Here is a 72,089-nt window from a genome sequence, read left to right on the forward strand (position 1 = left end):
AAACACTCATTAAAAGTGATTTCATCTCGATTGAACAATAATTAAAAATGTACCTCGATTTTTAATAACATTTTAAAAATCGACGTTTCACCGCCAACGAAGCATATTTTGAGTATTTCTTCACTATTTACAAATATATTCACTGAAACCATTATTTTTATACTTTTTGCTTTAATTCAAGCAAATGTAACGATATTCATTCAAAAAACTGTTAAAATTCAATTTTTCAATAAGAAATCGTTGTCACGGATTTTGTATCTTGAAGAAGAAAAACATGCGATTTTTTCGGTACTTTTTTGAATGCATTTTTTTCTGGAGAAATTTTTGACCGAATTCAGCTTAATTCCCTATAAAACACTCATTGAAAGTGATTTCATCTCGATTGAACAATAAATAAAAATGTACCTCGATTTTTAATAACATTTTCAAAATCGACGTAACTCGGCCTAAGAAAAACATTTTGAGTATTTGTTCACTGTTTTCAAATATAACCACTGAAACCATTATTTTTGTAATTTTTGCGTTAATTCAAGCAAATGTAACGATATTCATTCAACAAACTGTTAAATTTCAATTTTAAATAAGAAATCGTTGTCACGGATTTTGTATCTTGAAGAAGAAAAACATGCGATTTTTTCGGTACTTTTTTGAATGCATTTTTTTCTGGAGAAATTTTTGACCGAATTCAGCTTAATTCCCTATAAAACACTCATTGAAAGTGATTTCATCTCGATTGAACAATAAATAAAAATGTACCTCGATTTTTAATAACATTTTCAAAATCGACGTAACTCGGCCTAAGAAAAACATTTTGAGTATTTGTTCACTGTTTTCAAATATAACCACTGAAACCATTATTTTTGTAATTTTTGCGTTAATTCAAGCAAATGTAACGATATTCATTCAACAAACTGTTAAAATTCAATTTTAAATAAGAAATCGTTGTCACGGATTTTGTATCTTGAAGAAAAAAAACATGCGATTTTTTCGGTACACTTTTGAAGGCATTTTTTTCTGGAGAAATGTTTGACCGAATTCAGCTTAATTGCCTATAAAACACTCATTGAAAGTGATTTCATCTCGATTGAACAATAATTAAAAATTTACCTCGATTTTTAATAACATTTTCAAAATCGACGTTTCACGGCCAAAGAAGCATACTTTGAGTATTTCTTCACTATTTTCAAATATATTCATTGAAACCATTATTTTTATACTTTTTGCTTTAATTCAAGCAATGTAACGATATTAATTCAAAAAACTGTTAAAATTCAATTTTCAATAAGAAATCGTATTCACGGATTTTGTGTCTTGAAGAAGAAAAACCTGCGATTTTTTCGGTACTTTTTTGAATGAATTTTTTTCTGGAGAAATTTTTGACCGAATTCAGCTTAATTCCCTATAAAACACTCATTGAAAGTGATTTCATCTCGATTGAACAATAATTAAAAATTTACCTCGATTTTTAATAACATTTTCAAAATCGACGTTTCACGGCCAAAGAAGCTTACTTTGAGTATTTCTTCACTATTTTCAAATATGTTCACTGAAACCATTATTTTTATACTTTTTGCTTTAATTCAAGCAAATGTAACGATATTCAATCAAAAAACTGTTAAAATTAAATTTTTCAATAAGAAATCGTTGTCACGGATTTTGTATCTTGAAGAAGAAAAACATGCGATTTTTTCGGTACTTTTTTGAATGCATTTTTTTCAGGAGAAATATTTGACCGAATTCAGCTTAATTCCCTATAAAACACTCATTAAAAGTGATTTCATCTCGATTGAACAATAAATAAAAATGTACCTCGATTTTTAATTACATTTTCAAAATCGACGTTTCACGGCCAAAGAAGCATATTTGGAGTATTTCTTCACTATTTTCAAAAATAACCACTGAAACCATTATTTTTATACTTTTTGCTTTAATGCAAGCAAATGTAACGATATTCATTCAACAAACTGTTAAAATTCAATTTTAAATAAGAAATCGTTGTCACGGATTTTGTATCTTGAAGAAAAAAAACATGCGATTTTTTCGGTACTTTTTTGAATGCATTTTTTTCTGGAGAAATTTTTGACCGAATTCAGCTTAATTCCCTATAAAACACTCATTGAAAGTGATTTCATCTCGATTGAACAATAAATAAAAATGTACCTCGATTTTTAATAACATTTTCAAAATCGACGTAACTCGGCCTAAGAAAAACATTTTGAGTATTTGTTCACTGTTTTCAAATATAATCACTGAAACCGTTATTTTTGTAATTTTTGCGTTAATTCAAGCAAATGTAACGATATTCATTCAACAAACTGTTAAAATTCAATTTTAAATAAGAAATCGTTGTCACGGATTTTGTATCTTGAAGAAAAAAAACATGCGATTTTTTCGGTACACTTTTGAAGGCATTTTTTTCTGGAGAAATGTTTGACCGAATTCAGCTTAATTGCCTATAAAACACTCATTAAACGTGATTTCATCTCGATTGAACAATAAATAAAAATGTACCTCGATTTTTAATAACATTTTCAAAATCGACGTTTCACGGCCAAAGAAGCATATTTTGAGTATTTCTTCACTATTTTCAAATATAACCACTGAAACCATTATTTTTATACTTTTTGCTTTAATTCAAGCAATTAAACGATATTCATTCAAAAAACTGTTAAAATTCAATTTTAAATAAGAAATCGTTGTCACGGATTTTGTATCTTGAAGAAAAAAAACATGCGATCTTTTCGGTACACTTTTGAATGCATTTTTTCTGGAGAAATTTTTGACCGAATTCAGCTTAATTCCCTATAAAACACTCAATAAAAGTGATTTCATCTCGATTGAACAATAAATAAAAATATACCTCGATTTTTAATAACATTTTCAAAATCGACGTAACTCGGCCTAAGAAAAACATTTTGAGTATTTGTTCACTATTTACAAATATATTCACTGAAACCATTATTTTTATACTTTTTGCTATAATTCAAGCAAATGTAACGATATTCATTCAAAAAACTGTTAAAATTCAATTTTTCAATAAGAAATCGTTGTCACGGATTTTGTATCTTGAAGAAGAAAAACATGCGATTTTTTCGGTACTTTTTTGAATGCATTTTTTTCTGGAGAAATGTTTGACCGAATTCAGCTTAATTCCCTATAAAACACTCATTAAAAGTGATTTCATCTCGATTGAACAATAATTAAAAATGTACCTCGATTTTTAATAACATTTTAAAAATCGACGTTTCACGGCCAAGGAAGCATATTTTGAGTATTTCTACACTATTTTCAAATATAACCACTGAAACCATTATTTTTGTAATTTTTCCGTTAATTCAAGCAAATGTAACGATATTCATTCAACAAACTGTTAAAATTCAATTTTAAATAAGAAATCGTTGTCACGGATTTTGTATCTTGAAGAATTTTTTTCTTCAAGATACAAAATGTTTTTTACATGCGATTTTTTCGGTACACTTTTAAATGCATTTTTTTCTGGAGAAATGTTTGACCGAATTGAGCTTAATTCCCTACTAAAACACTCATTAAAAGTGATTTCATCTCGATTGAACAATAATTAAAAATGTACCTCGATTTTTAATAACATTTTAAAAATCGACGTTTCACCGCCAACGAAGCATATTTTGAGTATTTCTTCACTATTTACAAATATATTCACTGAAACCATTATTTTTATACTTTTTGCTTTAATTCAAGCAAATGTAACGATATTCATTCAAAAAACTGTTAAAATTGAATTTTTCAATAAGAAATCGTTGTCACGGATTTTGTATCTTGAAGAAGAAAAACATGCGATTTTTTCGGTACTTTTTTGAATGCATTTTTTTCTGGAGAAATTTTTGACCGAATTCAGCTTAATTCCCTATAAAACACTCATTGAAAGTGATTTCATCTCGATTGAACAATAAATAAAAATGTACCTCGATTTTTAATAACATTTTCAAAATCGACGTAACTCGGCCTAAGAAAAACATTTTGAGTATTTGTTCACTGTTTTCAAATATAACCACTGAAACCATTATTTTTGTAATTTTTGCGTTAATTCAAGCAAATGTAACGATATTCATTCAACAAACTGTTAAATTTCAATTTTAAATAAGAAATCGTTGTCACGGATTTTGTATCTTGAAGAAGAAAAACATGCGATTTTTTCGGTACTTTTTTGAATGCATTTTTTGCTGGAGAAATTTTTGACCGAATTCAGCTTAATTCCCTATAAAACACTCATTGAAAGTGATTTCATCTCGATTGAACAATAAATAAAAATGTACCTCGATTTTTAATAACATTTTCAAAATCGACGTAACTCGGCCTAAGAAAAACATTTTGAGTATTTGTTCACTGTTTTCAAATATATCCACTGAAACCATTATTTTTGTAATTTTTGCGTTAATTCAAGCAAATGTAACGATATTCATTCAACAAACTGTTAAAATTCAATTTTAAATAAGAAATCGTTGTCACGGATTTTGTATCTTGAAGAAAAAAAACATGCGATTTTTTCGGTACACTTTTGAAGGCATTTTTTTCTGGAGAAATGTTTGACCGAATTCAGCTTAATTGCCTATAAAACACTCATTGAAAGTGATTTCATCTCGATTGAACAATAATTAAAAATTTACCTCGATTTTTAATAACATTTTCAAAATCGACGTTTCACGGCCAAAGAAGCATACTTTGAGTATTTCTTCACTATTTTCAAATATATTCATTGAAACCATTATTTTTATACTTTTTGCTTTAATTCAAGCAATGTAACGATATTCATTCAAAAAACTGTTAAAATTCAATTTTCAATAAGAAATCGTATTCACGGATTTTGTGTCTTGAAGAAGAAAAACCTGCGATTTTTTCGGTACTTTTTTGAATGAATTTTTTTCTGGAGAAATTTTTGACCGAATTCAGCTTAATTCCCTATAAAACACTCATTGAAAGTGATTTCATCTCGATTGAACAATAATTAAAAATTTACCTCGATTTTTAATAACATTTTCAAAATCGACGTTTCACGGCCAAAGAAGCTTACTTTGAGTATTTCTTCACTATTTTCAAATATGTTCACTGAAACCATTAGTTTTATACTTTTTGCTTTAATTCAAGCAAATGTAACGATATTCAATCAAAAAACTGTTAAAATTAAATTTTTCAATAAGAAATCGTTGTCACGGATTTTGTATCTTGAAGAAGAAAAACATGCGATTTTTTCGGTACTTTTTTGAATGCATTTTTTCAGGAGAAATATTTGACCGAATTCAGCTTAATTCCCTATAAAACACTCATTAAAAGTGATTTCATCTCGATTGAACAATAAATAAAAATGTACCTCGATTTTTAATTACATTTTCAAAATCGACGTTTCACGGCCAAAGAAGCATATTTTGAGTATTTCTTCACTATTTTCAAAAATAACCACTGAAACCATTATTTTTATACTTTTTGCTTTAATGCAAGCAAATGTAACGATATTCATTCAACAAACTGTTAAAATTCAATTTTAAATAAGAAATCGTTGTCACGGATTTTGTATCTTGAAGAAAAAAAACATGCGATTTTTTCGGTACTTTTTTGAATGCATTTTTTTCTGTAGAAATTTTTGACCGAATTCAGCTTAATTCCCTATAAAACACTCAATAAAAGTGATTTCATCTCGATTGAACAGTAAATAAAAATATACCTCGATTTTTAATTACATTTTCAAAATCGACGTAACTCGGCCTAAGAAAAACATTTTGAGTATTTGTTCACTATTTACAAATATATTCACTGAAACCATTATTTTTATACTTTTTGCTTTAATTCAAGCAAATGCAACGATATTCATTCAAAAAACTGTTAAAATTAAATTTTTCAATAAGAAATCGTTGTCACGGATTTTGTATCTTGAAGAAGAAAAACATGCGATTTTTTCGGTACTTTTTTGAATGCATTTTTTTCTGGAGAAATTTTTGACCGAATTCAGCTTAATTCCCTATAAAACACTCATTGAAAGTGATTTCATCGCGATTGAACAATAAATAAAAATGTACCTCGATTTTTAATAACATTTTCAAAATCGACGTAACTCGGCCTAAGAAAAACATTTTGAGTATTTGTTCACTGTTTTCAAATATAACCACTGAAACCATTATTTTTGTAATTTTTGCGTTAATTCAAGCAAATGTAACGATATTCATTCAACAAACTGTTAAAATTCAATTTTAAATAAGAAATCGTTGTCACGGATTTTGTATCTTGAAGAAAAAAAACATGCGATTTTTTCAGTACACTTTTGAATGCATTTTTTTCTGGAGAAATGTTTGACCGAATTCAGCTTAATTGCCTATAAAACACTCATTGAAAGTGATTTCATCTCGATTGAACAATAATTAAAAATTTACCTCGATTTTTAATAACATTTTCAAAATCGACGTTTCACGGCCAAAGAAGCATACTTTGAGTATTTCTTCACTATTTTCAAATATATTCATTGAAACCATTATTTTTATACTTTTTGCTTTAATTCAAGTAATGTAACGATATTCATTCAAAAAACTGTTAAAATTCAATTTTCAATAAGAAATCGTAATCACGGATTTTGTGTCTTGAAGAAGAAAAACCTGCGATTTTTTCGGTACTTTTTTGAATGAATTTTTTTCTGGAGAAATTTTTGACCGAATTCAGCTTAATTCCCTATAAAACACTCATTGAAAGTGATTTAATCTCGATTGAACAATAATTAAAAATTTACCTCGATTTTTAATAACATTTTCAAAATCGACGTTTCACGGCCAAAGAAGCATACTTTGAGTATTTCTTCTCCATTTTTAAATATGTTCACTGAAAGCATTATTTTTATACTTTTTGCTTTAATTCAAGCAAATGTAACGATATTCAATCAAAAAACTGTTAAAATTAAATTTTTCAATAAGAAATCGTTGTCACGGATTTTGTATCTTGAAGAAGAAAAACATGCGATTTTTTCGGTACTTTTTTGAATGCATTTTTTTCAGGAGAAATTTTTGACCGAATTCAGCTTCATTCCCTATAAAACACTCATTAAAAGTGATTTCATCTCGATTGAACAATAAATAAAAATGTACCTCGATTTTTAATAACATTTTCAAAATCGACGTTTCACGGCCAAAGAAGCATATTTTGAGTATTTCTTCACAATTTTCAAATATAACCACTGAAACCATTATTTTTATACTTTTTGCTTTAATTCAAGCAATGTAACGCTATTCACTCAAAAAACTGTTAAAATTCAATTTTCAATAAGAAATCGTTGTCACGGATATTGTATCTTGAAGAAAAAAAACATGCGATTTTTTCGGTACACTTTTGAATGCATTTTTTTCTGGAGAAACGCTTGACCGAATTCAGCTTAATTCCCTATAAAACACTCATTGAAAGTGATTTCATCTCGATTGAACAATAATTAAAAATTTACCTCGATTTTTAATAACATTTTCAAAATCGACGTTTCACGGCCAAAGAAGCTTACTTTGAGTATTTCTTCACTATTTTCAAATATGTTCACTGAAACCATTATTTTTATACTTTTTGCTTTAATTCAAGCAAATGTAACGATATTCAATCAAAAAACTGTTACAATTAAATTTTTCAATAAGAAATCGTTGTCACGGATTTTGTATCTTGAAGAAGAAAAACATGCGATTTTTTCGGTACTTTTTTGAATGAATTTTTTTCTGGAGAAATTTTTGACCGAATTCAGCTTAATTCCCTATAAAACACTCATTGAAAGTGATTTAATCTCGATTGAACAATAATTAAAAATTTACCTCGATTTTTAATAACATTTTCAAAATCGACGTTTCACGGCCAAAGAAGCATACTTTGAGTATTTCTTCTCCATTTTTAAATATGTTCACTGAAAGCATTATTTTTATACTTTTTGCTTTAATTCAAGCAAATGTAACGATATTCAATCAAAAAACTGTTAAAATTAAATTTTTCAATAAGAAATCGTTGTCACGGATTTTGTATCTTGAAGAAGAAAAACATGCGATTTTTTCGGTACTTTTTTGAATGCATTTTTTTCAGGAGAAATTTTTGACCGAATTCAGCTTCATTCCCTATAAAACACTCATTAAAAGTGATTTCATCTCGATTGAACAATAAATAAAAATGTACCTCGATTTTTAATAACATTTTCAAAATCGACGTTTCACGGCCAAAGAAGCATATTTTGAGTATTTCTTCACAATTTTCAAATATAACCACTGAAACCATTATTTTTATACTTTTTGCTTTAATTCAAGCAATGTAACGCTATTCACTCAAAAAACTGTTAAAATTCAATTTTCAATAAGAAATCGTTGTCACGGATATTGTATCTTGAAGAAAAAAAACATGCGATTTTTTCGGTACACTTTTGAATGCATTTTTTTCTGGAGAAACGCTTGACCGAATTCAGCTTAATTCCCTATAAAACACTCATTGAAAGTGATTTCATCTCGATTGAACAATAATTAAAAATTTACCTCGATTTTTAATAACATTTTCAAAATCGACGTTTCACGGCCAAAGAAGCTTACTTTGAGTATTTCTTCACTATTTTCAAATATATTCATTGAAACCATTATTTTTATACTTTTTGCTTTAATTCAAGCAAATGCAACGATATTCATTCAAAAAACTGTTAAAATTAAATTTTTCAATAAGAAATCGTTGTCACGGATTTTGTATCTTGAAGAAGAAAAACATGCGATTTTTTCGGTACTTTTTTGAATGCATTTTTTTCTGGAGAAATTTTTGACCGAATTCAGCTTAATTCCCTATAAAACACTCATTGAAAGTGATTTCATCGCGATTGAACAATAAATAAAAATGTACCTCGATTTTTAATAACATTTTCAAAATCGACGTAACTCGGCCTAAGAAAAACATTTTGAGTATTTGTTCACTGTTTTCAAATATAACCACTGAAACCATTATTTTTGTAATTTTTGCGTTAATTCAAGCAAATGTAACGATATTCATTCAACAAACTGTTAAAATTCAATTTTAAATAAGAAATCGTTGTCACGGATTTTGTATCTTGAAGAAAAAAAACATGCGATTTTTTCAGTACACTTTTGAATGCATTTTTTTCTGGAGAAATGTTTGACCGAATTCAGCTTAATTGCCTATAAAACACTCATTGAAAGTGATTTCATCTCGATTGAACAATAATTAAAAATTTACCTCGATTTTTAATAACATTTTCAAAATCGACGTTTCACGGCCAAAGAAGCATACTTTGAGTATTTCTTCACTATTTTCAAATATATTCATTGAAACCATTATTTTTATACTTTTTGCTTTAATTCAAGTAATGTAACGATATTCATTCAAAAAACTGTTAAAATTCAATTTTCAATAAGAAATCGTAATCACGGATTTTGTGTCTTGAAGAAGAAAAACCTGCGATTTTTTCGGTACTTTTTTGAATGAATTTTTTTCTGGAGAAATTTTTGACCGAATTCAGCTTAATTCCCTATAAAACACTCATTGAAAGTGATTTAATCTCGATTGAACAATAATTAAAAATTTACCTCGATTTTTAATAACATTTTCAAAATCGACGTTTCACGGCCAAAGAAGCATACTTTGAGTATTTCTTCTCCATTTTTAAATATGTTCACTGAAAGCATTATTTTTATACTTTTTGCTTTAATTCAAGCAAATGTAACGATATTCAATCAAAAAACTGTTAAAATTAAATTTTTCAATAAGAAATCGTTGTCACGGATTTTGTATCTTGAAGAAGAAAAACATGCGATTTTTTCGGTACTTTTTTGAATGCATTTTTTTCAGGAGAAATTTTTGACCGAATTCAGCTTCATTCCCTATAAAACACTCATTAAAAGTGATTTCATCTCGATTGAACAATAAATAAAAATGTACCTCGATTTTTAATAACATTTTCAAAATCGACGTTTCACGGCCAAAGAAGCATATTTTGAGTATTTCTTCACAATTTTCAAATATAACCACTGAAACCATTATTTTTATACTTTTTGCTTTAATTCAAGCAATGTAACGCTATTCACTCAAAAAACTGTTAAAATTCAATTTTCAATAAGAAATCGTTGTCACGGATATTGTATCTTGAAGAAAAAAAACATGCGATTTTTTCGGTACACTTTTGAATGCATTTTTTTCTGGAGAAACGCTTGACCGAATTCAGCTTAATTCCCTATAAAACACTCATTGAAAGTGATTTCATCTCGATTGAACAATAATTAAAAATTTACCTCGATTTTTAATAACATTTTCAAAATCGACGTTTCACGGCCAAAGAAGCTTACTTTGAGTATTTCTTCACTATTTTCAAATATGTTCACTGAAACCATTATTTTTATACTTTTTGCTTTAATTCAAGCAAATGTAACGATATTCAATCAAAAAACTGTTACAATTAAATTTTTCAATAAGAAATCGTTGTCACGGATTTTGTATCTTGAAGAAGAAAAACATGCGATTTTTTCGGTACTTTTTTGAATGAATTTTTTTCTGGAGAAATTTTTGACCGAATTCAGCTTAATTCCCTATAAAACACTCATTGAAAGTGATTTAATCTCGATTGAACAATAATTAAAAATTTACCTCGATTTTTAATAACATTTTCAAAATCGACGTTTCACGGCCAAAGAAGCATACTTTGAGTATTTCTTCTCCATTTTTAAATATGTTCACTGAAAGCATTATTTTTATACTTTTTGCTTTAATTCAAGCAAATGTAACGATATTCAATCAAAAAACTGTTAAAATTAAATTTTTCAATAAGAAATCGTTGTCACGGATTTTGTATCTTGAAGAAGAAAAACATGCGATTTTTTCGGTACTTTTTTGAATGCATTTTTTTCAGGAGAAATTTTTGACCGAATTCAGCTTCATTCCCTATAAAACACTCATTAAAAGTGATTTCATCTCGATTGAACAATAAATAAAAATGTACCTCGATTTTTAATAACATTTTCAAAATCGACGTTTCACGGCCAAAGAAGCATATTTTGAGTATTTCTTCACAATTTTCAAATATAACCACTGAAACCATTATTTTTATACTTTTTGCTTTAATTCAAGCAATGTAACGCTATTCACTCAAAAAACTGTTAAAATTCAATTTTCAATAAGAAATCGTTGTCACGGATATTGTATCTTGAAGAAAAAAAACATGCGATTTTTTCGGTACACTTTTGAATGCATTTTTTTCTGGAGAAACGCTTGACCGAATTCAGCTTAATTCCCTATAAAACACTCATTGAAAGTGATTTCATCTCGATTGAACAATAATTAAAAATTTACCTCGATTTTTAATAACATTTTCAAAATCGACGTTTCACGGCCAAAGAAGCTTACTTTGAGTATTTCTTCACTATTTTCAAATATATTCATTGAAACCATTATTTTTATACTTTTTGCTTTAATTCAAGCAATGTAACGATATTCATTCAAAAAACTGTTAAAATTCAATTTTCAATAAGAAATCGTTGTCACGGATTTTGTATCTTGAAGAAGAAAAACCTGCGATTTTTTCGGTACTTTTTTGAATGAATTTTTTTCTGGAGAAATTTTTGACCGAATTCAGCTTAATTCCCTATAAAACACTCATTGGAAGTGATTTCATCTCGATTGAACAATAATTAAAAATTTACCTCGATTTTTAATAACATTTTCAAAATCGACGTTTCACGGCCAAAGAAGCATATTTTGAGTATTTCTTCACAATTTTCAAATATAACCACTGAAACCATTATTTTTATACTTTTTGCTTTAATTCAAGCAATGTAACGCTATTCATTCAAAAAACTGTTAAAATTCAATTTTCAATAAGAAATCGTTGTCACGGATATTGTATCTTGAAGAAAAAAAACATGCGATTTTTTCGGTACACTTTTGAATGCATTTTTTTCTGGAGAAATGCTTGACCGAATTCAGCTTAATTCCCTATAAAACACTCATTGAAAGTGATTTCATCTCGATTGAACAATAATTAAAAATTTACCTCGATTTTTAATAACATTTTCAAAATCGACGTTTCACGGCCAAAGAAGCTTACTTTGAGTTTTTCTTCACTATTTTCAAATATGTTCACTGAAACCATTATTTTTATACTTTTTGCTTTAATTCAAGCAAATGAAACGATATTCATTTAAAAAACTGTTAAAATTAAATTTTTCAATAAGAAATCGTTGTCACGAATTTTGTATCTTGAAGAAGAAAAACATGCGATTTTTTCGGTACACTTTTGAATGCATTTTTTTCTGGAGAAATGTTTGACCGAATTCAGCTTAATTCCCTATAAAACACTCATTGAAAGTGATTTCATCTCGATTGAACAATAATTAAAAATGTACCTCGATTTTTAATAACATTTTCAAAATCGTTGAGCCCTCCCGGGAGCGGTGTTGTGACGTCTCAGATGTAACGTAAAATATCAGAGTTTTTCCACAATCCCTGACGAACATTTAATTTTTTGGCTTCCGTGGCGCAATGGTTAGCGCGTTCAGCTGTTAATCGAAAGGTTGGTGGTTCGAGCCCACCCGGGAGAGGTGTTGTACGGTCTCAGATGTAGCGGAAAAAGTCAAAACATTTCCACAATACGTGACAACCATTTAATTTCAGAGCTTCCGTGGCTCAATGGTTAGCGCGTTCGGCTGTTAACAAATAGGTTGGTGGTTCGAGCCCATCCGGAAGCGGTGTTGTGACGTCTCAAGATGACGTCAAAAGTCAAGGTTTTTCCACAATACCTGACGACCAATTAATTTTTGGGCTTCCGTGGCGCAATGGTTAGCGCGTTCAGCTGTTATTCAAAAGACTGGTGGTTTGAGCCCACCCGGGAGCGGTGTTGTGACGTCTCAGATGTAACGTAAAATGTTAGAGTTTTTCCAAAATACCTGACGAACATTTAATTTTTGGGCGTCCGTGGCGCAATTGGTTAGCGCGTTCAGCTGTTAATCGAAAGGTTGGTGGTTCGAGCCCATCCGGGAGAGGTGTTGTGTGGTCTCAGATGTAGCGTAAAAAGTCAAAACGTTTCCACAATACTTGCCAACCATTTAATTTCAGAGCTTCCGTGGCTCAATGGTTAGCGCGTTCGGCTGTTAACAAATAGGTTGGTGGTTCGAGCCCATCCGGGAGCGGTGTTGTGACGTCTCAAGACGACGTCAAAAGTCAAGGTTTTTCCACAATACCTGACGACCATTTAATTTTTGGGCTTCCGTGGCGCAATGGTTAGCAAGTTCAGCTGCTATTCAAAAGACTGGTGGTTTGAGCCCACCCGGGAGCGGTGTTGTGACGTCTCAGATGTAACGTAAAATGTTAGAGTTTTTCCAAAATACCTGACGAACATTTAATTTTTGGGCGTCCGTGGCTCAATGGTTAGCGCGTTCGGCTGTTAACCGAAAGATTGGTGGTTCGAGCCCATCCGGGAGAGGTGTTGTGACGTCTCAAGATGACGTCAAAAGTCAAGGTTTTTCCACAATACCTGACGACCAATTAATTTTTGGGCTTCCGTGGCGCAATGGTTAGCGCGTTCAGCTGCTATTCAAAAGACTGGTGGTTTGAGCCCACCCGGGAGCGGTGTTGTGACGTCTCAGATGTAACGTAAAATGTTAGTTTTTCCAAAATACCTGACGAACATTTAATTTTTGGGCGTCCGTGGCGCAATTGGTTAGCGCTTTCAGCTGTTAATCGAAAATTTGGTGGTTCGAGCACACCCGGGAGAGGTGTTGTGGGGTCTCAGATGTAGCGTAAAAAGTCAAAACATTTCCACAATACGTGACAACCATTTAATTTCTGAGCTTCTGTGGCTCAATGGTTAGCGCGTTCGGCCCACCCAGGAGCGGTGTTGTGGGGTCTCAAATGTAACGTAGAAAGTAAAAGTTTTTCCACAATACCTGACGACCATTTCATATTTGGGCTTCCGTGGCGCAATGGTTAGCGCGTTCAGCTGTTAATCGAAAGATTGTTGGTTCGAGCCCAACCGGGAGAGGTGTTGTGTGGTCTCAGATGTAGCGCAAAAAGTCAAAACTTTTACACATTACGTGACAACCATTTAATTTCTGAGCTTCCGTGGCTCAATGGTTAGCGCGTTCGGCTGTTAACCGAAAGGTTGGTGGTTCGAGCCCACCCGGGAGAGGTGTTTTTTAGGGTCTCAGATGTAACGTAAAAAGTCATAACTTTTCCACAATACCTGACAAACATTTAATTTCTGAGCTTCCGTGGCTCAATGGTTAGCGCGTTTGGCTGTTAACAAATAGGTTGGTGGTTCGAGCCAATCCAGGAGCGGTGTTGTGACGTCTCAGATGTGACGTAAAAAATCAAGGTTTTTCCACAATACCTGACAACGATTTGATTTCTGAGCTTCCGTGGCTCAATGGTTAGCGCGTTCGGCTGTTAACCAATAGGTTGGTGGTTCGAGCCCATCCGGGAGCGGTGTTGTGACGTCTCAGATGTGAAGTAAAATCAAGGTTTTTCCACAATACCTGACGAACATTTTATTTTTGGGCTTCCGTGGCGCAATGGTTAGCGCGCTCAACTGTTATACAAAAGGTTGAAGGTTCGAGCCCACCCGGGAGCGGTGTTGTGAGGTCTCAGATGTGACGTAAGAAGTCAAGGTTTTTCCACAATACCTGACGACCATTTAATATTTGGGCTTCCGTGGCGCAATGGTTAGCGCGTTCGGCTGTTAACCGACTGAAAGGTTGGTGGTTCGAGCCCATCTGGGAGCGGTGTTGTGAGGTCTCAGATGTAACGTAAAAAGTCAAGGTTTTTCCACAATACCTGACGACCATTTAATTTATGGGCTTCCGTGGCGCAATGGTTAGCGCGTTCAGCTGCAATTCAGAAGACTGGTTGTTTGAGCCCTCCCTGGAGCGGTGTTGTGACGTCTCAGATGTAACGTAAAATGTCAGAGTTTTTCCACAATACCTGACGAACATTTAATTTTTGGGCTTCCGTGGCGCAATGGTTAGCGCGCTCAGCTGTTATTCAAAAGGTTGGTGGTTCGAGCCCACCCGAGAGAGGTGTTGTGGGGTCTCAGACGTAGCGTGAAAAGTCAAAACTTTTCCACAATACCTGACAACCTTTTAATTTCTTGGCTTCCGTGGCGCAATGGTTAGCGCGTTCGGCTGTTAACCAATAGGTTGGTGGTTCGAGCCCATCCGGGAGCGGTGTTGTTGGATCTCAAATGTAACGTAGAAAGCCAAAGTTTTTGCACAATAAATGACGACCATTTAATTTTTGGGCTTCCGTGGTGCAATGGTTAGCGCGTTCGGCTGTGAACCAATAGGTTGGTGGTTCGACCCCATCCGGGAGCGGTGTTGTGAGGTCTCAGATTTGACGTAAAAAGTCAAGGTTTTTACACAATACCTGACGAGCATTTAACTTTTGGGCTTCCGTGGCGCAATGGTTAGCGCGTTCGGCTGTTAACCAATAGGTTGGTGGTTCGAGCCCATCCGGGAGCGGTGTTGTGAGGTCTCAGATGTGACGTAAAAAGTCAAGGTTTTTACACAATACCTGACGAGCATTTAATTTTTGGGCTTCCGTGGCATAATGGTTAGCGCGTTCAGCTGTTAATCGAAAGGTTGGTGGTTCGAGCCCACCCGGGAAAGGTGTTGTGGGGTCTCAAATGTAACGTAGAAAGCCAAAGTTTTTCCACAATACCTGACAACCATTTAATTTCTGAGCTTCCGTGGATCAATGGTTAGCGCGTTCGGCTGTTAACCAATAGGTTGGTGGTTCGAGCCCATCCGGGAGCGGTGTTGTGTGATCTCAAATGTAACGTAGAAAGCCAAAGTTTTTCCACAATACCTGACGACCATTTAATTTTTGGGCTTCCGTGGCGCAATAGTTAGCGCGTTCGGCTGTTAACCAATAGGTTGGTGGTTCGACCCCATCCGGGAGCGGTGTTGTGAGGTCTCAGATGTGACGTAAAAAGTCAAGGTTTTTACATAATACCTGACGAGCATTCAACTTTTGGGCTTCCGTGGCGCAATGGTTAGCGCGTTCGGCTGTTAACCAATAGGTTGGTGGTTCGAGCCCATTTGGGAGCGGTGTTGTGACGTCTCAGATGTGAAGTAAAATCAAGGTTTTTCCACAATACCTGACGAACATTTTATTTTTGGGCTTCCGTGGCGCAATGGTTAGCGCGCTCAACTGTTATACAAAAGGTTGAAGGTTCGAGCCCACCCGGGAGCGGTGTTGTGAGGTCTCAGATGTGACGTAAGAAGTCAAGGTTTTTACACAATACCTGACGAGTATTTAACTTTTGGGCTTCCGTGGCGCAATGGTTAGCGCGTTCAGCTGTTAACCGAAAGGTTGGTGGTTCGAGCCCATCCGGGAGCGGTGTTGTGAGGTCTCAGATGTGACGTAAAAAGTCAAGGTTTTTACACAATACCTAACGAGCATTTAACTTTTGGGCTTCCGTGGCGCAATGGTTAGCGCGTTCGGCTGTTAACCAATAGGTTGGTGGTTCGAGCCCATCCGGGAGCGGTGTTGTGAGGTCTCAGATGTGACGTAAAAAGTCAAGGTTTTTACACAATACCTGACGAGCATTTAATTTATGGGCTACCGTGGCGCAATGGTTAGCGCGTTCGGCTGTGAACCAATAGGTTGGTGGTTCGACCCCATCCGGGAGCGGTGTTGTGAGGTCTCAGATTTGACGTAAAAAGTCAAGGTTTTTACACAATACCTGACGAGCATTTAACTTTTGGGCTTCCGTGGCGCAATGGTTAGCGCGTTCGGCTGTTAACCAATAGGTTGGTGGTTCGAGCCCATCCGGGAGCGGTGTTGTGAGGTCTCAGATGTGACGTAAAAAGTCAAGGTTTTTACATAATACCTGACGAGCATTCAACTTTTGGGCTTCCGTGGCGCAATGGTTAGCGCGTTCGGCTGTTAACCAATAGGTTGGTGGTTCGAGCCCATCCGGGAGCGGTGTTGTGAGGACTCAGATGTGACGTAAAAAGTCAAGGTTTTTACACAATACCTAACGAGCATCTAACTTTTGGGCTTCCGTGGCGCAATGGTTAGCGCGTTCGGTTGTTAACCAATAGGTTGGTGGTTCGAGCCCATCCGGGAGCGGTGTTGTGAGGTCTCAGATGTGACGTAAAAAGTCAAGGTTTTTACACAATACCTGACGAGCATTTAACTTTTGTGCTTCCGTGGCGCAATGGTTAGCGCGTTCGGCTGTTAACCAATAGGTTGGTGGTTCGAGCCCATCCGGGAGCGGTGTTGTGAGGTCTCAGATGTGACGTAAGAAGTCAAGGTTTTTACACAATACCTGACGAGTATTTAACTTTTGGGCTTCCGTGGCGCAATGGTTAGCGCGTTCAGCTGTTAACCGAAAGGTTGGTGGTTCGAGCCCATCCGGGAGCGGTGTTGTGAGGTCTCAGATGTGACGTAAAAAGTCAAGGTTTTTACACAATACCTAACGAGCATTTAACTTTTGGGCTTCCGTGGCGCAATGGTTAGCGCGTTCGGCTGTTAACCAATAGGTTGGTGGTTCGAGCCCATCCGGGAGCGGTGTTGTGAGGTCTCAGATGTGACGTAAAAAGTCATGGTTTTTACACAATACCTGACGAGCATTTAACTTTTGTGCTTCCGTGGCGCAATGGTTAGCGCGTTCGGCTGTGAACCAATAGGTTGGTGGTTCGACCCCATCCGGGAGCGGTGTTGTGAGGTCTCAGATTTGACGTAAAAAGTCAAGGTTTTTACACAATACCTGACGAGCATTTAACTTTTGGGCTTCCGTGGCGCAATGGTTAGCGCGTTCGGCTGTTAACCAATAGGTTGGTGGTTCGAGCCCATCCGGGAGCGGTGTTGTGAGGTCTCAGATGTGACGTAAAAAGTCAAGGTTTTTACATAATACCTGACGAGCATTTAACTTTTGGGCTTCCGTGGCGCAATGGTTAGCGCGTTCGGCTGTTAACCAATAGGTTGGTGGTTCGAGCCCATCCGGGAGCGGTGTTGTGAGGTCTCAGTTGTGACGTAAAAAGTCAAGGTTTTTACACAATACCTAACGAGCATTTAACTTTTGGGCTTCCGTGGCGCAATGGTTAGCGCGTTCGGCTGTTAACCAATAGGTTGGTGGTTCGAGCCCATCCGGGAGCGGTGTTGTGAGGTCTCAGATGTGACGTAAAAAGTCAAGGTTTTTACACAATACCTGACGAGCATTTAACTTTTGTGCTTCCGTGGCGCAATGGTTAGCGCGTTCGGCTGTTAACCAATAGGTTGGTGGTTCGAGCCCATCCGGGAGCGGTGTTGTGAGGTCTCAGATGTGACGTAAAAAGTCAAGGTTTTTACACAATACCTAACGAGCATTTAACTTTTGGGCTTCCGTGGCGCAATGGTTAGCGCGTTCGGCTGGTAACCAATAGGTTGGTGGTTCGAGCCAATCCGGGAGCGGTGTTGTGAGGTCTCAGATGTGACGTAAAAAGTCAAGGTTTTTACACAATACCTGACGAGCATTTAACTTTTGTGCTTCCGTGGCGCAATGGTTAGCGCGTTCGGCTGTTAACCAATAGGTTGGTGGTTCGAGCCCATCCGGGAGCGGTGTTGTGAGGTCTCAGATGTGACGTAAGAAGTCAAGGTTTTTACACAATACCTGACGAGTATTTAACTTTTGGGCTTCCGTGGCGCAATGGTTAGCGCGTTCGGCTGTGAACCAATAGGTTGGTGGTTCGACCCCATCCGGGAGCGGTGTTGTGAGGTCTCAGATTTGACGTAAAAAGTCAAGGTTTTTACACAATACCTGACGAGCATTTAACTTTTGGGCTTCCGTGGCGCAATGGTTAGCGCGTTCGGCTGTTAACCAATAGGTTGGTGGTTCGAGCCCATCCGGGAGCGGTGTTGTGAGGTCTCAGATGTGACGTAAAAAGTCAAGGTTTTTACACAATACCTAACGAGCATTTAAGTTTTGGGCTTCCGTGGCGCAATGGTTAGCGCGTTCAGCTGTTAATCGAAAGGTTGGTGGTTCGAGCCCACCCGGGAAAGGTGTTGTGGGGTCTCAAATGTAACGTAGAAAGCCAAAGTTTTTCCACAATACCTGACGACCATTTAATTTTTGGGCTTCCGTGGTGCAATAGTTAGCGCGTTCGGCTGTTAACCAATAGGTTGGTGGTTCGACCCCATCCGGGAGCGGTGTTGTGAGGTCTCAGACGTGACGTAAAAAGTCAAGGTTTTTACACAATACCTAACGAGCATTTAAGTTTTGGGCTTCCGTGGCGCAATGGTTAGCGCGTTCAGCTGTTAATCGAAAGGTTGGTGGTTCGAGCCCACCCGGGAAAGGTGTTGTGGGGTCTCAAATGTAACGTAGAAAGCCAAAGTTTTTCCACAATACCTGACAACCATTTAATTTCTGAGCTTCCGTGGATCAATGGTTAGCGCGTTCGGCTGTTAACCAATAGGTTGGTGGTTCGAGCCCATCCGGGAGCGGTGTTGTGAGGTCTCAGATGTGACGTATCGTATGTTATAGTCCAATTTGTCCCCCATCTAACCATACTACAAATAATGAGCTACGACAAACAAGGGCCGAGTAATTAAGCTAAACGTAAACAAACAACCCGTCCCTAGGAAATGCATTAGACTATATTTTGCAGGCCCATAACTCTGTGTCTACTAGAGATACGGGGATGTCCTTAGGATATGTTATAGTCCAAATTGTCCCCCATCTAACCATACTAAAAACTTTGGGCTACGACAAACAGGGGCCGAGTACTTAAGCAAAACGTAACGAAACAAACCCCCTCCATAGGAAATGCATTAGACTATACTTTGCAGGCTCGTAAATCTGTTTCTACTGGAGATACGGGGATGTCCTTTGAGTATGTTATAGTCCAATTTGTCCCCCATCTAACCATACTACAAATAATGAGCTACGACAATCAAGGGCCGAGTAATTAAGCTAAACGTAAACAAACAACCCGTCCATAGGAAATGCAGTAGACCATATTTTGCAGGCCCATAACTCTGTGTCTACTAGAGATACGGGGATGTCCTTAGGATATGTTATAGTCCAAATTGTCCCCCATCTAACCATACTACAAATAATGAGCTACGACTAACAAGGGCCGAGTAATTAAGCTAAACGTAAACAAACAACCCGTCCATAGGAAATGCAGTAGACTATATTTTGCAGGCCCATAACTCTGTGTCTACTAGAGATACGGGGATGTCCTTAGGATATGTTATAGTCCAAATTGTCCCCCATCTAACCATACTAAAAACTTTGGGCTACGACAAACAGGGGCCGAGTAATCAAGCTAAACGTAAACAAACAACCCCTCCATAGGAAATGCATTAGACTATAATTTGCAGGCCCATAACTCTGTGTCTACTAGAGATACGGGGATGTCCTTAGGATATGTTATAGTCCAAATTGTCCCCCATCTAACCATACTAAAAACTTTGGGCTACGACAAACAGGGGCCGAGTAATCAAGCTAAACGTAAACAAACAACCCCTCCATAGGAAATGCATTAGACTATAATTTGCAGGCCCATAACTCTGTGTCTACTAGAGATACGGGGATGTCCTTAGGATATGTTATAGTCCAAATTGTCCCCCATCTAACCATACTAAATACTTTGGGCTACGACAAACAGGGGCCGAGTACTTAAGCAAAACGTAACGAAACAAACCCCCTCCATAGGAAATGCATTAGACTGTAGTTTGCAGGCTCGTAACTCTGTTTCTATTGGAGATACGGGGATGTCCTTTGAGTATGTTATAGTCCAATTTGTCCCCCATCTAACCATACTAAAAACATTGAGCTACGACAAACAGGGGCCGAGTAATTAAGCTAAACGTAAACAAACAACCCGTCCATAGCAAATGCATTAGACTATACTTTGCAGGTCCATAACTCTGTGTCTACTAGAGATACGGGGATGTACTTAGGATATGTTATAGTCCAAATTGTCCCCCATCTAACCATACTACAAATAATGAGCTACGACTAACAAGGGCCGAGTAATTAAGCTAAACGTAAACAAACAACCCGTCCATAGGAAATGCAGTAGACTATATTTTGCAGGCCCATAACTCTGTGTCTACTAGAGATACGGGGATGTCCTTAGGATATGTTATAGTCCAAATTGTCCCCCATCTAACCATACTAAAAACTTTGGGCTACGACAAACAGGGGCCGAGTAATCAAGCTAAACGTAAACAAACAACCCCTCCATAGGAAATGCATTAGACTATAATTTGCAGGCCCATAACTCTGTGTCTACTAGAGATACGGGGATGTCCTTAGGATATGTTATAGTCCAAATTGTCCCCCATCTAACCATACTAAAAACTTTGGGCTACGACAAACAGGGGCCGAGTACTTAAGCAAAACGTAACGAAACAAACCCCCTCCATAGGAAATGCATTAGACTATACTTTGCAGGCTCCTAACTCTGTTTCTACTGGAGATACGGGGATGTCCTTTGAGTATGTTATAGTCCAATTTGTCCCCCATCTAACCATACTACAAATAATGAGCTACGACAAACAAGGGCCGAGTAATTAAGCTAAACGTAAACAAACAACCCGTCCCTAGGAAATGCATTAGACTATATTTTGCAGGCCCATAACTCTGTGTCTACTAGAGATACGGGGATGTCCTTAGGATATGTTATAGTCCAAATTGTCCCCCATCTAACCATACTAAAAACTTTGGGCTACGACAAACAGGGGCCGAGTACTTAAGCAAAACGTAACGAAACAAACCCCCTCCATAGGAAATGCATTAGACTATACTTTGCAGGCTCGTAAATCTGTTTCTACTGGAGATACGGGGATGTCCTTTGAGTATGTTATAGTCCAATTTGTCCCCCATCTAACCATACTACAAATAATGAGCTACGACAAACAAGGGCCGAGTAATTAAGCTAAACGTAAACAAACAACCCGTCCATAGGAAATGCAGTAGACCATATTTTGCAGGCCCATAACTCTGTGTCTACTAGAGATACGGGGATGTCCTTAGGATATGTTATAGTCCAAATTGTCCCCCATCTAACCATACTACAAATAATGAGCTACGACTAACAAGGGCCGAGTAATTAAGCTAAACGTAAACAAACAACCCGTCCATAGGAAATGCAGTAGACTATATTTTGCAGGCCCATAACTCTGTGTCTACTAGAGATACGGGGATGTCCTTAGGATATGTTATAGTCCAAATTGTCCCCCATCTAACCATACTAAAAACTTTGGGCTACGACAAACAGGGGCCGAGTAATCAAGCTAAACGTAAACAAACAACCCCTCCATAGGAAATGCATTAGACTATAATTTGCAGGCCCATAACTCTGTGTCTACTAGAGATACGGGGATGTCCTTAGGATATGTTATAGTCCAAATTGTCCCCCATCTAACCATTCTAAAAACTTTGGGCTACGACAAACAGGGGCCGAGTACTTAAGCAAAACGTAACGAAACAAACCCCCTCCATAGGAAATGCATTAGACTATACTTTGCAGGCTCGTAAATCTGTTTCTACTGGAGATACGGGGATGTCCTTTGAGTATGTTATAGTCCAATTTGTCCCCCATCTAACCATACTACAAATAATGAGCTACGAAAAACAAGGGCCGAGTAATTAAGCTAAACGTAAACAAACAACCCGTCCATAGGAAATGCAGTAGACTATATTTTGCAGGCCCATAACTCTGTGTCTACTAGAGATACGGGGATGTCCTTAGGATATGTTATAGTGCAAATTGTCCCCCATCTAACCATACTAAAAACTTTGGGCTACGACAAACAGGGGCCGAGTACTTAAGCAAAACGTAACGAAACAAACCCCCTCCATAGGAAATGCATTAGACTGTAGTTTGCAGGCTCGTAACTCTGTTTCTATTGGAGATACGGGGATGTCCTTTGAGTATGTTATAGTCCAATTTGTCCCCCATCTAAACATACTAAAAACATTGAGCTACGACAAACAGGGGCCGAGTAATTAAGCTAAACGTAAACAAACAACCCGTCCATAGCAAATGCATTAGACTATACTTTGCAGGTCCATAACTCTGTGTCTACTAGAGATACGGGGATGTCCTTAGGATATGTTATAGTCCAAATTGTCCCCCATCTAACCATACTACAAATAATGAGCTACGACTAACAAGGGCCGAGTAATTAAGCTAAACGTAAACAAACAACCCGTCCATAGGAAATGCAGTAGACTATATTTTGCAGGCCCATAACTCTGAGTCTACTAGAGATACGGGGATGTCCTTAGGATATGTTATAGTCCAAATTGTCCCCCATCTAACCATACTAAAAACTTTGGGCTACGACAAACAGGGGCCGAGTAATCAAGCTAAACGTAAACAAACAACCCCTCCATAGGAAATGCAGTAGACCATATTTTGCAGGCCCATAACTCTGTGTCTACTAGAGATACGGGGATGTCCTTAGGATATGTTATAGTCCAAATTGTCCCCCATCTAACCATACTACAAATAATGAGCTACGACTAACAAGGGCCGAGTAATTAAGCTAAACGTAAACAAACAACCCGTCCATAGGAAATGCAGTAGACTATATTTTGCAGGCCCATAACTCTGTGTCTACTAGAGATACGGGGATGTCCTTAGGATATGTTATAGTCCAAATTGTCCCCCATCTAACCATACTAAAAACTTTGGGCTACGACAAACAGGGGCCGAGTAATCAAGCTAAACGTAAACAAACAACCCCTCCATAGGAAATGCATTAGACTATAATTTGCAGGCCCATAACTCTGTGTCTACTAGAGATACGGGGATGTCCTTAGGATATGTTATAGTCCAAATTGTCCCCCATCTAACCATACTAAAAACTTTGGGCTACGACAAACAGGGGCCGAGTACTTAAGCAAAACGTAACGAAACAAACCCCCTCCATAGGAAATGCATTAGACTATACTTTGCAGGCTCCTAACTCTGTTTCTACTGGAGATACGGGGATGTCCTTTGAGTATGTTATAGTCCAATTTGTCCCCCATCTAACCATACTACAAATAATGAGCTACGACAAACAAGGGCCGAGTAATTAAGCTAAACGTAAACAAACAACCCGTCCCTAGGAAATGCATTAGACTATATTTTGCAGGCCCATAACTCTGTGTCTACTAGAGATACGGGGATGTCCTTAGGATATGTTATAGTCCAAATTGTCCCCCATCTAACCATACTAAAAACTTTGGGCTACGACAAACAGGGGCCGAGTACTTAAGCAAAACGTAACGAAACAAACCCCCTCCATAGGAAATGCATTAGACTATATTTTGCAGGCTCGTAAATCTGTTTCTACTGGAGATACGGGGATGTCCTTTGAGTATGTTATAGTCCAATTTGTCCCCCATCTAACCATACTACAAATAATGAGCTACGACAAACAAGGGCCGAGTAATTAAGCTAAACGTAAACAAACAACCCGTCCATAGGAAATGCAGTAGACCATATTTTGCAGGCCCATAACTCTGTGTCTACTAGAGATACGGGGATGTCCTTAGGATATGTTATAGTCCAAATTGTCCCCCATCTAACCATACTACAAATAATGAGCTACGACTAACAAGGGCCGAGTAATTAAGCTAAACGTAAACAAACAACCCGTCCATAGGAAATGCAGTAGACTATATTTTGCAGGCCCATAACTCTGAGTCTACTAGAGATACGGGGATGTCCTTAGGATATGTTATAGTCCAAATTGTCCCCCATCTAACCATACTAAAAACTTTGGGCTACGACAAACAGGGGCCGAGTAATCAAGCTAAACGTAAACAAACAACCCCTCCATAGGAAATGCAGTAGACCATATTTTGCAGGCCCATAACTCTGTGTCTACTAGAGATACGGGGATGTCCTTAGGATATGTTATAGTCCAAATTGTCCCCCATCTAACCATACTACAAATAATGAGCTACGACTAACAAGGGCCGAGTAATTAAGCTAAACGTAAACAAACAACCCGTCCATAGGAAATGCAGTAGACTATATTTTGCAGGCCCATAACTCTGTGTCTACTAGAGATACGGGGATGTCCTTAGGATATGTTATAGTCCAAATTGTCCCCCATCTAACCATACTAAAAACTTTGGGCTACGACAAACAGGGGCCGAGTAATCAAGCTAAACGTAAACAAACAACCCCTCCATAGGAAATGCATTAGACTATAATTTGCAGGCCCATAACTCTGTGTCTACTAGAGATACGGGGATGTCCTTAGGATATGTTATAGTCCAAATTGTCCCCCATCTAACCATACTAAAAACTTTGGGCTACGACAAACAGGGGCCGAGTACTTAAGCAAAACGTAACGAAACAAACCCCCTCCATAGGAAATGCATTAGACTATACTTTGCAGGCTCCTAACTCTGTTTCTACTGGAGATACGGGGATGTCCTTTGAGTATGTTATAGTCCAATTTGTCCCCCATCTAACCATACTACAAATAATGAGATACGACAAACAAGGGCCGAGTAATTAAGCTAAACGTAAACAAACAACCCGTCCCTAGGAAATGCATTAGACTATATTTTGCAGGCCCATAACTCTGTGTCTACTAGAGATACGGGGATGTCCTTAGGATATGTTATAGTCCAAATTGTCCCCCATCTAACCATACTAAAAACTTTGGGCTACGACAAACAGGGGCCGAGTACTTAAGCAAAACGTAACGAAACAAACCCCCTCCATAGGAAATGCATTAGACTATACTTTGCAGGCTCGTAAATCTGTTTCTACTGGAGATACGGGGATGTCCTTTGAGTATGTTATAGTCCAATTTGTCCCCCATCTAACCATACTACAAATAATGAGCTACGACAAACAAGGGCCGAGTAATTAAGCTAAATGTAAACAAACAACCCGTCCATAGGAAATGCAGTAGACCATATTTTGCAGGCCCATAACTCTGTGTCTACTAGAGATACGGGGATGTCCTTAGGATATGTTATAGTGCAAATTGTCCCCCATCTAACCATACTAAAAACTTTGGGCTACGACAAACAGGGGCCGAGTACTTAAGCAAAACGTAACGAAACAAACCCCCTCCATAGGAAATGCATTAGACTATACTTTGCAGGCTCGTAAATCTGTTTCTACTGGAGATACGGGGATGTCCTTTGAGTATGTTATAGTCCAATTTGTCCCCCATCTAACCATACTACAAATAATGAGCTACGACAAACAAGGGCCGAGTAATTAAGCTAAACGTAAACAAACAACCCGTCCATAGGAAATGCAGTAGACTATATTTTGCAGGCCCATAACTCTGTGTCTACTAGAGATACGGGGATGTCCTTAGGATATGTTATAGTCCAAATTGTCCCCCATCTAACCATACTAAAAACTTTGGGCTACGACAAACAGGGGCCGAGTAATCAAGCTAAACGTAAACAAACAACCCCTCCATAGGAAATGCATTAGACTATAATTTGCAGGCCCATAACTCTGTGTCTACTAGAGATACGGGGATGTCCTTAGGATATGTTATAGTCCAAATTGTCCCCCATCTAACCATACTAAAAACTTTGGGCTACGACAAACAGGGGCCGAGTACTTAAGCAAAACGTAACGAAACAAACCCCCTCCATAGGAAATGCATTAGACTATACTTTGCAGGCTCCTAACTCTGTTTCTACTGGAGATACGGGGATGTCCTTTGAGTATGTTATAGTCCAATTTGTCCCCCATCTAACCATACTACAAATAATGAGCTACGACAAACAAGGGCCGAGTAATTAAGCTAAACGTAAACAAACAACCCGTCCCTAGGAAATGCATTAGACTATATTTTGCAGGCCCATAACTCTGTGTCTACTAGAGATACGGGGATGTCCTTAGGATATGTTATAGTCCAAATTGTCCCCCATCTAACCATACTAAAAACTTTGGGCTACGACAAACAGGGGCCGAGTACTTAAGCAAAACGTAACGAAACAAACCCCCTCCATAGGAAATGCATTAGACTATACTTTGCAGGCTCGTAAATCTGTTTCTACTGGAGATACGGGGATGTCCTTTGAGTATGTTATAGTCCAATTTGTCCCACATCTAACCATACTACAAATAATGAGCTACGACAAACAAGGGCCGAGTAATTAAGCTAAACGTAAACAAACAACCCGTCCATAGGAAATGCAGTAGACCATATTTTGCAGGCCCATAACTCTGTGTCTACTAGAGATACGGGGATGTCCTTAGGATATGTTATAGTGCAAATTGTCCCCCATCTAACCATACTAAAAACTTTGGGCTACGACAAACAGGGGCCGAGTACTTAAGCAAAACGTAACGAAACAAACCCCCTCCATAGGAAATGCATTAGACTATACTTTGCAGGCTCGTAAATCTGTTTCTACTGGAGATACGGGGATGTCCTTTGAGTATGTTATAGTCCAATTTGTCCCCCATCTAACCATACTACAAATAATGAGCTACGACAAACAAGGGCCGAGTAATTAAGCTAAACGTAAACAAACAACCCGTCCATAGGAAATGCAGTAGACTATATTTTGCAGGCCCATAACTCTGTGTCTACTAGAGATACGGGGATGTCCTTAGGATATGTTATAGTCCAAATTGTCCCCCATCTAACCATACTAAAAACTTTGGGCTACGACAAACAGGGGCCGAGTAATCAAGCTAAACGTAAACAAACAACCCCTCCATAGGAAATGCATTAGACTATAATTTGCAGGCCCATAACTCTGTGTCTACTAGAGATACGGGGATGTCCTTAGGATATGTTATAGTCCAAATTGTCCCCCATCTAACCATACTAAAAACTTTGGGCTACGACAAACAGGGGCCGAGTACTTAAGCAAAACGTAACGAAACAAACCCCCTCCATAGGAAATGCATTAGACTATACTTTGCAGGCTCGTAAATCTGTTTCTACTGGAGATACGGGGATGTCCTTTGAGTATGTTATAGTCCAATTTGTCCCCCATCTAACCATACTACAAATAATGAGCTACGACAAACAAGGGCCGAGTAATTAAGCTAAACGTAAACAAACAACCCGTCCATAGGAAATGCAGTAGACCATATTTTGCAGGCCCATAACTCTGTGTCTACTAGAGATACGGGGATGTCCTTAGGATATGTTATAGTGCAAATTGTCCCCCATCTAACCATACTAAAAACTTTGGGCTACGACAAACAGGGGCCGAGTACTTAAGCAAAACGTAACGAAACAAACCCCCTCCATAGGAAATGCATTAGACTATACTTTGCAGGCTCGTAAATCTGTTTCTACTGGAGATACGGGGATGTCCTTTGAGTATGTTATAGTCCAATTTGTCCCACATCTAACCATACTACAAATAATGAGCTACGACAAACAAGGGCCGAGTAATTAAGCTAAACGTAAACAAACAACCCGTCCATAGGAAATGCAGTAGACCATATTTTGCAGGCCCATAACTCTGTGTCTACTAGAGATACGGGGATGTCCTTAGGATATGTTATAGTGCAAATTGTCCCCCATCTAACCATACTAAAAACTTTGGGCTACGACAAACAGGGGCCGAGTACTTAAGCAAAACGTAACGAAACAAACCCCCTCCATAGGAAATGCATTAGACTATACTTTGCAGGCTCGTAAATCTGTTTCTACTGGAGATACGGGGATGTCCTTTGAGTATGTTATAGTCCAATTTGTCCCCCATCTAACCATACTACAAATAATGAGCTACGACAAACAAGGGCCGAGTAATTAAGCTAAACGTAAACAAACAACCCGTCCATAGGAAATGCAGTAGACTATATTTTGCAGGCCCATAACTCTGTGTCTACTAGAGATACGGGGATGTCCTTAGGATATGTTATAGTCCAAATTGTCCCCCATCTAACCATACTAAAAACTTTGGGCTACGACAAACAGGGGCCGAGTAATCAAGCTAAACGTAAACAAACAACCCCTCCATAGGAAATGCATTAGACTATAATTTGCAGGCCCATAACTCTGTGTCTACTAGAGATACGGGGATGTCCTTAGGATATGTTATAGTCCAAATTGTCCCCCATCTAACCATACTAAAAACTTTGGGCTACGACAAACAGGGGCCGAGTACTTAAGCAAAACGTAACGAAACAAACCCCCTCCATAGGAAATGCATTAGACTATACTTTGCAGGCTCGTAAATCTGTTTCTACTGGAGATACGGGGATGTCCTTTGAGTATGTTATAGTCCAATTTGTCCCCCATCTAACCATACTACAAATAATGAGCTACGACAAACAAGGGCCGAGTAATTAAGCTAAACGTAAACAAACAACCCGTCCATAGGAAATGCAGTAGACCATATTTTGCAGGCCCATAACTCTGTGTCTACTAGAGATACGGGGATGTCCTTAGGATATGTTATAGTGCAAATTGTCCCCCATCTAACCATACTAAAAACTTTGGGCTACGACAAACAGGGGCCGAGTACTTAAGCAAAACGTAACGAAACAAACCCCCTCCATAGGAAATGCATTAGACTATACTTTGCAGGCTCGTAAATCTGTTTCTACTGGAGATACGGGGATGTCCTTTGAGTATGTTATAGTCCAATTTGTCCCACATCTAACCATACTACAAATAATGAGCTACGACAAACAAGGGCCGAGTAATTAAGCTAAACGTAAACAAACAACCCGTCCATAGGAAATGCAGTAGACCATATTTTGCAGGCCCATAACTCTGTGTCTACTAGAGATACGGGGATGTCCTTAGGATATGTTATAGTGCAAATTGTCCCCCATCTAACCATACTAAAAACTTTGGGCTACGACAAACAGGGGCCGAGTACTTAAGCAAAACGTAACGAAACAAACCCCCTCCATAGGAAATGCATTAGACTATACTTTGCAGGCTCGTAAATCTGTTTCTACTGGAGATACGGGGATGTCCTTTGAGTATGTTATAGTCCAATTTGTCCCCCATCTAACCATACTACAAATAATGAGCTACGACAAACAAGGGCCGAGTAATTAAGCTAAACGTAAACAAACAACCCGTCCATAGGAAATGCAGTAGACTATATTTTGCAGGCCCATAACTCTGTGTCTACTAGAGATACGGGGATGTCCTTAGGATATGTTATAGTCCAAATTGTCCCCCATCTAACCATACTAAAAACTTTGGGCTACGACAAACAGGGGCCGAGTAATCAAGCTAAACGTAAACAAACAACCCCTCCATAGGAAATGCATTAGACTATAATTTGCAGGCCCATAACTCTGTGTCTACTAGAGATACGGGGATGTCCTTAGGATATGTTATAGTCCAAATTGTCCCCCATCTAACCATACTAAAAACTTTGGGCTACGACAAACAGGGGCCGAGTACTTAAGCAAAACGTAACGAAACAAACCCCCTCCATAGGAAATGCATTAGACTATACTTTGCAGGCTCGTAAATCTGTTTCTACTGGAGATACGGGGATGTCCTTTGAGTATGTTATAGTCCAATTTGTCCCCCATCTAACCATACTACAAATAATGAGCTACGACAAACAAGGGCCGAGTAATTAAGCTAAACGTAAACAAACAACCCGTCCATAGGAAATGCAGTAGACCATATTTTGCAGGCCCATAACTCTGTGTCTACTAGAGATACGGGGATGTCCTTAGGATATGTTATAGTGCAAATTGTCCCCCATCTAACCATACTAAAAACTTTGGGCTACGACAAACAGGGGCCGAGTACTTAAGCAAAACGTAACGAAACAAACCCCCTCCATAGGAAATGCATTAGACTATACTTTGCAGGCTCGTAAATCTGTTTCTACTGGAGATACGGGGATGTCCTTTGAGTATGTTATAGTCCAATTTGTCCCCCATCTAACCATACTACAAATAATGAGCTACGACAAACAAGGGCCGAGTAATTAAGCTAAACGTAAACAAACAACCCGTCCATAGGAAATGCAGTAGACTATATTTTGCAGGCCCATAACTCTGTGTCTACTAGAGATACGGGGATGTCCTTAGGATATGTTATAGTCCAAATTGTCCCCCATCTAACCATACTAAAAACTTTGGGCTACGACAAACAGGGGCCGAGTAATCAAGCTAAACGTAAACAAACAACCCCTCCATAGGAAATGCATTAGACTATAATTTGCAGGCCCATAACTCTGTGTCTACTAGAGATACGGGGATGTCCTTAGGATATGTTATAGTCCAAATTGTCCCCCATCTAACCATACTAAAAAATTTGGGCTACGACAAACAGGGGCCGAGTACTTAAGCAAAACGTAACGAAACAAACCCCCTCCATAGGAAATGCATTAGACTATACTTTGCAGGCTCCTAACTCTGTTTCTACTGGAGATACGGGGATGTCCTTTGAGTATGTTATAGTCCAATTTGTCCCCCATCTAACCATACTACAAATAATGAGCTACGACAAACAAGGGCCGAGTAATTAAGCTAAACGTAAACAAACAACCCGTCCCTAGGAAATGCATTAGACTATATTTTGCAGGCCCATAACTCTGTGTCTACTAGAGATACGGGGATGTCCTTAGGATATGTTATAGTCCAAATTGTTCCCCATCTAACCATACTAAAAACTTTGGGCTACGACAAACAGGGGCCGAGTAATCAAGCTAAACGTAAACAAACAACCCCTCCATAGGAAATGCATTAGACTATAATTTGCAGGCCCATAACTCTGTGTCTACTAGAGATACGGGGATGTCCTTAGGATATGTTATAGTCCAAATTGTCCCCCATCTAACCATACTAAAAACTTTGGGCTACGACAAACAGGGGCCGAGTACTTAAGCAAAACGTAACGAAACAAACCCCCTCCATAGGAAATGCATTAGACTATACTTTGCAGGCTCGTAAATCTGTTTCTACTGGAGATACGGGGATGTCCTTTGAGTATGTTATAGTCCAATTTGTCCCCCATCTAACCATACTACAAATAATGAGCTACGACAAACAAGGGCCGAGTAATTAAGCTAAACGTAAACAAACAACCCGTCCATAGGAAATGCAGTAGACTATATTTTGCAGGCCCATAACTCTGTGTCTACTAGAGATACGGGGATGTCCTTAGGATATGTTATAGTCCAAATTGTCCCCCATCTAACCATACTAAAAACTTTGGGCTACGACAAACAGGGGCCGAGTAATCAAGCTAAACGTAAACAAACAACCCCTCCATAGGAAATGCATTAGACTATAATTTGCAGGCCCATAACTCTGTGTCTACTAGAGATACGGGGATGTCCTTAGGATATGTTATAGTCCAAATTGTCCCCCATCTAACCATACTAAAAAATTTGGGCTACGACAAACAGGGGCCGAGTACTTAAGCAAAACGTAACGAAACAAACCCCCTCCATAGGAAATGCATTAGACTATACTTTGCAGGCTCCTAACTCTGTTTCTACTGGAGATACGGGGATGTCCTTTGAGTATGTTATAGTCCAATTTGTCCCCCATCTAACCATACTACAAATAATGAGCTACGACAAACAAGGGCCGAGTAATTAAGCTAAACGTAAACAAACAACCCGTCCCTAGGAAATGCATTAGACTATATTTTGCAGGCCCATAACTCTGTGTCTACTAGAGATACGGGGATGTCCTTAGGATATGTTATAGTCCAAATTGTTCCCCATCTAACCATACTAAAAACTTTGGGCTACGACAAACAGGGGCCGAGTAATCAAGCTAAACGTAAACAAACAACCCCTCCATAGGAAATGCATTAGACTATAATTTGCAGGCCCATAACTCTGTGTCTACTAGAGATACGGGGATGTCCTTAGGATATGTTATAGTCCAAATTGTCCCCCATCTAACCATACTAAAAACTTTGGGCTACGACAAACAGGGGCCGAGTACTTAAGCAAAACGTAACGAAACAAACCCCCTCCATAGGAAATGCATTAGACTATACTTTGCAGGCTCGTAAATCTGTTTCTACTGGAGATACGGGGATGTCCTTTGAGTATGTTATAGTCCAATTTGTCCCCCATCTAACCATACTACAAATAATGAGCTACGACAAACAAGGGCCGAGTAATTAAGCTAAACGTAAACAAACAACCCGTCCATAGGAAATGCAGTAGACCATATTTTGCAGGCCCATAACTCTGTGTCTACTAGAGATACGGGGATGTCCTTAGGATATGTTATAGTGCAAATTGTCCCCCATCTAATCATACGAAAAACTTTGGGCTACGACAAACAGGGGCCGAGTACTTAAGCAAAACGTAACGAAACAAACCCCCTCCATAGGAAATGCATTAGACTGTAGTTTGCAGGCTCGTAACTCTGTTTCTATTGGAGATACGGGGATGTCCTTTGAGTATGTTATAGTCCAATTTGTCCCCCATCTAACCATACTAAAAACATTGAGCTACGACAAACAGGGGCCGAGTAATTAAGCTAAACGTAAACAAACAACCCGTCCATAGCAAATGCATTAGACTATACTTTGCAGGTCCATAACTCTGTGTCTACTAGAGATACGGGGATGTCCTTAGGATATGTTATAGTCCAAATTGTTCCCCATCTAACCATACTAAAAACTTTGGGCTACGACAAACAGGGGCCGAGTAATCAAGCTAAACGTAAACAAACAACCCCTCCATAGGAAATGCATTAGACTATAATTTGCAGGCCCATAACTCTGTGTCTACTAGAGATACGGGGATGTCCTTAGGATATGTTATAGTCCAAATTGTCCCCCATCTAACCATACTAAAAACTTTGGGCTACGACAAACAGGGGCCGAGTACTTAAGCAAAACGTAACGAAACAAACCCCCTCCATAGGAAATGCATTAGACTATACTTTGCAGGCTCCTAACTCTGTTTCTACTGGAGATACGGGGATGTCCTTTGAGTATGTTATAGTCCAATTTGTCCCCCATCTAACCATACTACAAATAATGAGCTACGACAAACAAGGGCCGAGTAATTAAGCTAAACGTAAACAAACAACCCGTCCCTAGGAAATGCATTAGACTATATTTTGCAGGCCCATAACTCTGTGTCTACTAGAGATACGGGGATGTCCTTAGGATATGTTATAGTCCAAATTGACCCCCATCTAACCATACTAAAAACTTTGGGCTACGACAAACAGGGGCCGAGTACTTAAGCAAAACGTAACGAAACAAACCCCCTCCATAGGAAATGCATTAGACTATACTTTGCAGGCTCGTAAATCTGTTTCTACTGGAGATACGGGGATGTCCTTTGAGTATGTTATAGTCCAATTTGTCCCCCATCTAACCATACTACAAATAATGAGCTACGACAAACAAGGGCCGAGTAATTAAGCTAAACGTAAACAAACAACCCGTCCATAGGAAATGCAGTAGACCATATTTTGCAGGCCCATAACTCTGTGTCTACTAGAGATACGGGGATGTCCTTAGGATATGTTATAGTGCAAATTGTCCCCCATCTAACCATACTAAAAACTTTGGGCTACGACAAACAGGGGCCGAGTACTTAAGCAAAACGTAACGAAACAAACCCCCTCCATAGGAAATGCATTAGACTGTAGTTTGCAGGCTCGTAACTCTGTTTCTATTGGAGATACGGGGATGTCCTTTGAGTATGTTATAGTCCAATTTGTCCCCCATCTAACCATACTAAAAACATTGAGCTACGACAAACAGGGGCCGAGTAATTAAGCTAAACGTAAACAAACAACCCGTCCATAGCAAATGCATTAGACTATACTTTGCAGGTCCATAACTCTGTGTCTACTAGAGATACGGGGATGTCCTTAGGATATGTTATAGTCCAAATTGTTCCCCATCTAACCATACTAAAAACATTGAGCTAGGACAAACAGGGTCCGAGATATTAAGCAAAATGTTCGTCAACTTTTGTATCGTCTCACTTATTTTTATTATGTTACTTATGATTTTTGCACTAAACTTTGGAGGCTCATAACTCTTGTTCTACAAGAGATACTGGGATCTCCTTTGGATATGTTATAGTACTCTTTGCTCCCCATACAAGGATACTTTAAACTTGAGGCTACCTCAATATCGTCGTCAACTTATTTTTTGTCTCACTTATTGTTAGAAGGTTACTTTTGATTTTTGAAAATAAACTTTGCAGGCTCGTAACTCTGGTTCTACCAGAGATACGGGGATGTAAATAATGTGACCTTGACACAAATGTTCGGATAATTATAAAGGTCTTTGCATGTTCCAAGCAAAAAAAAAACTTCGCGGTTTCGAACCTGTGGCCTTCCGAGAGTGAGGCGGATGCGATAACCGCTACACTAAAGATATGTTATTATTTTTAATCGAAAGAACAGGGTCAAGTAATTAAGCAATACGTGAACAAACAAACCCCTCCATAGAAAATGCATTAGACTATACTTTGCAGGCTCGTAACTCTGTTTCTACTGGAGATACGGGGATGTCCTTTGAGTATGTTATAGTACAATTTGTCCCCCATCTAACCATACTAAAAACAATGAGCTACGACAAACAGTAGTCGAGTAATTAAGCTAATCGTAAACAAACAAACCCCTCCATAGGAAATGCATTAGACTATACTTTGCAATCTCGTAACTCTGTTTCTACTGGAGATACGGGGATGTCCTTTGAGTATGTTATAGTCCAATTTGTCCCCCATCTAACCATACTAAAAACATTGAGCTACGACAAACAGCAGTCGAGTAATTAAGCTAATCGTAAACAAACAAACCCCTCCATAGGAAATGCATTAGACTATACTTTGCAGGCCCATAACTCTGTGTCTACTAGAGATACGGGGATGTCCTTAGGATATGTTATAGTCCAAATTGTCCCCCATCTAACCATACTAAAAACTTTGGGCTACGACAAACAAGGGCCGAGTACTTAAGCAAAACGTAACGAAACAAACCCCCTCCATAGGAAATGCATTAGACTATACTTTGCAGGCTCGTAAATCTGTTTCTACTGGAGATACGGGGATGTCCTTTGAGTATGTTATAGTCCAATTTGTCCCCCATCTAACCATACTACAAATAATGAGCTACGACAAACAAGGGCCGAGTAATTAAGCTAAACGTAAACAAACAACCCGTCCATAGGAAATGCAGTAGACTATATTTTGCAGGCCCATAACTCTGTGTCTACTAGAGATACGGGGATGTCCTTAGGATATGTTATAGTGCAAATTGTCCCCCATCTAACCATACTAAAAACTTTGGGCTACGACAAACAGGGGCCGAGTACTTAAGCAAAACGTAACGAAACAAACCCCCTCCATAGGAAATGCATTAGACTATAGTTTGCAGGCTCGTAACTCTGTTTCTATTGGAGATACGGGGATGTCCTTTGAGTATGTTATAGTCCAATTTGTCCCCCATCTAACCATACTAAAAACATTGAGCTACGACAAACAGGGGCCGAGTAATTAAGCTAAACGTAAACAAACAACCCGTCCATAGCAAATGCATTAGACTATACTTTGCAGGTCCATAACTCTGTGTTTACTAGAGATACGGGGATGTCCTTAGGATATGTTATAGTCCAAATTATTCCCCATCTAACCATACTAAAAACATTGAGCTAGGACAAACAGGGTCAGAGATATTAAGCAAAATGTTCGTCAACTTTTGTATCGTCTCACTTATTTTTATTATGTTACTTATGATTTTTGCACTAAACTTTGGAGGCTCATAACTCTTGTTCTACAAGAGATACTGGGATCTCCTTTGGATATGTTATAGTACTCTTTGCTCCCCATACAAGGATACTTTAAACTTGAGGCTACCTCAATATCGTCGTCAACTTATTTTTTGTCTCACTTATTGTTAGAAGGTTACTTTTGATTTTTGAAAATAAATTTTGCAGGCTCGTAACTCTGTTTCTACTGGAGATATGGGGATGTCCTTTGAGTATGTTATAGACCAATTTGTCCTTCATCTAGCCATACCAAGAATTAGGGCTACGACAAACAGTAGTCGAGTAATTAAGCTAATCGTAAACAAACAAACCCCCTCCATAGGAAATACATTACACTAAATTCTGGAGGCTCGTAACTCTGGTTCTACCAGAGTTACGGGGATGTAAATAATGTGACCTTGACACAAATGTTCGGATAATTATAAAAAAAAACTTCGCGGTTTCGAACCTGTGGCCTTCCGGGAGTGAGGCGGATGCGATAACCGCTACACTAAAGATATGTTATTATTTTTAATCGAAAGAACAGGGTCAAGTAATTAAGCAATACGTGAAAAAAAAAACCCCTCCATAGAAAATGCATTAGACTATACTTTGCAGGCTCCTAACTCTGTTTCTACTGGAGATACGGGGATGTCCTTTGAGTATGTTATAGTCCAATTTGTCCCCCATCTAACCATACTACAAATAATGAGCTACGACAAACAAGGGCCGAGTAATTAAGCTAAACGTAAACAAACAACCCGTCCCTAGGAAATGCATTAGACTATATTTTGCAGGCCCATAACTCTGTGTCTACTAGAGATACGGGGATGTCCTTAGGATATGTTATAGTCCAAATTGTCCCCCATCTAACCATACTAAAAACTTTGGGCTACGACAAACAGGGGCCGAGTACTTAAGCAAAACGTAACGAAACAAACCCACTCCATAGGAAATGCATTAGACTATACTTTGCAGGCTCGTAAATCTGTTTCTACTGGAGATACGGGGATGTCCTTTGAGTATGTTATAGTCCAATTTGTCCCCCATCTAACCATACTACAAATAATGAGCTACGACAAACAAGGGCCGAGTAATTAAGCTAAACGTAAACAAACAACCCGTCCATAGGAAATGCAGTAGACCATATTTTGCAGGCCCATAACTCTGTGTCTACTAGAGATACGGGGATGTCCTTAGGATATGTTATAGTGCAAATTGTCCCCCATCTAACCATACTAAAAACTTTGGGCTACGACAAACAGGGGCCGAGTACTTAAGCAAAACGTAACGAAACAAACCCCCTCCATAGGAAATGCATTAGACTGTAGTTTGCAGGCTCGTAACTCTGTTTCTATTGGAGATACGGGGATGTCCTTTGAGTATGTTATAGTCCAATTTGTCCCCCATCTAACCATACTAAAAACATTGAGCTACGACAAACAGGGGCCGAGTAATTAAGCTAAACGTAAACAAACAACCCGTCCATAGCAAATGCATTAGACTATACTTTGCAGGTCCATAACTCTGTGTCTACTAGAGATACGGGGATGTCCTTAGGATATGTTATAGTCCAAATTGTTCCCCATCTAACCATACTAAAAACATTGAGCTAGGACAAACAGGGTCCGAGATATTAAGCAAAATGTTCGTCAACTTTTGTATCGTCTCACTTATTTTTATTATGTTACTTATGATTTTTGCACTAAACTTTGGAGGCTCATAACTCTTGTTCTACAAGAGATACTGGGATCTCCTTTGGATATGTTATAGTACTCTTTGCTCCCCATACAAGGATACTTTAAACTTGAGGCTACCTCGATATCGTCGTCAACTTATTTTTTGTCTCACTTATTGTTAGAAGGTTACTTTTGATTTTTGAAAATAATTTTTGCAGGCTCGTAACTCTGGTTCTACCAGAGATACGGGGATGTAAATAATGTGACCTTGACACAAATGTTCGGATAATTATAAAGGTCTTTGCATGTTCCAAGCAAAAAAAAAACTTCGCGGTTTCGAACCTGTGGCCTTCCGAGAGTGAGGCGGATGCGATAACCGCTACACTAAAGATATGTTATTATTTTTAGTCGAAAGAACAGGGTCAAGTAATTAAGCAATACGTGAACAAACAAACCCCTTCATAGAAAATGCATTAGACTATACTTTGCAGGCTCGTAACTCTGTTTCTATTGGAGATACGGGGATGTCCTTTGAGTATGTTATAGTCCAATTTGTCCCCCATCTAACCATACTAAAAACATTGAGCTACGACAAACAGGGGCCGAGTAATTAAGCTAAACGTAAACAAACAACCCGTCCATAGCAAATGCATTAGACTATACTTTGCAGGTCCATAACTCTGTGTTTACTAGAGATACGGGGATGTCCTTAGGATATGTTATAGTCCAAATTATTCCCCATCTAACCATACTAAAAACATTGAGCTAGGACAAACAGGGTCAGAGATATTAAGCAAAATGTTCGTCAACTTTTGTATCGTCTCACTTATTTTTATTATGTTACTTATGATTTTTGCACTAAACTTTGGAGGCTCATAACTCTTGTTCTACAAGAGATACTGGGATCTCCTTTGGATATGTTATAGTACTCTTTGCTCCCCATACAAGGATACTTTAAACTTGAGGCTACCTCAATATCGTCGTCAACTTATTTTTTGTCTCACTTATTGTTAGAAGGTTACTTTTGATTTTTGAAAATAAATTTTGCAGGCTCGTAACTCTGTTTCTACTGGAGATACGGGGATGTCTTTTGAGTATGTTATAGACCAATTTGCCCTTCATCTAGCCATACCAAGAATTAGGGCTACGACAAACAGTAGTCGAGTAATTAAGCTAATCGTAAACAAACAAACCCCCTCCATAGGAAATACATTACACTAAATTCTGGAGGCTCGTAACTCTGGTTCTACCAGAGATACGGGGATGTAAATAATGTGACCTTGACACAAATGTTCGGATAATTATAAAAAAAAACTTCGCGGTTTCGAACCTGTGGCCTTCCGGGAGTGAGGCGGATGCGATAACCGCTACACTAAAGATATGTTATTATTTTTAATCGAAAGAACAGGGTCAAGTAATTAAGCAATACGTGAAAAAACAAACCCCTCCATAGAAAATGCATTAGACTATACTTTGCAGGCTCGTAACTCTGTTTCTATTGGAGATACGGGGATGTCCTTTGAGTATGTTATAGTCCAATTTGTCCCCCATCTAACCATACTAAAAACATTGAGCTACGACAAACAGGGGCCGAGTAATTAAGCTAAACGTAAACAAACAACCCGTCCATAGCAAATGCATTAGACTATACTTTGCAGGTCCATAACTCTGTGTTTACTAGAGATACGGGGATGTCCTTAGGATATGTTATAGTCCAAATTATTCCCCATCTAACCATACTAAAAACATTGAGCTAGGACAAACAGGGTCAGAGATATTAAGCAAAATGTTCGTCAACTTTTGTATCGTCTCACTTATTTTTATTATGTTACTTATGATTTTTGCACTAAACTTTGGAGGCTCATAACTCTTGTTCTACAAGAGATACTGGGATCTCCTTTGGATATGTTATAGTACTCTTTGCTCCCCATACAAGGATACTTTAAACTTGAGGCTACCTCAATATCGTCGTCAACTTATTTTTTGTCTCACTTATTGTTAGAAGGTTACTTTTGATTTTTGAAAATAAATTTTGCAGGCTCGTAACTCTGTTTCTACTGGAGATACGGGGATGTCTTTTGAGTATGTTATAGACCAATTTGCCCTTCATCTAGCCATACCAAGAATTAGGGCTACGACAAACAGTAGTCGAGTAATTAAGCTAATCGTAAACAAACAAACCCCCTCCATAGGAAATACATTACACTAAATTCTGGAGGCTCGTAACTCTGGTTCTACCAGAGATACGGGGATGTAAATAATGTGACCTTGACACAAATGTTCGGATAATTATAAAAAAAAACTTCGCGGTTTCGAACCTGTGGCCTTCCGGGAGTGAGGCGGATGCGATAACCGCTTCACTAAAGATATGTTATTATTTTTAATCGAAAGAACAGGGTCAAGTAATTAAGCAATACGTGAAAAAACAAACCCCTCCATAGAAAATGCATTAGACTATACTTTGCAGGCTCCTAACTCTGTTTCTACTGGAGATACGGGGATGTCCTTTGAGTATGTTATAGTCCAATTTGTCCCCCATCTAACCATACTAAAAATATTGAGCTACGACCAACAGGGGCCGAGTAATTAAGCTAAACGTAAACAAACAGCCCGTCCATAGGAAATGCAGTAGACTATATTTTGCAGGCCCATAACTCTGTGTCTACTAGAGAAACGGGGATGTCCTTAGGATATGTTATAGTCCAAATTGTCCCCCATCTAACCATACTAAAAACTTTGGGCTACGACAAACAGGGGCCGAGTACTTAAGCAAAACGTAACGAAACAAACCCCCTCCATAGGAAATGCATTAGACTATACTTTGCAGGCTCGTAAATCTGTTTCTACTGGAGATACGGCGATGTCCTTTGAGTATGTTATAGTCCAATTTGTCCCCCATCTAACCATACTACAAATAATGAGCTACGACAAACAAGGGCCGAGTAATTAAGCTAAACGTAAACAAACAACCCGTCCATAGGAAATGCATTAGACTATATTTTGCAGGCCCATAACTCTGTGTCTACTAGAGATACGGGGATGTCCTTAGGATATGTTATAGTCCAAATTGTCCCCCATCTAACCATACTAAAAACTTTGGGCTACGACAAACAGGGGCCGAGTACTTAAGCAAAACGTAACGAAACAAACCCCCTCCATAGGAAATGCATTAGACTATACTTTGCAGGCTCGTAAATCTGTTTCTACTGGAGATACGGGGATGTCCTTTGAGTATGTTATAGTCCAATTTGTCCCCCATCTAACCATACTACAAATAATGAGCTACGACAAACAAGGGCCGAGTAATTAAGCTAAACGTAAACAAACAACCCGTCCATAGGAAATGCATTAGACTATACTTTGCAGGCCCATAACTCTGTGTCTACTAGAGATACGGGGATGTCCTTAAGATATGTTATAGTCCAAATTGTCCCCCATCTAACCATACTAAAAACTTTGGGCTACGACAAACAGGGGCCGAGTACTTAAGCAAAACGTAACGAAACAAACCCCCTCCATAGGAAATGCATTAGACTATACTTTGCAGGCTCGTAAATCTGTTTCTACTGGAGATACGGGGATGTCCTTTGAGTATGTTATAGTCCAATTTGTCCCCCATCTAACCATACTACAAATAATGAGCTACGACAAACAAGGGCCGAGTAATTAAGCTAAACGTAAACAAACAACCCGTCCATAGGAAATGCATTAGACTATACTTTGCAGGCCCATAACTCTGTGTCTACTAGAGATACGGGGATGTCCTTAGGATATGTTATAGTCCAAATTGTCCCCCATCTAACCATACTAAAAACATTGAGCTAGGACAAACAAGGTCCGAGATATTAAGCAAAATGTTCGTCAACTTTTGTATCGTCTCACTTATTTTTATTATGTTACTTATGATTTTTGCACTAAACTTTGGAGGCTCATAACTCTTGTTCTACAAGAGATACTGGGATCTCCTTTGGATATGTTATAGTACTCTTTGCTCCCCATACAAGGATACTTTAAACTTGAGGCTACCTCAATATCGTCGTCAACTTATTTTTTGTCTCACTTATTGTTAGAAGGTTACTTTTGATTTTTGAAAATAAACTTTGCAGGCTCGTAACTCTGGTTCTACCAGAGATACGGGGATGTAAATAATGTGACCTTGACACAAATGTTCGGATAATTATAAAGGTCTTTGCATGTTCCAAGCAAAAAAAAAAAACTTCGCGGTTTCGAACCTGTGGCCTTCCGAGAGTGAGGCGGATGCGATAACCGCTACACTAAAGATATGTTATTATTTTTAATCGAAAGAACAGGGTCAAGTAATTAAGCAATACGTGAACAAACAAACCCCTCCATAGAAAATGCATTAGACTATACTTTGCAGGCTCGTAACTCTGTTTCTACTGGAGATACGGGGATGTCCTTTGAGTATGTTATAGACCAATTTGTCCCCCATCTAGCCATACTAAGAATTAGGGCTACGACAAACAGTAGTCGAGTAATTAAGCTAATCGTAAACAAACAAACCCCTCCATAGGAAATGCATTAGACTATACTTTGCAGGCCCATAACTCTGTGTCTACTAGAGATACGGGGATGTCCTTAGGATATGTTATAGTCCAAATTGTCCCCCATCTAACCATACTAAAAACTTTGGGCTACGACAAACAGGGGCCGAGTACTTAAGCAAAACGTAACGAAACAAACCCCCTCCATAGAAAATGCATTAGACTATACTTTGCAGGCTCGTAACTCTGTTTCTACTGGAGATACGGGGATGTCCTTTGAGTATGTTATAGTCCAATTTGTCCCCCATCTAACCATACTAAAAACATTGAGCTACGACAAACAGCAGTCGAGTAATTAAGCTAATCGTAAACAAACAAACCCCTCCATAGGAAATGCATTAGACTCAATTCAAATTCAATTCAAAATGTTTATTTTATTTGCATTACAGATACAGTATACCACGGGGCTAAGTCACATTGTGACTTGTAAGCCCCGTGCCTATCTGTTTAATTTAATATAGCAATTTTAATTTAATCAAATAAAAATAGATTTAACAATGGTGTCTTATAATAAATAATGTTGAAGATTCATGAAAAAACTTAATGTATATATGTTATATCCACTTGAAATTAAACAATGGCATGGTATAACATAAAAAATTTAACAATGGGTTATGCCAAAGGTGGCTTTATAAAAACTAATTAAATAAAAAAGTAAAGGTTTTGTTATTTTTTTCCAATATTAGTGATTTTATAGTCTTTTTAAATCTAAATAAATTCGGTTTGGCTTGAATTTCTGGTGATATTGTGTTATATAATTTTATTCCCGAATAAAAGATAGACGTGAATTTTTTTGAAGTGTTACATTTAGGTAAATCTAATAGATCTAATGATCTTGTATGTCTATTTTTCTGGTTTATCTTTACTAGGCTATTTTCACGCTTAATGTTTGTGTGTATGAAAGATAAGCTATTATACTGTATACTCTCTTGTATGTTTAGAATTTTTGCCCTAGTAAAGTACTCTTGGGTATGGTCTCTAAATGATGATGACTATACTTTGCAGGCCCATAACTCTGTGTCTACTAGAGATACGGGGATGTCCTTAGGATATGTTATAGTCCAAATTGTCCCCCATCTAACCATACTAAAAACTTTGGGCTACGACAAACAGGGGCCGAGTACTTAAGCAAAACGTAACGAAACAAACCCCCTCCATAGGAAATGCATTAGACTATACTTTGCAGGCTCGTAACTCTGTTTCTATTGGAGATACGGGGATGTCCTTTGAGTATGTTATAGTCCAATTTGTCCCCCATCTAACCATACTAAAAACATTGAGCTACGACAAACAGGGGCCGAGTAATTAAGCTAAACGTAAACAAACAACCCGTCCATAGCAAATGCATTAGACTATACTTTGCAGGCCCATAACTCTGTGTCTACTAGAGATACGGGGATGTCCTTAGGATATGTTATAGTCCAAAATGTCCCCCATCTAACCATACTAAAAACATTGAGCTAGGACAAACAGGGTCCGAGATATTAAGCAAAATGTTCGTCAACTTTTGTATCGTCTCACTTATTTTTATTATGTTACTTATGATTTTTGCACTAAACTTTGGAGGCTCATAACTCTTGTTCTACAAGAGATACTGGGATCTCTTTTGGATATGTTATAGTACTCTTTGCTCCCCATACAAGGATACTTTAAACTTGAGGCTACCGCAATATCGTCGTCAACTTATTTTTTGTCTCACTTATTGTTAGAAGGTTACTTTTGATTTTTGAAAATAAATTTTGCAGGCTCGTAACTCTGTTTCTACTGGAGATACGGGGATGTCCTTTGAGTATGTTATAGACCAATTTGTCCTTCATCTAGCCATACCAAGAATTAGGGCATTCAAAAAAGTACCGAAAAAATCGCATGTTTTTTTCTTCAAGATACAATATCCGTGACAACGATTTCTTATTTAAAATTGAAATTTAACAGTTTGTTGAATGAATATCGTTACATTTGCTTGCATTAAAGCAAAAAGTATAAAAATAATGGTTTCAGTGGTTATTTTTGAAAATAGTGAAGTAATACTCAAAATGTTTTTCTTAGCCCGAGTTACGTCGATTTTGAAAATGTTATTAAAAATCGAGGTATATTTTTATTTATTGTTCAATCGAGATGAAATCACTTTCAATGAGTGTTTTATAGGGAATTAAGCTGAATTCGGTCAAAAATTTCTCCAGATAAAAATGCATTCAAAAAAGTACCGAAAAAATCGCATGTTTTTCTTCTTCAAGATACAAAATCCGTGACAACGATTTCTTATTGAAAAATTGAATTTTAACAGTTTTTTGAATGAATATCGTTACATTTGCTTGAATTATAGCAAAAAGTATAAAAATAATGGTTTCAGTGGTTATTTTTGAAAATAGTGAAGTAATACTCAAAATGTTTTTCTTAGCCCGAGTTACGTCGATTTTGAAAATGTTATTAAAAATCGAGGTACATTTTTATTTATTGTTCAATCGAGATGAAATCACTTTCAATGAGTGTTTTATAGGGAATTAAGCTGAATTCGGTCAAAAATTTCTCCAGAAAAAAATGCATTCAAAAAAGTACCGAAAAAATCGCATGTTTTTTTTCTTCAAGATACAAAATCCGTGACAACGATTTCTTATTTAAAATTGAATTTTAACAGTTTGTTGAATGAATATCGTTACATTTGCTTGAATTAACGCAAAAATTACAAAAATAATGGTTTCAGTGGTTATATTTGAAAACAGTGAACAAATACTCAAAATGTTTTTCTTAGGCCGAGTTACGTCGATTTTGAAAATGTTATTAAAAATCGAGGTATATTTTTATTTATTGTTCAATCGAGATGAAATCACTTTCAATGAGTGTTTTATAGGGAATTAAGCTGAATTCGGTCAAAAATTTCTCCAGAAAAAAATGCATTCAAAAAAGTACCGAAAAAATCGCATGTTTTTCTTCTTCAAGATACAAAATCCGTGACAACGATTTCTTATTGAAAAATTGAATTTTAACAGTTTGTTGAATGAATATCGTTACATTTGCTTGAATTAACGCAAAAAGTATAAAAATAATGGTTTCAGTGAATATATTTGAAAACAGTGAACAAATACTCAAAATGTTTTTCTTAGGCCGAGTTACGTCGATTTTGAAAATGTTTTTAAAAATCGAGGTACATTTTTATTTATTGTTCAATCGAGATGAAATCACTTTCAATGAGTGTTTTATAGGGAATTAAGCTGAATTCGGTCAAAAATTTCTACAGAAAAAAATGCATTCAAAAAAGTACCGAAAAAATCGCATGTTTTTTTTCTTCAAGATACAAAATCCGTGACAACGATTTCTTATTTAAAATTGAATTTTAACAGTTTGTTGAATGAATATCGTTACATTTGCTTGCATTAAAGCAAAAAGTATAAAAATAATGGTTTCAGTGGTTATTTTTGAAAATAGTGAAGAAATACTCAAAATATGCTTCTTTGGCCGTGAAACGTAGATTTTGAAAATGTCATTAAAAATCGAGGTACATTTTTATTTATTGTTCAATCGAGATGAAATCACTTTTAATGAGTGTTTTATAGGGAATTAAGCTGAATTCGGTCAAAAATTTCTCCTGAAAAAAATGCATTCAAAAAAGTACCGAAAAAATCGCATGTTTTTCTTCTTCAAGATACAAAATCCGTGACAACGATTTCTTATTGAAAAATTTAATTTTAACAGTTTTTTGATTGAATATCGTTACATTTGCTTGAATTAAAGCAAAAAGTATAAAAATAATGGTTTCAGTGAACATATTTGAAAACAGTGAAGAAATACTCAAAGTAAGCTTCTTTGGCCGTGAAACGTCGATTTTGAAAATGTTATTAAAAATCGAGGTAAATTTTTAATTATTGTTCAATCGAGATGAAATCACTTTCAATGAGTGTTTTATAGGGAATTAAGCTGAATTCGGTCAAACATTTCTCCAGAAAAAAATGCATTCAAAAGTGTACCGAAAAAATCGCATGTTTTTTTTCTTCAAGATACAAAATCCGTGACAACGATTTCTTATTTAAAATTGAATTTTAACAGTTTGTTGAATGAATATCGTTACATTTGCTTGAATTAACGCAAAAATTACAAAAATAATGGTTTCAGTGGTTATATTTGAAAACAGTGAACAAATACTCAAAATGTTTTTCTTAGGCCGAGTTACGTCGATTTTGAAAATGTTATTAAAAATCGAGGTATATTTTTATTTATTGTTCAATCGAGATGAAATCACTTTCAATGAGTGTTTTATAGGGAATTAAGCTGAATTCGGTCAAAAATTTCTCCAGAAAAAAATGCATTCAAAAAAGTACCGAAAAAATCGCATGTTTTTCTTCTTCAAGATACAAAATCCGTGACAACGATTTCTTATTGAAAAATTGAATTTTAACAGTTTGTTGAATGAATATCGTTACATTTGCTTGAATTAACGCAAAAAGTATAAAAATAATGGTTTCAGTGAATATATTTGAAAACAGTGAACAAATACTCAAAATGTTTTTCTTAGGCCGAGTTACGTCGATTTTGAAAATGTTTTCAAAAATCGAGGTACATTTTTATTTATTGTTCAATCGAGATGAAATCACTTTCAATGAGTGTTTTATAGGGAATTAAGCTGAATTCGGTCAAAAATTTCTACAGAAAAAAATGCATTCAAAAAAGTACCGAAAAAATCGCATGTTTTTTTTCTTCAAGATACAAAATCCGTGACAACGATTTCTTATTTAAAATTGAATTTTAACAGTTTGTTGAATGAATATCGTTACATTTGCTTGCATTAAAGCAAAAAGTATAAAAATAATGGTTTCAGTGGTTATTTTTGAAAATAGTGAAGAAATACTCAAAATATGCTTCTTTGGCCGTGAAACGTAGATTTTGAAAATGTTATTAAAAATCGAGGTACATTTTTATTTATTGTTCAATCGAGATGAAATCACTTTTAATGAGTGTTTTATAGGGAATTAAGCTGAATTCGGTCAAAAATTTCTCCTGAAAAAAATGCATTCAAAAAAGTACCGAAAAAATCGCATGTTTTTCTTCTTCAAGATACAAAATCCGTGACAACGATTTCTTATTGAAAAATTTAATTTTAACAGTTTTTTGATTGAATATCGTTACATTTGCTTGAATTAAAGCAAAAAGTATAAAAATAATGGTTTCAGTGAACATATTTGAAAATAGTGAAGAAATACTCAAAGTAAGCTTCTTTGGCCGTGAAACGTCGATTTTGAAAATGTTATTAAAAATCGAGGTAAATTTTTAATTATTGTTCAATCGAGATGAAATCACTTTCAATGAGTGTTTTATAGGGAATTAAGCTGAATTCGGTCAAACATTTCTCCAGAAAAAAATGCATTCAAAAAAGTACCGAAAAAATCGCATGTTTTTCTTCTTCAAGATACAAAATCCGTGACAACGATTTCTTATTTAAAATTGAATTTTAACAGTTTGTTGAATGAATATCGTTACATTTGCTTGCATTAAAGCAAAAAGTATAAAAATAATGGTTTCAGTGGTTATTTTTGAAAATAGTGAAGAAATACTCAAAATATGCTTCTTTGGCCGTGAAACGTAGATTTTGAAAATGTTATTAAAAATCGAGGTACATTTTTATTTATTGTTCAATCGAGATGAAATCACTTTTAATGAGTGTTTTATAGGGAATTAAGCTGAATTCGGTCAAAAATTTCTCCTGAAAAAAATGCATTCAAAAAAGTACCGAAAAAATCGCATGTTTTTCTTCTTCAAGATACAAAATCCGTGACAACGATTTCTTATTGAAAAATTTAATTTTAACAGTTTTTTGATTGAATATCGTTACATTTGCTTGAATTAAAGCAAAAAGTATAAAAATAATGGTTTCAGTGAACATATTTGAAAATAGTGAAGAAATACTCAAAGTAAGCTTCTTTGGCCGTGAAACGTCGATTTTGAAAATGTTATTAAAAATCGAGGTAAATTTTTAATTATTGTTCAATCGAGATGAAATCACTTTCAATGAGTGTTTTATAGGGAATTAAGCTGAATTCGGTCAAACATTTCTCCAGAAAAAAATGCATTCAAAAAAGTACCGAAAAAATCGCATGTTTTTCTTCTTCAAGATACAAAATCCGTGACAACGATTTCTTATTTAAAATAGAAATTTAACAGTTTGTTGAATGAATATCGTTACATTTGCTTGAATTAACGCAAAAATTACAAAAATAATGGTTTCAGTGGTTATATTTGAAAACAGTGAACAAATACTCAAAATGTTTTTCTTAGGCCGAGTTACGTCGATTTTGAAAATGTTATTAAAAATCGAGGTACATTTTAATTTATTGTTCAATCGAGATGAAATAACTTTTATTGAGTGTTTTATAGGGAATTAAGCTGAATTCGGTCAAAAATTTCTCCAGAAAAAAATGCATTCAAAAGTGTACCGAAAAAATTGCATGTTTTTTTTCTTCAAGATACAAAATCCGTGACAACGATTTCTTATTTAAAATTGAATTTTAACAGTTTATTGAATGAATATCGTTACATTGCTTGAATTAAAGCAAAATGTATAAAAATAATGGTTTCAGTGAACATATTTGAAAATAGTGAAGAAATACTCAAAGTATGCTTCTTTGGCCGTGAAACGTCGATTTTGAAAATGTTATTAAAAATCGAGTTAAATTTTTAATTATTGTTCAATCAAGATGAAATCACTTTCAAAGAGTGTTTTATAGGGTATTAAGCTGAATTCGGTCAAACATTTCTCCAAAAAAAATGCATTCAAAAGTGTACCGAAAAAATCGCATGTTTTTTTCTTCAAGATACAATATCCGTGACAACGATTTCTTATTGAAAATTGAATTTTAACAGTTTTTTGAATGAATATCGTTACATTGCTTGAATTAAAGCAAAAAGTATAAAAATAATGGTTTCAGTGGTTATATTTGAAAATAGTGAAGAAATACTCAAAATATGCTTCTTTGGCCGTGAAACGTCGATTTTGAAAATGTTATTAAAAATCGAGGTACATTTTTATTTATAGTTCAATCGAGATGAAATCACTTTCAATGAGTGTTTTATAGGGAATTAAGCTGAATTCGGTCAAAAATTTCTCCAGAAAAAAATGCATTCAAAAAAGTACCGAAAAAATCGCATGTTTTTCTTCTTCAAGATACAAAATCCGTGACAACGATTTCTTATTGAAAAATTGAATTTTAACAGTTTATTGAATGAATATCGTTACATTTGCTTGAATTAAAGCAAAAAGTATAAAAATAATGGTTTCAGTGAATATATTTGTAAATAGTGAAGAAATACTCAAAATATGCTTCGTTGGCGGTGAAACGTCGATTTTTAAAATGTTATTAAAAATCGAGGTACATTTTTAATTATTGTTCAATCGAGATGAAATCACTTTTAATGAGTGTTTTATAGGGAATTAAGCTGAATTCGGTCAAACATTTCTCCAGAAAAAAATGCATTTAAAAGTGTACCGAAAAAATCGCATGTTTTTTTTCTTCAAGATACAAAATCCGTGACAACGATTTCTTATTTAAAATTGAATTTTAACAGTTTGTTGAATGAATATCGTTACATTTGCTTGAATTAACGCAAAAATTACAAAAATAATGGTTTCAGTGGTTATATTTGAAAACAGTGAACAAATACTCAAAATGTTTTTCTTAGGCCGAGTTACGTCGATTTTGAAAATGTTTTTAAAAATCGAGGTACATTTTTATTTATTGTTCAATCGAGATGAAATCACTTTTAATGAGTGTTTTATAGGGAATTAAGCTGAATTCGGTCAAACATTTCTCCAGAAAAAAATGCATTTAAAAGTGTACCGAAAAAATCGCATGTTTTTTTCTTCAAGATACAATATCCGTGACAACGATTTCTTATTTAAAATTGAATTTTAACAGTTTGTTGAATGAATATCGTTACATTTGCTTGAATTAAAGCAAAAAGTATAAAAATAATGGTTTCAGTAAACATATTTGAAAATAGTGAAGAAATACTCAAAGTAAGCTTCTTTGGCCGTGAAACGTCGATTTTGAAAATGTTATTAAAAATCGAGGTACATTTTTATTTATTGTTCAATCGAGATGAAATCACTTTCAATGAGTGTTTTATAGGGAATTAAGCTGAATTCGGTCAAAAATTTCTCCAGAAAAAAATGCATTCAAAAAAGTACCGAAAAAATCGCATGTTTTTCTTCTTCAAGATACAAAATCCGTGACAACGATTCCTTATTGAAAAATTGAATTTTAACAGTTTGTTGAATGAATATCGTTACATTTGCTTGAATTAACGCAAAAAGTATAAAAATAATGGTTTCAGTGAATATATTTGAAAACAGTGAACAAATACTCAAAATGTTTTTCTTAGGCCGAGTTACGTCGATTTTGAAAATGTTTTTAAAAATCGAGGTACATTTTTATTTATTGTTCAATCGAGATGAAATCACTTTCAATGAGTGTTTTATAGGGAATTAAGCTGAATTCGGTCAAAAATTTCTACAGAAAAAAATGCATTCAAAAAAGTACCGAAAAAATCGCATGTTTTTTTTCTTCAAGATACAAAATCCGTGACAACGATTTCTTATTTTAAATTGAATTTTAACAGTTTGTTGAATGAATATCGTTACATTTGCTTGCATTAAAGCAAAAAGTATAAAAATAATGGTTTCAGTGGTTATTTTTGAAAATAGTGAAGAAATACTCAAAATATGCTTCTTTGGCCGTGAAACGTAGATTTTGAAAATGTTATTAAAAATCGAGGTACATTTTTATTTATTGTTCAATCGAGATGAAATCACTTTTAATGAGTGTTTTATAGGGAATTAAGCTGAATTCGGTCAAAAATTTCTCCTGAAAAAAATGCATTCAAAAAAGTACCGAAAAAATCGCATGTTTTTCTTCTTCAAGATACAAAATCCGTGACAACGATTTCTTATTGAAAAATTTAATTTTAACAGTTTTTTGATTGAATATCGTTACATTTGCTTGAATTAAAGCAAAAAGTATAAAAATAATGGTTTCAGTGAACATATTTGAAAATAGTGAAGAAATACTCAAAGTAAGCTTCTTTGGCCGTGAAACGTCGATTTTGAAAATGTTATTAAAAATCGAGGTAAATTTTTAATTATTGTTCAATCGAGATGAAATCACTTTCAATGAGTGTTTTATAGGGAATTAAGCTGAATTCGGTCAAACATTTCTCCAGAAAAAAATGCATTCAAAAAAGTACCGAAAAAATCGCATGTTTTTCTTCTTCAAGATACAAAATCCGTGACAACGATTTCTTATTTAAAATTGAATTTTAACAGTTTGTTGAATGAATATCGTTACATTTGCTTGCATTAAAGCAAAAAGTATAAAAATAATGGTTTCAGTGGTTATTTTTGAAAATAGTGAAGAAATACTCAAAATATGCTTCTTTGGCCGTGAAACGTAGATTTTGAAAATGTTATTAAAAATCGAGGTACATTTTTATTTATTGTTCAATCGAGATGAAATCACTTTTAATGAGTGTTTTATAGGGAATTAAGCTGAATTCGGTCAAAAATTTCTCCTGAAAAAAATGCATTCAAAAAAGTACCGAAAAAATCGCATGTTTTTCTTCTTCAAGATACAAAATCCGTGACAACGATTTCTTATTGAAAAATTTAATTTTAACAGTTTTTTGATTGAATATCGTTACATTTGCTTGAATTAAAGCAAAAAGTATAAAAATAATGGTTTCAGTGAACATATTTGAAAATAGTGAAGAAATACTCAAAGTAAGCTTCTTTGGCCGTGAAACGTCGATTTTGAAAATGTTATTAAAAATCGAGGTAAATTTTTAATTATTGTTCAATCGAGATGAAATCACTTTCAATGAGTGTTTTATAGGGAATTAAGCTGAATTCGGTCAAACATTTCTCCAGAAAAAAATGCATTCAAAAAAGTACCGAAAAAATCGCATGTTTTTCTTCTTCAAGATACAAAATCCGTGACAACGATTTCTTATTTAAAATTGAATTTTAACAGTTTGTTGAATGAATATCGTTACATTTGCTTGCATTAAAGCAAAAAGTATAAAAATAATGGTTTCAGTGGTTATTTTTGAAAATAGTGAAGAAATACTCAAAATATGCTTCTTTGGCCGTGAAACGTAGATTTTGAAAATGTTATTAAAAATCGAGGTACATTTTTATTTATTGTTCAATCGAGATGAAATCACTTTTAATGAGTGTTTTATAGGGAATTAAGCTGAATTCGGTCAAAAATTTCTCCTGAAAAAAATGCATTAAAAAAAGTACCGAAAAAATCGCATGTTTTTCTTCTTCAAGATACAAAATCCGTGACAACGATTTCTTATTGAAAAATTTAATTTTAACAGTTTTTTGATTGAATATCGTTACATTTGCTTGAATTAAAGCAAAAAGTATAAAAATAATGGTTTCAGTGAACATATTTGAAAATAGTGAAGAAATACTCAAAGTAAGCTTCTTTGGCCGTGAAACGTCGATTTTGAAAATGTTATTAAAAATCGAGGTAAATTTTTAATTATTGTTCAATCGAGATGAAATCACTTTCAATGAGTGTTTTATAGGGAATTAAGCTGAATTCGGTCAAACATTTCTCCAGAAAAAAATGCATTCAAAAAAGTACCGAAAAAATCGCATGTTTTTCTTCTTCAAGATACAAAATCCGTGACAACGATTTCTTATTTAAAATAGAAATTTAACAGTTTGTTGAATGAATATCGTTACATTTGCTTGAATTAACGCAAAAATTACAAAAATAATGGTTTCAGTGGTTATATTTGAAAACAGTGAACAAATACTCAAAATGTTTTTCTTAGGCCGAGTTACGTCGATTTTGAAAATGTTATTAAAAATCGAGGTACATTTTAATTTATTGTTCAATCGAGATGAAATAACTTTTATTGAGTGTTTTATAGGGAATTAAGCTGAATTCGGTCAAAAATTTCTCCAGAAAAAAATGCATTCAAAAGTGTACCGAAAAAATTGCATGTTTTTTTTCTTCAAGATACAAAATCCGTGACAACGATTTCATATTTAAAATTGAATTTTAACAGTTTATTGAATGAATATCGTTACATTGCTTGAATTAAAGCAAAATGTATAAAAATAATGGTTTCAGTGAACATATTTGAAAATAGTGAAGAAATACTCAAAGTATGCTTCTTTGGCCGTGAAACGTCGATTTTGAAAATGTTATTAAAAATCGAGGTAAATTTTTAATTATTGTTCAATCAAGATGAAATCACTTTCAAAGAGTGTTTTATAGGGTATTAAGCTGAATTCGGTCAAACATTTCTCCAAAAAAAATGCATTCAAAAGTGTACCGAAAAAATCGCATGTTTTTTTCTTCAAGATACAATATCCGTGACAACGATTTCTTATTGAAAATTGAATTTTAACAGTTTTTTGAATGAATATCGTTACATTGCTTGAATTAAAGCAAAAAGTATAAAAATAATGGTTTCAGTGGTTATATTTGAAAATAGTGAAGAAATACTCAAAATATGCTTCTTTGGCCGTGAAACGTCGATTTTGAAAATGTTATTAAAAATCGAGGTACATTTTTATTTATAGTTCAATCGAGATGAAATCACTTTCAATGAGTGTTTTATAGGGAATTAAGCTGAATTCGGTCAAAAATTTCTCCAGAAAAAAATGCATTCAAAAAAGTACCGAAAAAATCGCATGTTTTTCTTCTTCAAGATACAAAATCCGTGACAACGATTTCTTATTGAAAAATTGAATTTTAACAGTTTATTGAATGAATATCGTTACATTTGCTTGAATTAAAGCAAAAAGTATAAAAATAATGGTTTCAGTGAATATATTTGTAAATAGTGAAGAAATACTCAAAATATGCTTCGTTGGCGGTGAAACGTCGATTTTTAAAATGTTATTAAAAATCGAGGTACATTTTTAATTATTGTTCAATCGAGATGAAATCACTTTTAATGAGTGTTTTATAGGGAATTAAGCTGAATTCGGTCAAACATTTCTCCAGAAAAAAATGCATTTAAAAGTGTACCGAAAAAATCGCATGTTTTTTTTCTTCAAGATACAAAATCCGTGACAACGATTTCTTATTTAAAATTGAATTTTAACAGTTTGTTGAATGAATATCGTTACATTTGCTTGAATTAACGCAAAAATTACAAAAATAATGGTTTCAGTGGTTATATTTGAAAACAGTGAACAAATACTCAAAATGTTTTTCTTAGGCCGAGTTACGTCGATTTTGAAAATGTTATTAAAAATCGAGGTACATTTTAATTTATTGTTCAATCGAGATGAAATCACTTTTATTGAGTGTTTTATAGGGAATTAAGCTGAATTCGGTCAAAAATTTCTCCAGAAAAAAATGCATTCAAAAAAGTACCGAAAAAATCGCATGTTTTTTTTCTTCAAGATACAAAATCCGTGACAACGATTTCTTATTTAAAATTGAATTTTAACAGTTTGTTGAATGAATATCGTTACATTTGCTTGCATTAAAGCAAAAAGTATAAAAATAATGGTTTCAGTGGTTATTTTTGAAAATAGTGAAGAAATACTCAAAATATGCTTCTTTGGCCGTGAAACGTCGATTTTGAAAATGTTATTAAAAATCGAGGTACATTTTTATTTATTGTTCAATCGAGATGAAATCACTTTTAATGAGTGTTTTATAGGGAATTAAGCTGAATTCGGTCAAAAATTTCTCCTGAAAAAAATGCATTCAAAAAAGTACCGAAAAAATCGCATGTTTTTCTTCTTCAAGATACAAAATCCGTGACAACGATTTCTTATTGAAAAATTTAATTTTAACAGTTTTTTGATTGAATATCGTTACATTTGCTTGAATTAAAGCAAAAAGTATAAAAATAATGGTTTCAGTAAACATATTTGAAAATAGTGAAGAAATACTCAAAGTAAGCTTCTTTGGCCGTGAAACGTCGATTTTGAAAATGTTATTAAAAATCGAGGTAAATTTTTAATTATTGTTCAATCGAGATGAAATCACTTTCAATGAGTGTTTTATAGGGAATTAAGCTGAATTCGGTCAAACATTTCTCCAGAAAAAAATGCATTCAAAAAAGTACCGAAAAAATCGCATGTTTTTTTTCTTCAAGATACAAAATCCGTGACAACGATTTCTTATTTAAAATTGAATTTTAACAGTTTGTTGAATGAATATCGTTACATTTGCTTGAATTAACGCAAAAATTTCAAAAATAATGGTTTCAGTGGTTATATTTGAAAGCAGTGAACAAATACTCAAAATGTTTTTCTTAGGCCGAGTTAAGTCGATTTTGAAAATGTTATTAAAAATCGAGGTACATTTTTATTTATTGTTCAATCGAGATGAAATCACTTTCAATGAGTGTTTTATAGGGAATTAAGCTGAATTCGGTCAAAAATTTCTCCAGAAAAAAATGCATTCAAAAAAGTACCGAAAAAATCGCATGTTTTTCTTCTTCAAGATACAAAATCCGTGACAACGATTTCTTATTGAAAAATTGAATTTTAACAGTTTTTTGAATGAATATCGTTACATTTGCTTGAATTAAAGCAAAAAGTATAAAAATAATGGTTTCAGTGAATATATTTGAAAACAGTGAACAAATACTCAAAATGTTTTTCTTAGGCCGAGTTACGTCGATTTTGAAAATGTTATTAAAAATCGAGGTACATTTTTATTTATTGTTCAATCGAGATGAAATCACTTTCAATGAGTGTTTTATAGGGAATTAAGCTGAATTCGGTCAAAAATTTCTACAGAAAAAAATGCATTCAAAAAAGTACCGAAAAAATCGCATGTTTTTTTCTTCAAGATACAAAATCCGTGACAACGATTTCTTATTTAAAATTGAATTTTAACAGTTTGTTGAATGAATATCGTTACATTTGCTTGCATTAAAGCAAAAAGTATAAAAATAATGGTTTCAGTGGTTATTTTTGAAAATAGTGAAGAAATACTCAAAATATGCTTCTTTGGCCGTGAAACGTCGATTTTGAAAATGTTATTAAAAATCGAGGTACATTTTTATTTATTGTTCAATCGAGATGAAATCACTTTTAATGAGTGTTTTATAGGGAATTAAGCTGAATTCGGTCAAAAATTTCTCCTGAAAAAAATGCATTCAAAAAAGTACCGAAAAAATCGCATGTTTTTCTTCTTCAAGATACAAAATCCGTGACAACGATTTCTTATTGAAAAATTTAATTTTAACAGTTTTTTGATTGAATATCGTTACATTTGCTTGAATTAAAGCAAAAAGTATAAAAATAATGGTTTCAGTGAACATATTTGAAAATAGTGAAGAAATACTCAAAGTAAGCTTCTTTGGCCGTGAAACGTCGATTTTGAAAATGTTATTAAAAATCGAGGTAAATTTTTAATTATTGTTCAATCGAGATGAAATCACTTTCAATGAGTGTTTTATAGGGAATTAAGCTGAATTCGGTCAAACATTTCTCCAGAAAAAAATGCATTCAAAAAAGTACCGAAAAAATCGCATGTTTTTTTTCTTCAAGATACAAAATCCGTGACAACGATTTCTTATTTAAAATTGAATTTTAACAGTTTGTTGAATGAATATCGTTACATTTGCTTGAATTAACGCAAAAATTTCAAAAATAATGGTTTCAGTGGTTATATTTGAAAGCAGTGAACAAATACTCAAAATGTTTTTCTTAGGCCGAGTTAAGTCGATTTTGAAAATGTTATTAAAAATCGAGGTACATTTTTATTTATTGTTCAATCGAGATGAAATCACTTTCAATGAGTGTTTTATAGGGAATTAAGCTGAATTCGGTCAAAAATTTCTCCAGAAAAAAATGCATTCAAAAAAGTACCGGAAAAATCGCATGTTTTTCTTCTTCAAGATACAAAATCCGTGACAACGATTTCTTATTGAAAAATTGAATTTTAACAGTTTTTTGAATGAATATCGTTACATTTGCTTGAATTAAAGCAAAAAGTATAAAAATAATGGTTTCAGTGAATATATTTGAAAACAGTGAACAAATACTCAAAATGTTTTTCTTATACCGAGTTACGTCGATTTTGAAAATGTTATTAAAAATCGAGGTACATTTTTATTTATTGTTCAATCGAGATGAAATCACTTTCAAAGAGTGTTTTATAAGGAATTAAGCTGAATCCGTCAAAAATTTCTCCTGAAAAAAATGCATTCAAAAAAGTACCGAAAAAATCGCATGTTTTTCTTCTTCAAGATACAAAATCCGTGACAACGATTTCTTATTGAAAAATTTAATTTTAACAGTTTTTTGATTGAATATCGTTACATTTGCTTGAATTAAAGCAAAAAGTATAAAAATAATGGTTTCAGTGAACATATTTGAAAATAGTGAAGAAATACTCAAAGTAAGCTTCTTTGGCCGTGAAACGTCGATTTTGAAAATGTTATTAAAAATCGAGGTAAATTTTTAATTATTGTTCAATCGAGATGAAATCACTTTCAATGAGTGTTTTATAGGGAATTAAGCTGAATTCGGTCAAACATTTCTCCAGAAAAAAATGCATTCAAAAAAGTACCGAAAAAATCGCATGTTTTTCTTCTTCAAGATACAAAATCCGTGACAACGATTTCTTATTTAAAATTGAAATTTAACAGTTTGTTGAATGAATATCGTTACATTTGCTTGAATTAACGCAAAAATTTCAAAAATAATGGTTTCAGTGGTTATATTTGAAAGCAGTGAACAAATACTCAAAATGTTTTTCTCAGGCCGAGTTACGTCGATTTTGAATATGTTATTAAAAATCGAGGTATATTTTTATTTATTGTTCAATCGAGATGAAATCACTTTTATTGAGTGTTTTATAGGGAATTAAGCTGAATTCGGTCAAAAATTTCTCCAGAAAAAATGCATTCAAAAAAGTACCGAAAAAATCGCATGTTTTTTATCTTCAAGATACAAAATCCGTGAAAACGATTTCTTATTTAAAATTGAATTTTAACAGTTTGTTGAATGAATATCGTTACATTTGCTTGCATTAAAGCAAAAAGTATAAAAATAATGGTTTCAGTGAACATATTTGAAAATAGTGAAGAAATACTCAAAGTATGCTTCTTTGGCCGTGAAACGTCGATTTTGAAAATGTTATTAAAAATCGAGGTAAATTTTTAATTATTGTTCAATCAAGATGAAATCACTTTCAAAGAGTGTTTTATAGGGTATTAAGCTGAATTCGGTCAAACATTTCTCCAAAAAAAATGCATTCAAAAGTGTACCGAAAAAATCGCATGTTTTTTTCTTCAAGATACAATATCCGTGACAACGATTTCTTATTGAAAATTGAATTTTAACAGTTTTTTGAATGAATATCGTTACATTGCTTGAATTAAAGCAAAAAGTATAAAAATAATGGTTTCAGTGGTTATATTTGAAAATAGTGAAGAAATACTCAAAATATGCTTCTTTGGCCGTGAAACGTCGATTTTGAAAATGTTATTAAAAATCGAGGTACATTTTTATTTATTGTTCAATCGAGATGAAATCACTTTCAATGAGTGTTTTATAGGGAATTAAGCTGAATTCGGTCAAAAATTTCTCCAGAAAAAAATGCATTCAAAAAAGTACCGAAAAAATCGCATGTTTTTCTTCTTCAAGATACAAAATCCGTGACAACGATTTCTTATTGAAAAATTGAATTTTAACAGTTTTTTGAATGAATATCGTTACATTTGCTTGAATTAAAGCAAAAAGTATAAAAATAATGGTTTCAGTGAATATATTTGTAAATAGTGAAGAAATACTCAAAATATGCTTCGTTGGCGGTGAAACGTCGATTTTTAAAATGTTATTAAAAATCGAGGTACATTTTTAATTATTGTTCAATCGAGATGAAATCACTTTTAATGAGTGTTTTATAGGGAATTAAGCTGAATTCGGTCAAACATTTCTCCAGAAAAAAATGCATTCAAAAAAGTACCGAAAAAATCGCATGTTTTTTTTCTTCAAGATACAAAATCCGTGACAACGATTTCTTATTTAAAATTGAATTTTAACAGTTTGTTGAATGAATATCGTTACATTTGCTTGAATTAACGCAAAAATTTCAAAAATAATGGTTTCAGTGGTTATATTTGAAAGCAGTGAACAAATACTCAAAATGTTTTTCTTAGGCCGAGTTAAGTCGATTTTGAAAATGTTATTAAAAATCGAGGTACATTTTTATTTATTGTTCAATCGAGATGAAATCACTTTCAATGAGTGTTTTATAGGGAATTAAGCTGAATTCGGTCAAAAATTTCTCCAGAAAAAAATGCATTCAAAAAAGTACCGAAAAAATCGCATGTTTTTCTTCTTCAAGATACAAAATCCGTGACAACGATTTCTTATTGAAAAATTGAATTTTAACAGTTTTTTGAATGAATATCGTTACATTTGCTTGAATTAAAGCAAAAAGTATAAAAATAATGGTTTCAGTGAATATATTTGAAAACAGTGAACAAATACTCAAAATGTTTTTCTTAGGCCGAGTTACGTCGATTTTGAAAATGTTATTAAAAATCGAGGTACATTTTTATTTATTGTTCAATCGAGATGAAATCACTTTCAATGAGTGTTTTATAGGGAATTAAGCTGAATTCGGTCAAAAATTTCTACAGAAAAAAATGCATTCAAAAAAGTACCGAAAAAATCGCATGTTTTTTTTCTTCAAGATACAAAATCCGTGACAACGATTTCTTATTTAAAATTGAATTTTAACAGTTTGTTGAATGAATATCGTTACATTTGCTTGCATTAAAGCAAAAAGTATAAAAATAATGGTTTCAGTGGTTATTTTTGAAAATAGTGAAGAAATACTCAAAATATGCTTCTTTGGCCGTGAAACGTCGATTTTGAAAATGTTATTAAAAATCGAGGTACATTTTTATTTATTGTTCAATCGAGATGAAATCACTTTTAATGAGTGTTTTATAGGGAATTAAGCTGAATTCGGTCAAAAATTTCTCCTGAAAAAAATGCATTCAAAAAAGTACCGAAAAAATCGCATGTTTTTCTTCTTCAAGATACAAAATCCGTGACAACGATTTCTTATTGAAAAATTTAATTTTAACAGTTTTTTGATTGAATATCGTTACATTTGCTTGAATTAAAGCAAAAAGTATAAAAATAATGGTTTCAGTGAACATATTTGAAAATAGTGAAGAAATACTCAAAGTAAGCTTCTTTGGCCGTGAAACGTCGATTTTGAAAATGTTATTAAAAATCGAGGTAAATTTTTAATTATTGTTCAATCGAGATGAAATCACTTTCAATGAGTGTTTTATAGGGAATTAAGCTGAATTCGGTCAAACATTTCTCCAGAAAAAAATGCATTCAAAAAAGTACCGAAAAAATCGCATGTTTTTTTTCTTCAAGATACAAAATCCGTGACAACGATTTCTTATTTAAAATTGAATTTTAACAGTTTGTTGAATGAATATCGTTACATTTGCTTGAATTAACGCAAAAATTTCAAAAATAATGGTTTCAGTGGTTATATTTGAAAGCAGTGAACAAATACTCAAAATGTTTTTCTTAGGCCGAGTTAAGTCGATTTTGAAAATGTTATTAAAAATCGAGGTACATTTTTATTTATTGTTCAATCGAGATGAAATCACTTTCAATGAGTGTTTTATAGGGAATTAAGCTGAATTCGGTCAAAAATTTCTCCAGAAAAAAATGCATTCAAAAAAGTACCGGAAAAATCGCATGTTTTTCTTCTTCAAGATACAAAATCCGTGACAACGATTTCTTATTGAAAAATTGAATTTTAACAGTTTTTTGAATGAATATCGTTACATTTGCTTGAATTAAAGCAAAAAGTATAAAAATAATGGTTTCAGTGAATATATTTGAAAACAGTGAACAAATACTCAAAATGTTTTTCTTAGGCCGAGTTACGTCGATTTTGAAAATGTTATTAAAAATCGAGGTACATTTTTATTTATTGTTCAATCGAGATGAAATCACTTTCAAAGAGTGTTTTATAAGGAATTAAGCTGAATCCGTCAAAAATTTCTCCTGAAAAAAATGCATTCAAAAAAGTACCGAAAAAATCGCATGTTTTTCTTCTTCAAGATACAAAATCCGTGACAACGATTTCTTATTGAAAAATTTAATTTTAACAGTTTTTTGATTGAATATCGTTACATTTGCTTGAATTAAAGCAAAAAGTATAAAAATAATGGTTTCAGTGAACATATTTGAAAATAGTGAAGAAATACTCAAAGTAAGCTTCTTTGGCCGTGAAACGTCGATTTTGAAAATGTTATTAAAAATCGAGGTAAATTTTTAATTATTGTTCAATCGAGATGAAATCACTTTCAATGAGTGTTTTATAGGGAATTAAGCTGAATTCGGTCAAACATTTCTCCAGAAAAAAATTCATTCAAAAAAGTACCGAAAAAATCGCATGTTTTTCTTCTTCAAGATACAAAATCCGTGACAACGATTTCTTATTTAAAATTGAAATTTAACAGTTTGTTGAATGAATATCGTTACATTTGCTTGAATTAACGCAAAAATTTCAAAAATAATGGTTTCAGTGGTTATATTTGAAAGCAGTGAACAAATACTCAAAATGTTTTTCTCAGGCCGAGTTACGTCGATTTTGAATATGTTATTAAAAATCGAGGTATATTTTTATTTATTGTTCAATCGAGATGAAATCACTTTTATTGAGTGTTTTATAGGGAATTAAGCTGAATTCGGTCAAAAATTTCTCCAGAAAAAATGCATTCAAAAAAGTACCGAAAAAATCGCATGTTTTTTATCTTCAAGATACAAAATCCGTGAAAACGATTTCTTATTTAAAATTGAATTTTAACAGTTTGTTGAATGAATATCGTTACATTTGCTTGCATTAAAGCAAAAAGTATAAAAATAATGGTTTCAGTGAACATATTTGAAAATAGTGAAGAAATACTCAAAGTATGCTTCTTTGGCCGTGAAACGTCGATTTTGAAAATGTTATTAAAAATCGAGGTAAATTTTTAATTATTGTTCAATCAAGATGAAATCACTTTCAAAGAGTGTTTTATAGGGTATTAAGCTGAATTCGGTCAAACATTTCTCCAAAAAAAATGCATTCAAAAGTGTACCGAAAAAATCGCATGTTTTTTTCTTCAAGATACAATATCCGTGACAACGATTTCTTATTGAAAATTGAATTTTAACAGTTTTTTGAATGAATATCGTTACATTGCTTGAATTAAAGCAAAAAGTATAAAAATAATGGTTTCAGTGGTTATATTTGAAAATAGTGAAGAAATACTCAAAATATGCTTCTTTGGCCGTGAAACGTCGATTTTGAAAATGTTATTAAAAATCGAGGTACATTTTTATTTATTGTTCAATCGAGATGAAATCACTTTCAATGAGTGTTTTATAGGGAATTAAGCTGAATTCGGTCAAAAATTTCTCCAGAAAAAAATGCATTCAAAAAAGTACCGAAAAAATCGCATGTTTTTCTTCTTCAAGATACAAAATCCGTGACAACGATTTCTTATTGAAAAATTGAATTTTAACAGTTTTTTGAATGAATATCGTTACATTTGCTTGAATTAAAGCAAAAAGTATAAAAATAATGGTTTCAGTGAATATATTTGTAAATAGTGAAGAAATACTCAAAATATGCTTCGTTGGCGGTGAAACGTCGATTTTTAAAATGTTATTAAAAATCGAGGTACATTTTTAATTATTGTTCAATCGAGATGAAATCACTTTTAATGAGTGTTTTATAGGGAATTAAGCTGAATTCGGTCAAACATTTCTCCAGAAAAAAATGCATTTAAAAGTGTACCGAAAAAATCGCATGTTTTTTTTCTTCAAGATACAAAATCCGTGACAACGATTTCTTATTTAAAATTGAATTTTAACAGTTTGTTGAATGAATATCGTTACATTTGCTTGAATTAACGCAAAAATTACAAAAATAATGGTTTCAGTGGTTATATTTGAAAACAGTGAACAAATACTCAAAATGTTTTTCTTAGGCCGAGTTACGTCGATTTTGAAAATGTTATTAAAAATCGAGGTACATTTTAATTTATTGTTCAATCGAGATGAAATCACTTTTATTGAGTGTTTTATAGGGAATTAAGCTGAATTCGGTCAAAAATTTCTCCAGAAAAAAATGCATTCAAAAGTGTACCGAAAAAATCGCATGTTTTTTTTCTTCAAGATACAAAATCCGTGACAACGATTTCTTATTTAAAATTGAATTTTAACAGTTTATTGAATGAATATCGTTACATTGCTTGAATTAAAGCAAAATGTATAAAAATAATGGTTTCAGTGAACATATTTGAAAATAGTGAAGAAATACTCAAAGTATGCTTCTTTGGCCGTGAAACGTCGAATTTGAAAATGTTATTAAAAATCGAGGTAAATTTTTAATTATTGTTCAATCAAGATGAAATCACTTTCAAAGAGTGTTTTATAGGGAATTAAGCTGAATTCGGTCAAACATTTCTCCAAAAAAAAATGCATTCAAAAGTGTACCGAAAAAATCGCATGTTTTTTTCTTCAAGATACAATATCCGTGACAACGATTTCTTATTGAAAATTGAATTTTAACAGTTTTTTGAATGAATATCGTTACATTGCTTGAATTAAAGCAAAAAGTATAAAAATAATGGTTTCAGTGGTTATATTTGAAAATAGTGAAAAAATACTCAAAATATGCTTCTTTGGCCGTGAAACGTCGATTTTGAAAATGTTATTAAAAATCGAGGCACATTTTTATTTATTGTTCAATCGAGATGAAATCACTTTTAATGAGTGTTTTATAGGCAATTAAGCTGAATTCGGTCAAAAATTTCTCCTGAAAAAAATGCATTCAAAAGTGTACCGAAAAAATCGCATGTTTTTTTTCTTCAAGATACAAAATCCGTGACAACGATTTCTTATTTAAAATTGAATTTTAACAGTTTGTTGAATGAATATCGTTACATTTGCTTGAATTAACGCAAAAATTACAAAAATAATGGTTTCAGTGGTTATATTTGAAAACAGTGAACAAATACTCAAAATGTTTTTCTTAGGCCGAGTTACGTCGATTTTGAAAATGTTATTAAAAATCGAGGTACATTTTTATTTATTGTTCAATCGAGATGAAATCACTTTCAATGAGTGTTTTATAGGGAATTAAGCTGAATTCGGTCAAAAATTTCTCCAGAAAAAAATGCATTCAAAAAAGTACCGAAAAAATCGCATGTTTTTTTTCTTCAAGATACAAAATCCGTGACAACGATTTCTTATTTAAAATTGAATTTTAACAGTTTGTTGAATGAATATCGTTACATTTGCTTGAATTAACGCAAAAATTTCAAAAATAATGGTTTCAGTGGTTATATTTGAAAGCAGTGAACAAATACTCAAAATGTTTTTCTTAGGCCGAGTTAAGTCGATTTTGAAAATGTTATTAAAAATCGAGGTACATTTTTATTTATTGTTCAATCGAGATGAAATCACTTTCAATGAGTGTTTTATAGGGAATTAAGCTGAATTCGGTCAAAAATTTCTCCAGAAAAAAATGCATTCAAAAAAGTACCGAAAAAATCGCATGTTTTTCTTCTTCAAGATACAAAATCCGTGACAACGATTTCTTATTGAAAAATTGAATTTTAACAGTTTTTTGAATGAATATCGTTACATTTGCTTGAATTAAAGCAAAAAGTATAAAAATAATGGTTTCAGTGAATATATTTGAAAACAGTGAACAAATACTCAAAATGTTTTTCTTAGGCCGAGTTACGTCGATTTTGAAAATGTTATTAAAAATCGAGGTACATTTTTATTTATTGTTCAATCGAGATGAAATCACTTTCAAAGAGTGTTTTATAAGGAATTAAGCTGAATCCGTCAAAAATTTCTCCTGAAAAAAATGCATTCAAAAAAGTACCGAAAAAATCGCATTTTTTTCTTCTTCAAGATACAAAATCCGTGACAACGATTTCTTATTGAAAAATTTAATTTTAACAGTTTTTTGATTGAATATCGTTACATTTGCTTGAATTAAAGCAAAAAGTATAAAAATAATGGTTTCAGTGAACATATTTGAAAATAGTGAAGAAATACTCAAAGTAAGCTTCTTTGGCCGTGAAACGTCGATTTTGAAAATGTTATTAAAAATCGAGGTAAATTTTTAATTATTGTTCAATCGAGATGAAATCACTTTCAATGAGTGTTTTATAGGGAATTAAGCTGAATTCGGTCAAACATTTCTCCAGAAAAAAATGCATTCAAAAAAGTACCGAAAAAATCGCATGTTTTTCTTCTTCAAGATACAAAATCCGTGACAACGATTTCTTATTTAAAATTGAAATTTAACAGTTTGTTGAATGAATATCGTTACATTTGCTTGAATTAACGCAAAAATTTCAAAAATAATGGTTTCAGTGGTTATATTTGAAAGCAGTGAACAAATACTCATAATGTTTTTCTCAGGCCGAGTTACGTCGATTTTGAATATGTTATTAAAAATCGAGGTATATTTTTATTTATTGTTCAATCGAGATGAAATCACTTTTATTGAGTGTTTTATAGGGAATTAAGCTGAATTCGGTCAAAAATTTCTCCAGAAAAAATGCATTCAAAAAAGTACCGAAAAAATCGCATGTTTTTTATCTTCAAGATACAAAATCCGTGAAAACGATTTCTTATTTAAAATTGAATTTTAACAGTTTGTTGAATGAATATCGTTACATTTGCTTGCATTAAAGCAAAAAGTATAAAAATAATGGTTTCAGTGAACATATTTGAAAATAGTGAAGAAATACTCAAAGTATGCTTCTTTGGCCGTGAAACGTCGATTTTGAAAATGTTATTAAAAATCGAGGTAAATTTTTAATTATTGTTCAATCAAGATGAAATCACTTTCAAAGAGTGTTTTATAGGGTATTAAGCTGAATTCGGTCAAACATTTCTCCAAAAAAAATGCATTCAAAAGTGTACCGAAAAAATCGCATGTTTTTTTCTTCAAGATACAATATCCGTGACAACGATTTCTTATTGAAAATTGAATTTTAACAGTTTTTTGAATGAATATCGTTACATTGCTTGAATTAAAGCAAAAAGTATAAAAATAATGGTTTCAGTGGTTATATTTGAAAATAGTGAAGAAATACTCAAAATATGCTTCTTTGGCCGTGAAACGTCGATTTTGAAAATGTTATTAAAAATCGAGGTACATTTTTATTTATTGTTCAATCGAGATGAAATCACTTTCAATGAGTGTTTTATAGGGAATTAAGCTGAATTCGGTCAAAAATTTCTCCAGAAAAAAATGCATTCAAAAAAGTACCGAAAAAATCGCATGTTTTTCTTCTTCAAGATACAAAATCCGTGACAACGATTTCTTATTGAAAAATTGAATTTTAACAGTTTTTTGAATGAATATCGTTACATTTGCTTGAATTAAAGCAAAAAGTATAAAAATAATGGTTTCAGTGAATATATTTGTAAATAGTGAAGAAATACTCAAAATATGCTTCGTTGGCGGTGAAACGTCGATTTTTAAAATGTTATTAAAAATCGAGGTACATTTTTAATTATTGTTCAATCGAGATGAAATCACTTTTAATGAGTGTTTTATAGGGAATTAAGCTGAATTCGGTCAAACATTTCTCCAGAAAAAAATGCATTTAAAAGTGTACCGAAAAAATCGCATGTTTTTTTTCTTCAAGATACAAAATCCGTGACAACGATTTCTTATTTAAAATTGAATTTTAACAGTTTGTTGAATGAATATCGTTACATTTGCTTGAATTAACGCAAAAATTACAAAAATAATGGTTTCAGTGGTTATATTTGAAAACAGTGAACAAATACTCAAAATGTTTTTCTTAGGCCGAGTTACGTCGATTTTGAAAATGTTATTAAAAATCGAGGTACATTTTAATTTATTGTTCAATCGAGATGAAATCACTTTTATTGAGTGTTTTATAGGGAATTAAGCTGAATTCGGTCAAAGATTTCTCCAGAAAAAAATGCATTCAAAAGTGTACCGAAAAAATCGCATGTTTTTTTTCTTCAAGATACAAAATCCGTGACAACGATTTCTTATTTAAAATTGAATTTTAACAGTTTATTGAATGAATATCGTTACATTGCTTGAATTAAAGCAAAATGTATAAAAATAATGGTTTCAGTGAACATATTTGAAAATAGTGAAGAAATACTCAAAGTATGCTTCTTTGGCCGTGAAACGTCGATTTTGAAAATGTTATTAAAAATCGAGGTAAATTTTTAATTATTGTTCAATCAAGATGAAATCACTTTCAAAGAGTGTTTTATAGGGAATTAAGCTGAATTCGGTCAAACATTTCTCCAAAAAAAAATGCATTCAAAAGTGTACCGAAAAAATCGCATGTTTTTTTCTTCAAGATACAATATCCGTGACAACGATTTCTTATTGAAAATTGAATTTTAACAGTTTTTTGAATGAATATCGTTACATTGCTTGAATTAAAGCAAAAAGTATAAAAATAATGGTTTCAGTGGTTATATTTGAAAATAGTGAAAAAATACTCAAAATATGCTTCTTTGGCCGTGAAACGTCGATTTTGAAAATGTTATTAAAAATCGAGGCACATTTTTATTTATTGTTCAATCGAGATGAAATCACTTTTAATGAGTGTTTTATAGGCAATTAAGCTGAATTCGGTCAAAAATTTCTCCTGAAAAAAATGCATTCAAAAGTGTACCGAAAAAATCGCATGTTTTTTTTCTTCAAGATACAAAATCCGTGACAACGATTTCTTATTTAAAATTGAATTTTAACAGTTTGTTGAATGAATATCGTTACATTTGCTTGCATTAAAGCAAAAAGTATAAAAATAATGGTTTCAGTGGTTATTTTTGAAAATAGTGAAGAAATACTCAAAATATGCTTCTTTGGCCGTGAAACGTCGATTTTGAAAATGTTATTAAAAATCGAGGTAAATTTTTAATTATTGTTCAATCGAGATGAAATCACTTTCAATGAGTGTTTTATAGGGAATTAAGCTGAATTCGGTCAAACATTTCTCCAGAAAAAAATGCATTCAAAAAAGTACCGAAAAAATCGCATGTTTTTTTTCTTCAAGATACAAAATCCGTGACAACGATTTCTTATTTGAAATTGAATTTTAACAGTTTGTTGAATGAATATCGTTACATTTGCTTGAATTAACGCAAAAATTTCAAAAATAATGGTTTCAGTGGTTATATTTCAAAGCAGTGAACAAATACTCAAAATGTTTTTCTTAGGCCGAGTTACGTCGATTTTGAAAATGTTATTAAAAATCGAGGTACATTTTTATTTATTGTTCAATCGAGATGAAATCACTTTCAATGAGTGTTTTATAGGGAATTAAGCTGAATTCGGTCAAAAATTTCTCCAGAAAAAAATGCATTCAAAAAAGTACCGAAAAAATCGCATGTTTTTCTTCTTCAAGATACAAAATCCGTGACAACGATTTCTTATTGAAAAATTGAATTTTAACAGTTTTTTGAATGAATATCGTTACATTTGCTTGAATTAAAGCAAAAAGTATAAAAATAATGGTTTCAGTGAATATATTTGTAAATAATGAACAAATACTCAAAATGTTTTTCTTAGGCCGAGTTACGTCGATTTTGAAAATGTTATTAAAAATCGAGGTATATTTTTATTTATTGTTCAATCGAGATGAAATCACTTTAATTGAGTGTTTTATAGGGAATTAAGCTGAATTCGGTCAAAAATTTCTCCAGAAAAAAATGCATTCAAAAAAGTACCGAAAAAATCGCATGTTTTTTTCTTCAAGATACAAAATCCGTGACAACGATTTCTTATTTAAAATTGAATTTTAACAGTTTGTTGAATGAATATCGTTACATTTGCTTGCATTAAAGCAAAAAGTATAAAAATAATGGTTTCAGTGGTTATTTTTGAAAATAGTGAAGAAATACTCAAAATGTTTTTCTTAGGCCGAGTTACGTCGATTTTGAAAATGTTATTAAAAATCGAGGTACATTTTTATTTATTGTTCAATCGAGATGAAATCACTTTCAATGAGTGTTTTATAGGGAATTAAGCTGAATTCCGTCAAAAATTTCTCCTGAAAAAAATGCATTCAAAAAAGTACCGAAAAAATCGCATGTTTTTCTTCTTCAAGATACAAAATCCGTGACAACGATTTCTTATTGAAAAATTGAATTTTAACAGTTTTTTTGAATGAATATCGTTACATTTGCTTGAATTATAGCAAAAAGTATAAAAATAATGGTTTCAGTGAATATATTTGTAAATAGTGAACAAATACTCAAAATGTTTTTCTTAGGCCGAGTTACGTCGATTTTGAAAATGAGCCCGGGAGGGCTCGAACCACCAACCTATTGGTTAACAGCCGAACGCGCTAACCATTGAGCCACGGAAGCCCAAAAATTAAATGTTCGTCAGGTATTGTGGAAAAACTCTGACATTTTACGTTACATCTGAGACGTCACAACACTTCTCCCGGATGGCTCGAACCACCAACCTATAGGTTAACAGCCGAACGCGCTAACCATTGAGCCACGGAAGCTCAGAAAATAAATGGTTATCACGTATTATGGAAAAACTTTGGCTATTTACGTTACATTTGAGATCCCAAAACACCGCTCCCGGGTGGGCTCGAACCACCAACCTTTCGATTAACAGCTGGACGCGCTAATTATTGCGCCACGGAAGCCCAAAAATGAAATGTTCGTCAGGTATTGTAGAAAAACTCTGACATTTTACGTAACATCTGAGACGTCACAACACCGCTCCCGGATGGGCTCGAACCACCAACCTTTCGGTTAACAACCGAACGCGCTAACCATTGCGCCACGGACGCCCAAAAATTAAATGGTCGTCCGGTATTGTGGGAAAACTTTGGGTTTTTACGTTACATTAGAGATCCCACAACACCGCTCCCGGGTGGGATCGAACCACCAACCTATTGGTTAACTGCTGAACGCGCTAACCATTGCGCCACGGAAGCCCAGAAATTAAATGTTCGTCAGTTATTGTGGAAAAACTCTGACATTTTACGTTACATCTGAGACCTCACAGCACCGCTCCCGGGAGGGCTCAAACCACCAGTCTTTTGAATAACAGCTGAACGCAATAACCATTGCGCCACGGAAGCCCAAAATTTAAATGGTCGTCAGGTGCTGTGGAAAAACTATGACATTTATGTTACATCTGAGACCTCACAACACCGCTCCCGGATGGGCTCGAACCACCAACCTATTGGTTAACAGCCGAACGCGCTAACAATTGAGCCACGGAAGCTCAGTAATTAAATGGATGTTTGGTATTGTGGAGAAACTCTGACTTTTTACGTTACATCTGAGACCCCACAAAACGCTCCCGGAGGGGCTCGAACCACCAACCTTTTGAATAACAGCTGAGCGCACTAACCATTGCGCCACGGAAGCCCAAAAATTAAATGTTCGTCAGGTATTGTGGAAAAACTCTGACTTTTCACGTTACATCTGAGACACCACAAAATCCTCCCGGATGGGCTCGAACCACCAAACTTTCGGTTCGTCAGTTATTGTGGAAAACGTTTTACCTCAATACCTGACGACCATTTAATAATTGGGCTTCCGTGGCGCAATAATTAGCGCGTCCAGCTGTTAACCAATAGGTTGGTGGTTCGAGCCGATCCGGGAGCGGTGTTGTGAGGTCTCAGATGTAGCGTGAAAAGTCAAACTTTTTCCATAATACGTGATAACCATTTATTTTCTGAGCTTCCGTGGCTCAATTGTTAGCGCGTTGGGCTGTTAACCAATAGGTTGGTGGTTCGAGCCCATCCGGGAGAAGTGTTGTGACGTCTCAGATGTAACGTAAAATGTCAGAGTTTTTCCACAATACCTGCCAAACATTCAATTTTTGGGCTTCCGTGGCTCAATGGTTAGAGCGTTCGGCTGTTAACCAATAGGTTGGTGGTTCGAGCCCTCCCGGGAGCGGTGTTGTGACGTCTCAGATGTAACGTAAAATGCAAGAGTTTTCCACAATACTTGACGAGCATTTAATTTTTGGGCTTCCGTGGCGCAAGGTTAGCGCGTTCAGCTGTTAATCGAAAGGTTGGTGGTTCGAGCCCATCCGGGAGCGGTGTTGAGAGGTCTCAGATGTGAAGTAAAAACTCAAAGTTTTACCTCAATACCTGACGAAAATTAAATTTTTGGGCTTCAGTGGCGCAATGGACAGCGCGTTCA

General features: G+C 34.5%; 4 non-coding genes across 4 annotated transcripts; all 4 read left to right on the plus strand.

Moving 5' to 3' along the window:
- The first annotated feature begins 15,253 nt into the window (after positions 1–15,253).
- TRNAH-GUG (transfer RNA histidin (anticodon GUG)) lies at positions 15,254–15,326 on the plus strand. The gene has a single exon. It is a non-coding gene; the product is annotated as a tRNA-His (tRNA).
- Positions 15,327–17,603: 2,277 nt separating this feature from the next.
- On the plus strand, positions 17,604–17,676 carry TRNAH-GUG (transfer RNA histidin (anticodon GUG)). The gene has a single exon. It is a non-coding gene; the product is annotated as a tRNA-His (tRNA).
- A 662-nt stretch (positions 17,677–18,338) lies between these two features.
- Positions 18,339–18,411, plus strand: TRNAT-GGU (transfer RNA threonine (anticodon GGU)). Its single transcript has one exon. It is a non-coding gene; the product is annotated as a tRNA-Thr (tRNA).
- A 221-nt stretch (positions 18,412–18,632) lies between these two features.
- Positions 18,633–18,705, plus strand: TRNAH-GUG (transfer RNA histidin (anticodon GUG)). Its single transcript has one exon. It is a non-coding gene; the product is annotated as a tRNA-His (tRNA).
- Positions 18,706–72,089: the final 53,384 nt, after the last annotated feature.

This window comes from Phalangium opilio, unplaced genomic scaffold (assembly GCF_054372755.1).
Source record: "Phalangium opilio isolate 3A_F unplaced genomic scaffold, DU_Popi_V2 ptg001170l_1, whole genome shotgun sequence".
In the NCBI taxonomy this organism is placed as follows: Eukaryota; Metazoa; Arthropoda; class Arachnida; order Opiliones; family Phalangiidae; genus Phalangium; species Phalangium opilio.